Here is a 72,089-nt window from a genome sequence, read left to right as displayed (position 1 = left end):
AGAGTGGGTCTGCCTCTGTTTTCGATTAGTCATGAGGCGGAACGGGAGATGATCTGTTGATTGTACGAGCGACTGCATAAGGACAATCCTAATTCCCTGCTTTATTCTTTTTACAGACTGCCAGCAGCGTGTAACCCACTGGGGTCTGATTGAACTACAATCCCCACCAAGCATCTCTGCTCATTGGAGCGAGTACCTACGAGATGTTGAAATAAAAGAGGGCAGGATTTGTTCCACACAGCTGTTGCCAGTTTTGATGTGTCCATGAGGAAGAGTTACACTCGAAACGCGTCGGACCTGAGACGCAGTGGGGGGAATGTGCCTCTGCTTTTCGCTGATTTCTGCAGCTGGAATTCTCCTGGGTGTGTCAGCCATGGGTACAACTCTTTTTTCAACATAGTAGTGGCTCACCCGGCCACGGCGTGGCACCACCGCGATAAGAGTGGGTCTGCCTCTGTTTTTGATTAGTCATGAGGTGGAACGGGAGATGCTCTGTTGATTGTGTGAGCGACTGCATAAGGACAATCCTAATTCCCTGCTTTATTCTTTTTACAGACTGCTAGCAGCGTGTGACCCACTGGGGTCTAATTGAACTACAAATCCCACCAAGCATCTCCACTCATTGGAGCGAGTACCTACAAGATGTCGAAATAAAAGAGGGCAGGATTTGTTCCACACAGCTGTTGCCAGTTTTGATGGGTCCATGAGGAAGAGTTACACTCGAAATACGTCGGACCTGAAGCGCAGTGGGGGGAATGTGGGGGGAATGTGCCTCTGCTTTTCGCTGATTTCTGAAGCTGGAATTCTCCTGGGTGTGTCAGCCATGGGTACAACTCTTTTTTCACTATATATATATATATATATACCTGTAAATGAGAGTGTAGATGAAAGTGTGAGGGGGTGTGCGAAAAGATGATGTAGTGTAAAATGTGGCAGTACAGTAGAGTGCTTTGAAAACATTTCATATATATGAATAAATATATATATATCTATATATATATATATTCACTGAAAAAAACATAGGTTTCAGGCACGTTATAGTTAGGAATTAGCATTTAAAAAACCTTAGAGATTCACTGAAAAAACCATAGGTTCAGGGGCGTTATAGTTAGGTGAACTTTTCACTTGTACAAAACCATTGCAATTCCCCCGTTATAGTTAGTTCAGCTAACTATAACTCGCGTGCCCGCAATGCACTGCTGATGACGTCACATATTACATCACTCATGACATGGTCAGTGACATCACTCTTGATATCACTGATGACATCTCAAATGACATCACTGATGACATCACCCTTGTGAAAGAGTGGCTGACCTCCTCTCACCCTAATATGACCTTTGATACACACATTCAAAAATAGAAACTAAAATGTTCAAAACAATGGACATACCAATACCAGTTACAACAACCTATTCAGTAATTCTAAGATCCACATACACATCCACTCATTCTCCAACAGTCCTATACAGTCACTCATACATGTACTCACTCATCATATGTACTCATACACCTATACATCCTGTTACACAACACCACTCATCCATAGAGTAATTCACACACATAGTCACTCATGCTAAGAGGAAAATAGGTCCTAACTATAAGTACCTACTGACGACCGCCAGTAGGTAATATATATATATATATATATGTATATATACATATATATATATATATATATATATATATATATCCGAAGCACTTTCCCGACTCTTCCCACTTCCCATCCGGCAAAGAGAGAAGAGAGAGTCACGGACACCAGTTTCCTTCGTGGCAAAATCAGGTCTTTATTTCAAAATTGCAGCTCTTCTGACGCGTTTCGGATAACACAGTATCCTTGTTCACATACGGACGTGCAGTCCGCCAACAGTTTTTATACCTGTGTAACTTTTTTTTGTGTGTTTTTTTCTTTTGTGTCATGTGATACTAAACATAGAAAATATCCTTATTTCGCGCTAGTCTGCTTTCTTTGGTCTACAAAAATTGCGTATTTGACACAGAATAACAAACCATAAATTGGTGGCTTTGTAGTTGTTGATATTGACATGACAACTAACAATTATTATTGTCCACAAACTTTTTTAGCACATGTATGAATATATATATATATTTTTATATATATATATATATATATATATATATATATATATATATATTTATATATACACACATCTGCAAACTCCTTTTATTTGTTTAGAGAGAGAGAGAGAGAGCAGCAGCCCTTTGACCGCAACTTCTTTCTTTAGAGAATTGTGCCAGGAAGGCTTCTTAGCAACTGGAAATCGTGCTAGGGGAAGCCAAATCTCACTTAAGCTCACCAGCTCGCTTGCTGGAGCCTTGCGTTGTTCTTGTTGTCATTATGCTACTCAAAAGGGAAAAATAAATGCCATGCAGTGATTGGCGGAATTTGACCCGAAACTTCACGTTATATGAGTAATGTGGAGTCGCCAAATTCCTCCAATTCTGTGAGCAAAATTTAAAATCCTGCCCGGGCCTAGTTTAATCCACCTTTCCACCAGCTCCACAGTCTTGCTGAGTGCTGTGTCATAATTGACTTTCAAAACAACCTCTGCACTACAATTTTCTTTGACATCTAGATATTGGACAGATTCCTCCACCCAAAAGAGGCAGAATTTCATCCTTCAACATTAGGTGCTCTGTGTCAGCAGCAAAATTATCAATTACCACAGTTAATCCAAAGGACTGAGATGTACTAAAGTCAAGGATTTCTTGCAGGACAGATGACAGAATTGCTCCATGGTCACAAACTGTTAGAAATGGGGTTTCTGGTTGTAAGAGTATCCACCCTGTACAAGCAGGAACCACCACTCTAGTCAGGCTAAGCTACATACATAGTAAAAGATAACCTGTGCTCACCCTCTGGTAGCTTGGCACAGAGCAGTCAGGCTTATCTAAAGATGTGCAATGTATTTGAGCAACACACACATACAGTAACACAATGAAAACACCACAAAAATACTCCACTCAGTGTTAGTAAAATAGATTATATTTTTATGAGTAAAACAAGACCAAAACAACAAAAATTCAATACGTAGAACCGGCATTATGAATTTTAAAGATTCCATCAAAAAGTTGTGCTTAAAAACATATAGCACTTAGGGGTTACTTGAGGTTGTGCTTGACCAGGGTAAATCCAAAACTCAGGTGGACGGCGGTCGAGGGTAAGCCGGCTACAGGACTCACACAGGTCCTGCGGAAAAAGTCTCAATGCATCGGTTCCTATCTGTGAAGGTGATGAAGGCTTCATTGACAAACACCTTTACGTTGCATCGATACATCTTCATAAAGCCAGGCTTGCTGCCGTCGTGGAGCCACGTATTCCATCAAAGAGATGTCATTGATTGGCTTCTAAAAATGGTATTTCTAAAATTGTAATGTTAAATCAGTGTATTAATAAATTCCCAATGCTAACCTATGAGAGGAATAGGCCTCACAGTAGTGAAAAACAAATTCGGGGGCATATCATCAAGGGCTTTATTTCCGCTTTTCTGGCTTTAAAAGCCAGAAAAGTGGAGATAAAACCAACGCCCTATCAGCAAGAGGGTGCTAACATGCGTATTCGCATGTTAGCACCCTTTACACTACGCCTACCTTTGTATCTCTAATGAGATGTAAAGTGGGCGTTCCTGACATACACTACATGTCAGGAGAGCAATAACGTGTCTTTGCGCTATCAGCAAGGATGCCCTTGCATTTTAGCAGACGTTAGTTTTTGGAGAAAACTGCTGTTTTCTCCAAAAACTAACGTCTGCTAAAATCCTGACTAAGCCACCCCTAACATGGGGGGTGGATTATGCTGATGCGACCACAGGGTCGTATCAGCAAGGTTATCGCCCTTTTGCAGGGAACATCGACAGCGATGTTCCCTGCAAAACGGCGATAACATCGCTATCTCTGGAATTTTTATCGCCCTGGAGCAGCGCGTTGATGATAACACGCTACCAGTGCGATAAAAAGCAGAGAAAGCCAGCGAGCCTTTCAAACCTGCCTCAGGCCTCTGCCGTGCAGGGCTTGCGCACTCAGTTTACTGCAGCAGTGACATGGCATTTAAAGTTGTCGACACGTCTGAAACTCCCTTATTACTACAAAGAAGTCACCCCTAAGGTAGTCCCTTGCTAGCCCTATGGGCGGGGTGCTGTGTAGGTGAAAGATAGGACATGGGCCTTCACTTTGTGGCATGTCCTGGTAGTGACAAACAGCCTATTTGGTTTTTCACTGCTATGAGGCTGCCCTCAAATAGGTTTGCATTGGGAATTCCCTGATATGTGCTTCAGTGGTAATTTCTAATTTGAAAGGGGTAGCGGAGCCATATTTGGTATGTTTGGAATAGTAGTAATAAATACTGCTTATTGGGGAAAGGGGATTTGGTATTACTATTTTAGAAATTGCCACTTTTAGAAGTAGCCATTTCTGTGTTCCTATGACTCTTTGTGCCCTGCCTGGTGATGTATTCAATGTCTGGTTTAGACTGACAGCAGAAGGGAATGTGCATTCACTCTAGACAATCACAAGGGGGTGTTGATGTGTGTCCTGGCTTTCTTGGGTGACTCAGCGCTGGGCTAAATAAACCTTGGCTGCATTTAGAGTGATGTGAGGAGTTTCCCTTGCACCTGAATAGGCCTAGTCCGCATTTAGAGTGGTGGGAGGAGTTGCACCTGCACCTTAATAGGGCAGTGCCTGACTTTCACAATGCTGTCTCCACCGCCCCTATAGTGCATCTGGAGCCAGGGCTTGGGATGTGAATAGGGGTGTTGTGCACTTCCAAAAAGTGCTTGAAGTGCCCCCAGAACAAATACTTGTGGAGTATAAGTACAGGGGCTGTGACCCCAGATGTTTAGACACTGCATGGACTTGTAGCCAGACTCTGCTGGCTCTACAAGCTGCACCTTGCCAGGGGAAGCTGTTATGCTTCCAGGAAGAAACACCATGGGACTTGACTTATTCTGCTGACCTGCCCAAAAGATAATGTGTGCTAGATTAATGCCTGCCCTTCTGCTTTGCTCGTCCCCAGTGCTCTCACTTGAGCCCAGCGCGAGGTGAGCACTGTGGACTGCTCCTGTTCATTCTCTAAAACTTGTGCCTCCACCCTTTGCCTGGGAAGAGAGGGTGGTGAGCCCTTCTTCCCTTCCTAGTGTGTGTTGAGCATATTGGGCTGCTGAAACCGGCAACCACAGAAGCGCATGTGAAGAACCTTGGGCACAAACCGAATGTGGGGCCAGAACCTCCGCTGATGATATGGAGTGGGTGGAGCTGGCCCACTCAATGTAGACGTCGGGGTCAGTGGGCAGCTACCAGGTGTCCTGTGAGGCAGCCTGTGTCCCCAGAGCTGTTGCACATTCGCGGGCAGCCCCCTTACAAAGTTTGAGTAAACAGTGGTACTGGAGGGTCCCGGACACGACACAATGCCAAGTGCCAGAGCAAGCTGCATTGATTTCGGCAGTGGCCTGTGCAGTATCTCACACACTGGGGACCCAGAGAGGTGTTCCCACAGGACTCTGCATTGTGCGCCCCCCCCTTTGGACTGGTGCAAACCTGGTGGTGGTGCCTGGCTGTCGTGGTGGTGGCGGGCAGGATCAAAAACCCTTGAGGAAGGTTCCCGACCTTGTTGGGTCTATGCACTACCATGTACTGTGTAGTAGGAGTGCAGGAGTGCCTGTACCATACATTGAGAACGCCAGTTACCGCATAATACCCAATAGAGGCCCAGGAGCACTGTATTTTATAAGATTAGGATGAGATTGGCAGTACTAATGTGAATATGGTGATTCATGTGTTTTATTGGGGTAACCAAACTTCTTCATATGCATGTCTGAAAGGTTATAGTCTGTCGTTTTTATGTTACAGAGACAGGATAACAAATATTATTTCAGAGTATACATTATATGTGCCGGGATGGTGTGAGATGATGTTTTGCCTACTGTTTTTGTAATATGTGCAATATATGAGTGTTTACCCTATTGCTCTACATTGTTATGTTATGACAATTTCCTGGTTGGCAAAGTGATTTTATGATCTATTTGATGTCATGACAAGTGCCTAGTGGCACAGTGATTTATGTGATTATGGTCTAAGGTGTTTTTGTACAATACAAAGATTTTTTTATTTAACCTTGTGTGGAGACTATTTTTGAGGTGTGCCTTGTGTGTCACTGGTGTGTGTGTGTGTTGAGCAAAAACATTACACATTGCCTCTGGGATAAGCCTGACTGCTCTGCCAAGCTACCAAGGGGGTGAGCAGGGGTTATGTTAGGTGTGTAACACCCTTACCCTGACTAGAGTTTTGGGGTCTGCCTGGCATAGATGCATACCCTAGCCAACCAGAAACCCCATTTCTAACAAATTCCCAGTGACAGGGCCTATAGGACGTGCTCAGCTTTCAGTTTTCAATAGTATAATTTTGATTGCCTCCTGTGGTCATCAAACTTATGGGTCCCCTCATACAACTCCAGAAAGTGAGGGGTTAGGTAATTTTTGTAGAATTCTAATGTCAGTCCATCAACTCCCAGTGTCTTCCTGATCCTCTCTGGCACCAATTCAATTGCCACCTTGATCTCTCCTAAAATTATAAGAGACATCAGATCCTCTCTATCTCAATTCTCATGCCAGACTAGAGTGATTTTGTCAAGGCATGTTGCTATTGCTGATAGCTTCTGTATCACATGGAAGGAGTACAAGGCAGCGTAGTAATCCCTAATGCAGGATGAGGTGTTCTGAATGTCATGCACCTGCTTCCTTCCAGAATCATCAGTGGTACTCACTAGTTGTGCCAGGGGTTAGGGCACAGCTTGGGGTGGGGATAAATGTGGAATAATAGGCGGGGCTTGGATGCAGGCATGTAAATACAGAGTAATGTATATTCTTTTTACCAAAGCGTGTTGAAAAGAATGCCTTCCACATTTTGTTTCAACTTTTACAAGTGCTGATTACCTCAGCACATATGACAAATAAGAGACTTATGAATTTTCACATTATACCCAATCATGTTTACTGTGGGCAATTTCAGCAAGAAGCAGGATGATAAGATACCATGACTCTATGCTAGTCAATTCTAGCAATTTATTCAAGCTTTTTCTGTGTAACATCTATGAGATTTTCCATTTTATTCAGTGGTGGTCAGTAGCAGATGTTTTACAATACAATTTTACAACTCCATAAGTCAATTCACTCAGATTTCTTACAATAGCAATATTTAATCAAATGATGGGGGGGGGGGGCGCAAGTTAGCTTAAATGTATTGCAATAAGTGCAATGAGAATATGGTACAAATGTTTTTGGGAGCAGTTGGGGAATAATAGCGGCTGTGTGAACGCAGCCGTTCCGCGCTCCTCCCAATCTGGGCTCCTCTGGGTAGACCGCTCCTGGCTGGAATTAGAGCATGCTGGGAGGTTGGCTGTTGTGCTCTCTTCGATTTTCAGATCAGCAAGCGGCGAGGTGTGTAATGCCACTTGAATGTGCTGCCTGGCTCCTAGTCCTCAGTGAATCACATTTGGCATTCCTGAAGGCTGGTCACCCTCTACAGCACGGGACGTCGGAGTTGCTACCAAAGACCACAAGATCTCCAGGGGGCCAAGGTGCTGGACGAGTGTCTGGAACGGACACAGGTCTAAGGGGGCAAAATACAGTGAAGAAACCTGGCGATGATGATAAAGAGTCAACTGGAAACTCGGGGTCAGCAATAAAGGTGCAGCCACAAAGCCAGCAGGATCAGTGGTAAAATATCTGAAGAAATCCTTACCCAGTTTGGATGACACAGCTAATCCTTCGCTAGAACCTCTGAAGAAGTGCACACAAATGGAGCTTTGGAGTTCAAAGCTAATGATACAGAGGATGTAAGTACTAAATGTGTCATAATGGCTGAGCAGCCACATTGGGGTGCGCAGAGGGTATCCTTGATAAGTCTGCAGATACTGGCCTATCAATGCAGGGCCCCCCAGACTTCCAAGATCAAAGAGGGTATTGGAAAGAAGGAGAGTGAGGATGGTCTAAAGCAGGGGCTTTAAGGGCCCAGAACCACTATGGATACTCAGTGGAATAAAAAATGGTGGGTCTGTTAAGAAGATACAAAATGCATAAGAATGGCAGGCAATAACTCAGCAGGCAGAAAGGGACTCAGGCGATACATTATTTTCACTGTCTTCCCACTCAAGGGAAGAAGAGTAAGACTCATCTGGACGCAATACGGGGGAAAATTCGCTGGATAGCATAATAAGTGATGTGAGCAGTTTGGATGAGTATCAGACTCCTCAAACCAAAGCAATAGGCCTGGATACTGCAAGCACAGGTAAGAAAATAAAAAAGACTAAGGTGCACCAATATGAATCTAAATCAAAGAAATTGCTTTGCAACCACTCTGGCACGCCTAGTTTTGAGGAACCTACACTGAAAGGGAGGGTTTTCATAGATGAGCCTTTGGAAACAATCTCACTAAATGTAATTTATCAAAACATCATGATACATCGAGACTAGATGTGAGCAGAGATTAAGAAAACACCATCTGCATGTCAGAAAATGCAGAATTCTATTCGCAGAGTCATAGAGTCATGCAGAGAAATTGTGGAGAGAATCGAGGAAGCCGAAACAGAATTTCAACAATAGAAAGTGATTTGCTGGCTGAGAAGGAGGCAACTATGATGTTGGAAACTCAATCTACTGACATGCAATGGAAACCCAAGTACTTCGTGAAAATACTTCGCCGGAATAACTTAAGAGTTCAGAGCATCCCGGAAGGGGTGGAAGGGGGAGATGTCCGCAAATGTATTATTGAACTTTTGAAAGAAGCCTTTCCCAAACTCTCCAGCTGGGATTGGGATGCTGAAGTTCAGAGGGCACACCAGTTCCTGTTTAAGCAAACTTGCGGGGAGCAAGGAGATTCAAAACCAAGAGCAATACTGATTTATTTAGGCAACTTCTTGCTCCATTAAGCCCTCTACGATTTGGCTCGTCCGGATCGGAAGGGAGCTGCCAAGGGACATGAGCTTTTTGTCAGGCCAAATTATTGTCATGTCACGGTTGAAAGAAGATGGCGGTTATGTCAGACTAAAGAGGCACAAGCTTGTTTATTGAATCTGGCTAAATTGAAAGTGATTGTGAAGGAGAAGGTTCAATCTTTACGTCGGAATTTAAGGCAAGGAAATTCATTGATGCACTGAGTATAGGATAAAGTATCTCAATAGTGAAATATTAAGGGGAAAAAGAGGGAAAAAAGAAAAACAGAAGAAGACATGAGGGCCCAGTGGTGAGGAGGGCACACCATCATAAATGAAACCTATTGGTCCTGTAGCCTCTGGGAGTAGGAAGGCTTTGGGGGTGGGTTAGTACAGGAGCGAAGGGAAGGGGGGTTTTGGAGGAGGGTAGGGGCAAGTGAAAGAGGGGCTTGGAATCTGGGTAGTGAATCAGGGCAGAGATATAACGGCGGTTGTAAGGAAGACAACAAACACACCTATAAAAATGTGCATAGGAAATACTCAGGGAAGAAGATCTGTAATGCATTGTACAATGAAATTACGTCTTGCTGGGGTAGACTAACCCAAAAATACTCAGAAGATGATTCAAATGGGATTAAGAACCGTTGCATCCATTTGTCAGCCGAGATAGGAAATGAAGTAGAAAAATGTAATATGATGTGGGCAGTAAGAAAAGGCTGGGGTATATAAACAAACGGAGCAGAAGGTACGAATCTGTATAATCAATATATGTGGTCCCAACAATAGAAAGAAAAGAAATAGAGTGGGCCTAGGTCTAAGTGCAATGCGTACAGAAGTAGTCTGTGCACAAGAAATTCATACTCCCTGGGGACAGTGGGAGCTTTTAAAAGATCAAGGTATAAATCTTTTGGCCTGCACAAAGCAGGGGATCATATCACAGGGGTAGCGGTATCGGCAAAAAGTTCTTGCTCTGTCGGACGTTGATTAGTTGATAAGTTAGGCAATTGGATTATTGTGGAATGCAATATGGGCTCAGCCCGATTTACTTTGTGTACAATCTACGGAGCTAATATTGATGCAGCGAATATTTTTAACCTATTAAACATGGAACTTGCCCTATGGCCTCATCCCTTAGTTTTCTGTGGGGATCTAAATATCCACTTAGAGGGGAATAATAACCAAATTTGGGAGCAGGATTAAGTGGGCAGAAAACCAAAAGTCTTTAAATCCCACCAGCAGTTGGTGATAGATCATGGTCTAATAGATCTCTGGAATAGAAAAAAGGCCCCTGATCCTGGCTTCACGTGTTACTCTATCCCACATAACAAATTGATATGCTTGGATTACTTTTTTCTCTCGAAGGACATGGCCACAGAGGCTAAGATAGATAAATTTCCTAGGATATTATCAGATCATAATCCATCGATTCTTGAGATCTCTGTAGCAGGGTTTGCTTAACCTAGTGGGGATCCTCACTTATGATAGGACATTGTTCCTGGATCTATTATGTCTGGAGCAAATGAAAGTTTGGATAAAACAATTTATGGAAACCAATAAGGGGGCCATGGAAACAGGGATAGTATGGGATGCCCTGAAGGTAGAAGTTAGAAGGGAGACACTTAGCTTTGGATTACATTTACAGACAGGTAAGCAGAGGTAGATTCAGGAGTTGCTTAGGCAATTGTCGTTGGTAGAAGAGAAAATGACTTTGGGGTTAGTAAAAGGTAATGATATTGAAAAAGAGCAATAGGAAATATCTATGTGGAAAGCTAAAAGTAACCAGTATTTTAGTAATGAAAGGGCGGCAAAGTATACCACATAACGGGCGGAATGTAATGAATATGTGAAGACAACAGATAGTTTGTAAAAAGATCAGGCAGAAGGAGGTGGGAGAGGAATGATAGTCATAATGGGTCCAGGAGGGAGAATTGTTGAAACCCCAATAGAAATCATTGAATTATAGAATGTTATGAATATCTGTACCTGGGGGACTTACAGACTCCAGAAGAAGGATATGGCACCTTCTTTCAGGGCGTATAAAGGGCTGTTCTTAGTAAAGATGATCAAGCAGCTTTGGACTCTCCAATCTCTTTGGAGGAGATCTCTCAAGCCAGAAAAACTCTAGCTATAGGGAATGTTGCCGGCCCAGATGCTCACCCACTGGAATTATTTGATACATTCTTTCAAGAATTGCAACAGGATATGCTGGTAACATGTTTAGGAGCTCAGCGAGGGTGGACTCCCCCTTCATGGGAGGTGGCAAACTTAGTGATTTTTCAGAAAAGAAGCTAAGCCTCCTCTGTTCCCCAAGTCAATTAGACCAATATCACTGTTAAATTGTGACTGGAAGATTTACACTAAGGTGCTGACAAATAGACTGGGTAGAGTTATTTCAAATTTAGTCTCCATTAGGCAACATGGATTTATTCAAGGTAGGGGCACAAAAGATCACATCAGGACATGGATTATGCTATTTGACTTCGCTAAAGCCCATAAACCCCCTCTGGGACTGATTTTATTAGATGCTCTCCTCATTTAACTGTGCTAAGACCACCCCTAAGCGATGTTCTGAATCAGCTCTCTTCACTATGAACTCCTTAGAGATGTTAGGGGCTTTGAGTATGGGTGCTGTACCAATAGCTTCCTTGAGGGTATCAAAGGATTTCTGTCTGACCCCTGTCTAGATCACCTGCCTGGACTGCTTCTTTGAAGTCAACTCTGTTAAGGGGCAACAATGGTGCCATATCCCTTAACAAACCTCCGATAGTGCCTGGTAATGTCCAGAAAGGCCCTCACTTCAGCCTGTATCCTAGGGGGTTGACAGGCCAGGATTGCTTCAATCGTGGCCTGGGGGGCTGCGCCTTGCCCCCACCCACCAAGTGGCCCAGATAAACCATGGAACCCTGCCCTATCTGCCACTTACTGGCCTTATTAGTCAGGCCTGCCTGCTGCAGGACGTGAAGCACATCTTGGAAGTGGTAAAGGTGTTCCTCCCAGCTGGAGATGTAGAAAGCTATGTAGTCTAGGTACGTGGCACAGATTGCCTTCTTATCAGCCAGGACCCTGTTGACCAACCTCTGGAAGGTGGCAGGGGCATTTTTAAAATCAAAGGGCATCACCCAAACTGTAAGTGGCCCTCTGGGGTTTAGAATGCAGACCTCTCTTTTGGGCCCTCAGTCAGAGTGATCTGCCAGTACCCTGACCTTAAATCAAAAAGTACTGAGCAACTTGGCAGCACCCAGCCTGTATATGAGCTCATCAGCTCAGAGAATGGGATGTGAGTCAGTCTACGTGACAGAATTGAGACCCTTATAGTCCATTCACAACCTAAGTTCTGGAGTGGTGCCCGGTGGAGAAGCCTTGGGTACCAGCACTACAAGGCTGGACCAGTGACTGTTGTAGGACTCAATCACCTCTAATGCTAGCATCTTGGATACCTCCTCCTTGATACTGGCCCTCACATTTTCTGACAACCTGTAAATCTTATTTTGGAACAGGTGGACTCTCTCCAATGTCTAATTTATGGCCCCACAGGTGCGTGAGTGCAGGAGGGAGGGAGAACAGAGAGGCAAACTGCCCTAGTAGCTGGCGACAGTCACTCTGCTCTTTTTCTGCTCCTTCACCTCATATGGAGCTGTCCAGCAATCCTAGACAGCTCTGGGCTCCACAGGCTCCATAACACACCCCTTCTGGCCAGGTTGAAACTCTACCAGAGTGACCTTCTGGTCATACCACGGCTTCATAACCTTCTGACTGGACTCAAGATTACTTTTTGCCTTTTTGTAGAAGCAATTCATCTGGCTGCAGAGGGCCAACATGTAGCTGACAACATTTTGATGAGGTTTTCTGGGAGCTTGCTCCAACCCCTTTCTTACAAGAGAGTCTTCTAACAGAGTGGCCATAGAAGAGTTCAAAGGGGCTAAACCCTACTCCCTTTTGTGGTACCTCCCTGTAGGCAAAGACAATGCATAGTAGGAGGATGTACCACTTACACTTCATGGTCTCAGGTAGGCCCATTATTATGCACTTCAAGATCTTGTTGCATTGCTCTGCAAGACCGTTGGTTTGGGTGTGATACAGTGTGGAAAACTTGTAAGTTACCCACACTCATCTCACATGGACTTCATATATACTAACATGAAGTAAGTGCAATTCATCACCAATCAATTAGAGGATAAAAGAAGGTGGTGATAAGTGAAATGTGCACATGTTTAAAAATATGATGGGTTAAAAACGTAGAATTATGATTAAGTTATGAAGTCTTGTACTGTTTTATGAAAAAACATTTACTGAAACTCAAATCCTATTTATTTCTGCTTTTGATGTGAAAGTACTGTATAGACAAACTAGATATATGCACAATGCTGTGACAAAACATTCCAATGTCTTTCCATATTCCACTATTATCTTTTTTGGCAGCAGGGAAAGCATTCCTGCCTTTTGACTAAAGTTTTTCTTCCGCCAGTTCAATAAATGTTTCCGTTTTGTGTACGTTTGTTTGAATTTGTACATTATGTGAGAAATAGGATCCCAAATGCTTTCTAAAATGTGAACACTATACAGGACATTAGTAATGGTAGGTAGTAAAAAAGACAATAAGACCTCCTTCTTCACTTTTCCCATTCTTTCAGTGCATAGATCTCCACCACAATGGCAGAGATCTCGATACTCAGAACCCTACATTTTAATAGTAAATTTGGAAGAGGCAAGGTAAAGTGACTGGAAAATGGGAAACACTATAAAATGGGCGAGGTGGGACGTGTTTATACAAATATCCACCCACAAAACAATGAGCCAATTGCTATTCATAAATGACACTTCTAAAATTACTACCACCCTAAAGGTGACAAAACAGTAGTATATGTACTTGAGTACAGTCTTCAGACTGAGTCAAGAACCACACATGGCTGCTCATGGGTAGTTCAACACACTCCCTTAGAGACAATAATGGAGGCAGGAACTTAAAATAACTCATAGGAAATATGGATAAATAAATAAAATTTAGTAAACAATTTTAACAAGAACATTTAAGGAAATTTAGTACATATTAAATAAATGTAACATTTTACAGTGTTTTTTAAAAAAAATGTATTCTTTCAAAAATATTATTTATAGTTTAAACATTTATATTTTAATCAGTAAAGCTTTTAATCACATTTAATTTTATGACTTAATGTGTTGTAAAATTTTATTTTATGATTTATAGGTTTATAATAAATATAATATATATATATTTTAACTTGTTTTGCATTTATATTTTATATTAAAATGTTTAAGATTTTTCTAAAAGAATAATAGACTTTAATATATTCCCTATACTTTCTCAGCGCGAGTTCTCTGTCATGATGGCGGAGATCTTCATCTGCATGCAAAGAGTTACTAGTAGTAACTTTAAACTTGAAAATCTTGTCGGAGCAAAATCCACCATGGGTCATGTTATCCTAAACCTTAGTGTAAATCTACATTCAGAAATAGTGAATACCAAAAAAGTGAAGATTTACACTTAGGGACAGTTGAACATTTACATCTGAGTAAATCTACTGGTGTAAATGTACCTTTGTGAACCATGTCCATGTACATTTCCTGCTACACCCAGTAGCGGTGCGTCCATTAGGGCGTTGGGGCATAGCCCCCCCCCGCCCGCAGCGTCACCTGCAGCATCGGCGTCTTTGAAATTAAGTAAACTATATCAGTTTACTTAAGTTCAAAGACGCCGAGGGAGAACTGACAATCATGTCAGTCAGCATGATGTCGGACTGGCCACCCCCTTCAGAGTCTGAAGGGGGTGGGCCGTCCGGCATCATGTTGACTGACATGATTGTCAGACGGACCAGGCAGGGGCAACAGGCACCAGCACAAGTGCGCATGATTGGGGAAGGTGAGCGAATTTTCGCTCCATGCCCAGTCATGTGTACTAGTGTCTGCTCTGGCTGGTGCATGCCCATTAGGAGACCGAGGGTTGAGCAAAGGCTCAAACCTCGGTCTCCTAATGGGCAGGTGGGTGAGCAGTAACCGTGCCCTAAGCCAATCCTGGCGCTGCTGGCAGCGCCTGGATTGGCTGAGAGCTTGAGAGGGGCTGTAGGGTTGGCACCAACGGACGGACCCGAGGCGGCGCGGACCTGCTCTGGACCTGAACCCAACACCTCGCCACCTTATTAACATTAAAGAAATAGGCCCCCACTGAAATTTCACCCAAAGGGGGGGTCTGATGTCATAACCTTGAGAGGTCAGTGAAAGACTCCTTATGTGAAACCGGGCTGAAATAAAGACAACAGGTCAGTGGTTTTACGGTCATTATATAGAAATAGACTTATTTTAACCGCTATGAAATTCTGTTGCAAGAAACTAAAATGAACGCGTATCAGACGAGACATCTAAATTTCTGGGGTGAGGGGGGATGGGAGGTAAAGGCAGGAGGTGCTGTCACATGGTAATCGCCACGTCACCACCAGACCACAGGACCGTGGTGTGCCCTCCTCACCTTTCACCTCATTATTGGGGTAAAGAATGCTTCACTATTTATTGTTCGCTGACGGTACTGTACTCGTGTATGTAACGTCCACTGGGCCACGATAAAGCCCGGGTTCAGTACTCCTGACTGTGCACTGCCTCTTCGAATATACTTCCCCCGACACTACTGTCCGCAGTGCCCCCCTCCTTGGTCTGTACTAAGAGCCCCCCAGCACACAGTCACCTCTCTCTGCTTGTAAATTACATTGAGTCCACATGTCGCCCCCACTCCCTTACACCTTGCTCTGCTCCCATCAGCCAACATCAACAGCCCCCTCAGGTGTCAGTCGAGACAAAGGGTGGCCCAGCTCTCCATGGCGCCAGTGCCAGTCTGATGGGCAGCTGGCTCCTGCCCTCCCCTCCCATCACGTAAATGAGGTGTGAAAGGCAGGCTGGAAAAGCACCAAGCAAAGGTCACACTTCCAGGCTAACTTCAAATACTGGTGAATAACGCAACAGTCAGACCAGCCCCTCCGAACTGCGGTAGGACATCCCCCCCCACTGGTAGCGGGTGGGGAGAGTTTAAAGACCCCTGCTATTCAGACACACCATGCCTCCTGTGATACTCTCGCACTGTTGTCCAATGAGTGCACTCGGATGAACCAAGACTGCAACTCCCAGAACGCATTTGGCCACTGTATTCTTAACATGCAACTCTGACGCAGATAGGTGTAGCGCACGTATCATTCCCACTCATAAAACAACCCACTACACTTATCCTTTATACTTTCAATCGGCTAGATATGGTTCAAAGAGAATAGACAGCGAGAAGGGACTAACCCCCGGAGAGAGGCAGCATGTTTCGTTCCGGTGCGGGAGCGGCCTCACACGCCTTTCAGGCGCCGTCAGAACCTCCAGTCTGTCAGGAAGACTAGACAAGGACTGAAGCGGTGGGATCTAGTCTGTTACCAGGCAATGTCAGGCCTAGACAGGCTTTAATAAATGAAACCTATTGAGTGCAGTGCAGCTAAGGGTGAGTGATGCCTGTGTGAGTGCAGGTTGAGCAGTGTGCCTGTGTGAGTCCAGGGTGAGTGATGTGGATGGGTGAATGCTGGCTTAGTGATCTGTCAGGGAAGGGTGAGTAATGGGTCTATGAGTGCAGGGTGAGTAGTGTGCCTATGTGAATGCAGGGAGAGAGATGTATCTGTGCAAGTACAAAGAGACCTGTCTGGGTGCTCCCAGAGATGTATTTGCCAAGCCACCTCTTTCTCAAATTTGCTTGAGAATGCGCCATTTGCCCACTCTTTTTTTCAAAATTTTCTCGAACACCCCGTAGGTGGTTCGGCCTCGCTCGCTCGCCACAGTGCAGTATTTACGCCCACCACTTTCAAATGTCACCAGCTGCCCCTGGCTACACCTACGTGTAACTCTACACTTATTTGCTATTTACCATTCTAGGGTGTAGAGTTACTTCTGGGTGTAGCTTTCAACAGATGCTGCAACCTCCTGCAAAATAATTAATGAGTGTAATGTTGCTACTACTTATATTGCACAAGTAGGCGGAGATTTCCAAGACTGTGGCAGGGATCTCCCTAGGGAAAGTATTGAGAAAATTATTAAAGTTTATTAGTCTTTACAGGTTTTAATGTATATCATAAATGTAAATTCATCTTAAATATGTATTATTTAACATCAAACTAATAAAATAAAATGTTGTACGCTCCATATGTCCCACCATTTGCAATATTCAAAATATCAGTTTGGCAATGGTGTAGAAATAAACAATTGAATAATCAAGATAACAACATGACAGGCGGTGTAGTGATGGTGTGTGTTGCATGTGTTGCTCACCATAACTGACAAACTTCAATGGTTATCAAATTTGAGACAGAACCATTAATGACGTTTTGATTATATTTTTTCAGTGAACTTCAATTTTTTATGATATACTTTATGTTTAAGCCCCGCTGTGCCAAGCCTATGGCCACGCGAAGCTGGGTTGGCCAAAGGACCTGCACCCAGCTCATGTTGTCTGCCCAACCCCCACTATGCACAGCAGGGGATGGGAGCAGGACCTGTCCGCCATTGCCTAATGTCACAGTTCTCAGGCATGATCAACAACATTCAATGATTTATTAACAAATCACTGTTTTTACTTATAAAAATGAAAAATATATATGGGTTGCCAGGAGAAAGCACCAAAGGTGATACCCTGTAGTAGTTGATACCCAAGTAAGTTCTGAACCGTAAACAAACAATAGCCCTTCTCACATATTGATCACAGTATAATGGGTGCAAGTGATAAAATCAGGCCTACTGATTTTGCCAGACATCATCACAATCAAAAATGAAAAAATATTTTATTACCAATCTAAACAAATAGCATTCAAAACTCTTATTATAGAATCAATTTCCTCTCCCTAATAAAAGGAATGAGTCACTGCCATCTTTGTCAACATCAATAAAACATTCTATAATCAAAATACTGAGTACACATACTCCTAAACTGCCTTGAGAAACTACAATAATCATCCTTACAATCTATAGCTATAAGGATAAAACCTCAGCCCAGGGTCATACTTACATACCCTGGGAGACATATGGTGCCAGCTAAGAGTTTCAAAATAACATCAAGGGGATTTGGAGGGGCTCACTGCTGCTTCTGGATGCCCCCAATGGCCATAAATACCTTGCACTATTTTTGCCTGCCCTCACAAGCACTGCACACAAAATATGAAAATTAGATAGCCCCAGTGCCTGCTGTGGTGTGCGTTTGGGCTTTTCTTGTTTGAAATGCTTTATTAAAGAAATTGTCAATACAAAGAGATATCAGAAGTAATCAAAGATAAAGACAAAAAAACGAATACGTTAACCAGGCTAATATCAGATACAGAAGAGTAAAAGCAATTTGTAAAATTTTATAGGAAAGGGGATAAGGGAGAAAGAAGGGAGGGAAGGTAGATAAAGGATGAGAGGGGGGAAAGGGAAAAATGTAATACTACAATATAAAAATGTAAAATATGGCATATAAGTACAAATAATTGCTGTAGGTAAGCAATAAATACTGATCAACATAGTAGGAAAATTAGAGAAATATAAAAACCCTAAAAAAGAAAAAAAGAAAAGAAAAAGAAAAGATGCAATCTCCTTCAAGGAGGTTTAAAATTCTCCGAGTTAATGTGTGGTACAGCCTTCAGGGCCAACCGGTCCAAGTATGAGGTAAGGGGTAACCAGAAGAGATCCCTCATATGAATGGGATTGCAGGAGGAGGCAAAGGCAACATCAAGTCTATGAAAATGGCATAAAGTGTTCCACCAACTACGTATAGAAACCTTTGTAAGGGATTTCTAATTAGAAGAAATGTGTTGAAAAGCAAGAGCAAGCATGAGATCAAGGAGACCATGAGAGTGTAAAGGAAGGTCTAAGGAATCAGAAAGGCTGCCAAGAAAAAGAAGAGGAATAGAATACGGAGCTGAGAGAGTAAAGATACGAGAAATATACAGCCAAATATTTTCCCAGAATTGAGAAACTATAGGACAGAGAAAAAAGAGATGAAGAAGATCAGCATTAGGAGAACCACACGTCCAACAGTTAGAATCAGAAGAGGTAGAAAAACGTGGCAAAGAAAGTAGAGAAAGATAAAGTCTGTGATAGAAATAGAACAAAGATTGAGTAAGAGAGGCAGAACGAGAAACCTTCAAGGATCTGGACCAAAGTTTATCCCATAAAGCAACAGACCAGACACATCCCAAATCCGCCTCCCAAGAGAGTTCCAACTTAGATTTAACGCGATCTGGATTAGGAGAGGAAAATAATTTATAAATGAGAGAAGCTTTAGGAAGGGTAGAGAGGAGTTTGAGAAGAGGATTTTGGGAAATAGAAGAAGATGAGGAAGGAAGAGAATTAAAAAGGTCAAGAATAACTGTCATAAGAGTAACAAACTTCTGCAAAAAGGAACGAGGGCAATGAAAGAACAATTGAAATTGAGGAAAGGAGCAAGGTGACACTCCGTCAAAGAGCTGATTAACCCATATAATACCCTTTTGTCTCCAAGAATTCCAAAAGATGGGTCTATTATTTAGAAGGATAAGTGAGTTGTACCAGATAGGGGAACGTAGAAAAGATTCACGGTTAACAGAGGTAGGGCCGACCAGGGGTTTTAAAAGAGAAGAGGTATATTTAAATAAGGGAAATAAAGTATGAGGAGCCTTAGCAGAGAAGTGTATGATTTCACTAAGGGAGAAAGGTAACAGTAGTGTTTGCTTACTGAGAAGCCAGAGAGGAGTGAAAGGAGAAGGAACTGATGTAAGCCATCGAGAAGCTTGACGTAAAGAAAAGGATTTGTGGTAGAGACGAAAGTCTGGGAAAATGACTCCACCACTAGGCTTGGGTTTTCGAAGAAGTGCTAAAGAAATTCTAGGCTTCTTGTTATTTCAAAGAAATTTTGACAGACATGAATCAATGCGCTTAAAATAGATTGCAGGGATGTGAACGGGTAACATGGAGAAAATATATATTAGGATAGGGGCTATCATCATCTTGATCGAGTCCAATTGTCCCCACCATGAAAGAAAAAGAGGGTTCCAAGTGGAGAATAATTGTTCGATTCGAGACAAGACTGCGGACATATTCAGTTTAATTGAAGAGGGAATGGAATTAGAGAACCAGATACCTAAATATTTAATCTTCAAGCTGTTCCAAGCAAACCCTGTAGATGAGAAAAAATGGGGGAACCAAAATTTAGTAAGAGGAAGAATTTTGGTCTTATCTGAATTAATTTTGTAACCTGAGACCTGCGAGAATGAGTCGAACTCATATAGTAAAGGGGGAATAGATGTTTCTGGATCGGAAATGAATAAAATAATGTCCTCTGCATATGCAGAGAGTTTCAATTGATTATTACCATAAGGAAAACCAGAAATGGAATTGTTGTTACGGATAGAGGATAAAAAGGGCTCAAGGGCTAGAACAAAGAGAAGTGGAGATAAGGGGCAACCTTGGCGAACGCCCCGTTGGAGAGGAAAATATGAGGAGACCTGGCCATTCACTAGAACCGGGGCTTTAGGAGCAGAATATAGCAGAGAAATAAGAGAGAGATAAAATGAGGACCACAACCATGCCAACGTAGTGAAGCAAACAAGAAAGACGAATCAACTCTGTCAAAAGCCTTCTCTGCATCCACAGAGATAGCAGCTAAAGGAGTAGAGAGGGAGGAAGCTTTATTTAAAAACATTAAGGAAAAGACGCAAGTTGTCAGAAGTAAGGCGACCCTTAACAAATCCACATTGCTCTTTACCAATGAGATGGGGCAGAAAAGAATCTAAGAGCAAAGCAAGCACTTTGGAAAATAATTTATAGCCTACATTGACTAAAGAAATCGGGCGGTAATACTTACAAAATTGGGGATCACGACCATCTTTAGGGATGAGGCAAATGGTAGCTTCTTGAAAGGTGCCCTCCGCCTTACCAGACAAGTCGAACGATTGGAAAGGAGTTAAAAGTTTGGGAAGTAAAAGATCAGAAAAATGTAAATAAAATTCAACTGAAAAACCATCTGGACCTGGTGATTTACCTTTGGAGTGAGTAATCAAAGCCTTGGATAGTTCATGTAATGAAATGAAAGGTCGACTTCAAGATCTGCAAAGTTAAGATGAGAAGGAGAAGGAATGGGAAGTTTCTCAAGATAGGATTGAATAAGAGACGGAGTAGGAGGAGATTCTGGTGTATAAAGAGTACGATAAAGTAGCTGAAACTGGTCAAGTATATCTTGATCTTTATGTAGTAAAGTGTTATCAGAAGAAAAAATATAGTCAATAAAGGAACGTTCTTTGCGAGATTTAAGATAGTTAGCTAAGAGCTTTCCTGCCTTATTGCGACCACCATAATTACGAGCACTACTACGAAGAAGTATCGAGGAAGCGTTATCAGTGGTGGATCTATTAAATTCCAATTTAGCGCGGATGAGGTCAGGAGAGATGGAATTGTTCGAGGAAGTATAGAATTCGTGTTCCAGGGATTTAATACGAGCCAATAGGGTTTTCCATTTCTGAAGAAAATGTTTCTTTATCCTAGAAACAAATTCAATAATAAAAACCCGTGCTGGGGCTTTAAAGGAATCCCAGAGGAGATGGGGTGGAGTACTGGGAGTATCATTGAACAAAAAGAAATCATTAACAAAGGAGCAAAAAGAAGAGGAGAAATGAGGGTCAGTAAGAAGAGAATTATTAAAGCACCAAGGAGAAGACTTGGGATGCGGGAAAAGTAAGTCAAGGTCTGCTACAATAGGGGCAGTGTCCGAAATAACTATGGGTTCAATAGAAGAAGATAATACGTTTTGAGATAAGGATTGACAAAGAAAAATGTAGTCAAGACGGGAGAAAGATGCATGAGGAGGAGAGAAAAAGGAGTAGTCTAGGGTGTCAGGGTGAAAAAGTCTCCAAGAATCAATAAGATGCGAGTGAGAAATAGTGTCCAGAAATTGTTTGTGAGGTTTGTGAGGTGTGAAACGGACAGTTGACTTACGATCAAGAAGCGCGTCTACAATCTGGTTACAATCGCCACCTAAAATGAAGAGGTCATCTCTATATTGAATACATTTGTTCGTAATTGAGGGCCAGAAAGAAGAATCAAGTTGTGTAGGACCATACACATTAAAAACAGTTAAAGGAATAGAATTAATTACCAACTTAGTTAGTATCCATCTACCATCAGAATCAGTTTCTTGTAACAAAACTTTACATTTAAATTTCTTGTGGCATAAAATGGCAACACCATTCTTTTTATTGGTAGAAGGTGAAAATAAGACTGTACCCACCCAGCCTCTTTTTGACTTAAGAGACTCAGCCTCAGTGAGGTGAGTCTCTTGTAAGAGAACTATATCAGGGTTGTATGAGGCTAGATGGGAAAGGACTCTCTGCCATTTAATGTGGTGAATAAAACCTTTTACATTCCAGGAGATTACTCTGAATTTAAAAATTGCAAAAAGGCAATAGAAACATAAACTACAGCAACAAATAGAGAAAAGAAAATGTGAAAAAGTGAAAGAAAAAAGGAATGCAAAAAGAGGAAGGAATCGGAGGAGGAGCCAAAATGAAGCGAAGAAGAAAAATTGGAACTATACAAATAAGAAAATAGGATAATAGTAGAAACAGAGGCAAAACGGTTGTAGGTAGAAAGGGAGAAGGAAGGAAAGGGAAAAGAGAAGAAGGATAAAGGAAGAAAGTACGAGAATAGACAGTACATATCCAAAAAGGATGACTGAAAGAAACATACCTGAGGGGGACATAAAAGAAGACAACGGGCCATGGCGACACTCAATAAGACAAACCTCCCGAAATCAGGAGTCCAGACCGCACCAGGACGGGAGACGTAGAAGAAGAACCATATGAGATGAAGGGAAACACACCAATCAAACTAAATAAATAAATATAAAGGCGATTAGGACGAGGGAAGGAACATAGGAAAATACATAAAAATATATACTACAATCCAACAAGCAACTCTAAGAAATAGAAAACTAGAGCAAAAATAGACATTTTAAGGAAAACAACTAGAAAAAGAAGTAAACATTGAAAGGAACCATACTTAAAATTCTTTGAAAATATCAAAAGGCAAACCTACAATATAACAAGCAAAGATAAGCACAAAAAACATTAACTGAGAAAACCTGCAAGAAAAAGAAAAGTTAAACAATCAACCACAAGCAGAAGTGGAGGTGTCCATGCCACTGCTAGTATGAATATGAATAACGTTTTTAAGTTCAGCAGGGTCTTGAAAAGTCCAAGTTCAATTTTGGTGAGTAACTTTGAAGATACATGGATGAAATAAACCATATCTGGTTCCAAGAGAACGGAGAGGAGTGTGCAGTGGCATTAGAGACATCTTGAGAGAGAAACACCCTCTGACCCAACCAGGAGACTTGACGCTTGGATCTGGCAGCAAAGAGGACTAAAAGAAGATCCGTGAATTTCAAGAAGAGAATGATGACTCCTCGTGGTTTAGTTGAGGTAGATGAGCGAGGACCAAGCCTGTGAGCCCTTTGAATACTAAGAGAGGTGATAGGAGACATATCTAGAAGTTTCGGAAGGAAGGAGGAGAAGAACGAGACAGGATCATCACCTTCCAGAGTCTCTGGCAGACCATAAATGCGTAGGTTATTCCTCCTATTCCTGTTTTCCAAATCCTCGGTATGCTGTTGAAGAGCAAGGACAGACTTTTCCAAAGAGGAGATGCGTTGAGAATTAACTTGGATCTCTGAAACCTGTTGCTCCATGGAAGTCACCCTGCTCTCCATAGTTGACCATTTCTGCTCAAGAAACTGCATTTTATTGTTGGTTTCTTCTACAAATGGATGCAAAGCGCGTATCTCCTCTAAAAGTAGCTCCATGGAGATAGGAGATGGCGATTTGTCTGGAGGAGGAGAGTCATGTTTCAAACGCTTAGTGGATGTAGTAGGATGAGAAGATTGGTTCGAACCTGGCTGCGACGAGGAAGGGCGAGTGGGAGCAACTCCCGCCATTTGGACTGTGGTAGAAGGAGAGTCCGGTGGTGGGGAAAAGGAAGCTGTTGCCGTGGGAGCACTCTTTGAAGGCACAAAAACGAACTTCGGATTACGTAGTTTGCCCATAGAAACCGGAGTGATCTGATAGTGAAGTTAGTGAGAGACGCTGTGATGAGGGAAATTAATGGAGGAAAAGATCCACTCAAACAGTGACAAATAATCAATATTGAGCAAGCAAGTCCATGACAGAGGCGTTAAAGCGTCTTGCTGGAGATAGCTGAGGCTCCCACCACAATAAAAAAGCAAGCATATAGGAGCAGTAATACAAAGAGTCTTGACACTGTGTGACTCATAGAGAACTGACAAAACAGGCTTTATATCAGGAAGAAGGAAAAAATTATATAATACAAGGATATCCAAGAAATCCCTCTAGACCGGTGTATTCTGCAATGAAAAAGAACCAGTTAGGTAAGCATGTCAATAATGCCAGAGCTGGGTCAGAGAGGTATAACAAGGGAGCATGTTTCCTGTTGTAGTTGGTTATCCAAGGTGAAAGAAACAAATAAAAAAGTAGTGCTGGAGCGGGTAGTACAAAATTTTGTATACCCCCCCATTCTGCATGTTTATATTAATGTGAATAATCAACTAATAGTAATATTATTAATTTGTTTGAAGTAAAAACTCATCAATCATATTAACAAAAGAATTAGATGTGGGATTTGCATTTTGCATGGCTAAACCAATTGTATACTAATATATGTATGCATACTAATGGTAGAAAATTAGAATATTGCATGATATATGTTGCTTTTGTGTTGTAATTGTATGTTGCGCATCACTGGGTGAGTATAAACGCTTTGAATGTTGCTATTATGCTAGATAATTACTTACATATATTGGAATTAGTGAGGATTTAACATTTTATTAGCCATTTCAATGTTTTAATTAAGTTTTTGTGTTTGTTTTGCTTAAGTTGACCATTTGGGCCTTCTTAAAGATGGCTGACTGAAACGTACAACGTGACTGCTGCTGTCTCACGAGGTTTTGGGTGAAGTGCGCATGTGCCGCCGCCAGCAACAATGGCCTCGTCCTGACCCCAGGAGAAGATGTTCCCACCAAGGACACCCTGGGAGCTTCGCCAGGACCAAAACAATAGACTGTCTTTAAAACCGGAACCAGCAAGTGCGATGACTTAATCTTGCGGACTATGTGAGAACTTTACCGAGTGACTCCAAATCCACCAATGAGGACTGTCTAAAACTCAATCTTTATACATTTTGACATTAGTTTCATTATAAAGTAGGTAGACAAAGCGAATTAGTGAGTCCTTCTTTGAACGAACTTTCATTTCCTGACGTTATGCTGACGGAGAGGACGGTGACACTGCTCGACAGCTGTTATCCTGAATCTTTGAGAGACTGAATTGCGGCCTGACTTTGATGAATTTAAAGATTTTTCCACGACTTGACTGACTTAGAGGACGACTATTAACCAGATTAGGTAAATATGATGTTCTGTGGTTTGGACGATGATTTTCTAACAATTTGCAATTTAATTAGATCAATGATGTTTGATTAATTGAAATCGTGTTGTGTCGATTATTTGAAGAAATTAAAATAAGAAAAGAGTATAGATAAATGAATTGCTTCACTAAATCATATATACAACTAACTGATTCATCACCTAATGAGGGGAATATCACGAGAGTTGAAGTTAATAAAAGTATTCAATGTGCATTAGGGTTTTAAGTAAAAGATATTCCTTTTATGTCAGCGTTTGGAAACTTATCCCTCTTGAAAAAACAGATCAATGAAGTGTGAGTATTGGTGTTATGGGCCCCAAGAGTGAATGTATTTGAGCGAGTGTGTTAATGCGATATTTGGTCTGTGACAAAGGGGGAATTTGACTTTCCACGCTGCAACAGTAGCAGATGAGATGAGCAGAAGAATATTGTTAATGATAAGAAAGGCCACTAGAACCTGAAAATATCCATTGTAGAAGTCGGAGATGAAAAGTCCTTAGCGCGCGCTAGCAGAGCGTCAGCGTCGCGCTATCCACAGAATAACGGTCGTTCTGAGGCGGTTAAAAACCACGATGAAAAGGACGTTAATTGGGCATCAAAACGGACATAATGACACTCACCAGGTGCGTGCTGTATTCTGACGCCAATATCTGACAGGATTTTTGACGAGAGAAGCGCGGAAGCGGGATCGGCGATCAAAAATCCGTCCCGGTGCAGCGGAGTCCCAGGCTCAGGCGGCCATCTTTGTCGGCGCCGAAGCCACGTCCCGTGCTTTTGGGATTTTAATTTGCTACAACTGTGTCCTCGAACAGCAACACATTTTATTTCATTTTATTTACTAATCACGTGTCAATCACGTGCCCCTGATCAGGCACCTGATACTGTCCACCATTGAGAATACAAGGAGAGGGGGGAGTCTCATGACCCATGTCGTCCCTAGCCATCACAAGAGCTAGCACAGAGCAGGCTACTATGAGCCTGAGTCACATAGATAAACAGACACTTTTGTGTAAGTTTATAATTGTTTGCCATTCACAAAGGAATTTAAGTGCAGTATGTTTACGAGTGTGGATTCTGTTATGTGTGTAAAAGTGGCTGGATATTGAAATACAATTTGTGAGAGAAGGGAAGGAAAAAAAGATTGGTGTGCTACAACAAAAACATTTTAATAAACTTACAATGAGAAATCATTGCATAGTGTGCTCGCTGTTGGATAGAGTCAGATCTATGGCTAAACAAGAGCAAGGAGACGCAGTATATCATAAACAGTAATCCAGGCTGGATTAACGCTTGGACCAAATTGTGGTCACACTCGCCATGAAGGAAGAGTGGATGGTTATCACCTTTGAGACGAGTGGCTATTTTTAATTAAATGCCCTTTTTTTACCTATTCTTGAAATATTTTTTAAAGTTTGTCACATATTTATTAAGATTGTTTGACACTTTTTAGAAGTAATATTTCCCTTCCTTTCTAAACAGATTTTTTGTTTCAGAAAAGAACACATACTTCTATTATTATCCTATTCAAATGGCCTGTATCTTCTTCCCCATCTTCTAAGCAGCATTTTCTGACAAGTTGCTAAATTGTCAGTTGCACTGCATATCCTTGAGTGTGAAATGCAAAGTTGCAAAGCAGGGCTGTCTTAGTTATTTGTTGTATTAGTGGTTTGGGAAATCATAATATTTTACAGATATGCCAACACCATTAGCTTTTTATCTTCTCTCATATTTTCTACGCTTCCAAGTTTCGAAAATAGCAATTTGTATGTGCATGTAAATGTCACCAGCCTCTTAAATGAGAGTATTGGATGATGCTAATTATGCACTTTAGTCGTGTATTCTTTATACTCTTCAAAATAATAAATATATAGCCTTGCAAGTGGTATTATAATTCAGGGGAATTAGGTACTTCCTGGTAATAATATCAACATTTGTGCAGCAATACCTTATTTATTACTGTAAGTAAATACCTCTTTATGCATGATCACCCCATGTTTTTGGACTGATGCTTCTGTTTTTGTTACTCTATGGGCACTGAGTCCTGCCAAACAGGAATCAGTGCCAGTGTTCTGACCTTCTAAAAGTATATGACTAACTGGCTCACTCGCAATTGGCATATGTTAACCTACTGATAAGTCCCTAGTATATGGTGCCAAGGATACCCATAACCTGTAAGTTAAAGAGTCCCTCATGGACTGCAGCACTCTTTGTGACCCACTAGTGTGACAAAGCAAAGTAAGAGTCCCAGCTGCCATTGCTGGCTGGCAAAACAGTTTTAAGCTGATAGCCCAACTTTGCCTTTTAAAGTAATGGCAATGCCCAAACTTTACTTTTTAGTATATATGTCACCCCTAAGGCAGGCCTAATAAGCCCTAAGGCAGGGTGCTGTAAATTAAAAAGTAGGACATGTGTTTTTACATGTCCTGAGATTGTCATTTTTACTGTAGAAAGGCTAGTAACTCCATTGGCAAGTACAGAGTCACACGCTGACAACTCAGCAGTGCTAACTTCTGAATGAGGCTACTAAATATGATGTTTCAAGGTGCCAACACAAATGTTGCATTAAACCGGACTTGATTGTCAAGTCGAATTTAATGTAACTTTTGCACTAATGGTAACTTTATGAATTTCCTCAACAAAGCTGGTGCCCAGATGGCACATCAGTCCCAGGATGCACAGCCCAAGTGTTGGCCAATGGGCCATTATATTTCAGAACCAGTCTTATTTTACACATCTTCATCCATTTTAATCCATGATCTGGTTGCCCAAAAAAATGAAATGGTAATATTCAAGTCTTCCATGAATTTATTGATAATATGATGATACCAAAATGCAAATAACAGTACTGGTAACGTCCATAATCCTAAAAACCCAATGCATTTTGGTATGTATCTCTTTTCAGGGGTAAGGTGAGTGTGCCGTCATAACTAAGTCATCTAATCTGGGAAGAACCAGTGTACCATTCCTACGTTTTATAATCCAAACCAGCAAGTTGAAATAACTCCCGGTCCAGCCATATTATCATATAGGGTCACTCATAAAAGCACTTAGGTAGGAAAGGTTTAACCACCATTGAGTAACCCCACCATGAATCCTGTTGAGATATATTAGCCCATGGGCCGACACTTACGCTGTGCATCCTTGGGCTGGGGTACCATCTGGGCACCAGCTCCGTTGAGGAAATATTCATGTGCATTGGTAGAGCATTACCAGGAGATGCACTCCGCCACTTTGCCTTGAGAGCGTTTACTAAAAGAATGTAAATATATAGGGCCCGATTCACAGAACTAACTTAAGACAAAATCCTAAACTTACTACTTTTGGTATTCACAGAAGTTAGGATTTTGTCTTAAGTTTGTCTTCAGACAAACTTAAGACAGACTTAAGACAGTCTTAAGACAGACTTAAGACAGTCTTAAGACAGACTTAAGACAAACTTAAGACAGACTTAAGACAGACTTAAGACAGACTTAAGACAGACTTAAGTTAGGATGTTGTCTTAAGTTTGTCTTAAGTCTGTCTTAAGTCTGTCTTAAGTCTGTCTTAAGTCTGTCTTAAGTTTGTCTTAAGTCTGTCTTAAGACTGTCTTAAGTCTGTCTTAAGACTGTCTTAAGTCTGTCTTAAGTTTGTCGTAAGACAAATTTAAGACAAAATCCTATCTTCTGTGAATACCAAAAGTAGTAAGTTTAGGATTTTGTCTTAAGTTAGTTCTGTGAATCGGCCCCCTAAAAAGTAGTGAAGAACTAGAGGTGGGCATTCTGATATTTATATGTCAACTTTATCAATTTGCCACTTTTTTGCCCAAAGTTTTCCAGTGACCGTTTATGGTTGCTGACCTCAAGACAGCCTTCTGCCCTCCAGTGGGGAGATATGAATGACTTTTAGGAAATAACACAGATGGACGAAGTGTGACCTCCTCCTGCAGGAAGGCCAAATAGGGTGTGAGCCCAAAAGGTAAGCTTCAAAGGGGAAGCTTTTGAAGGGCAAATGGTACACACACAGCAAAGGGGCTGCTCTTTTGTTTTTGCAGACAGAATGGCATTGGAGACAGAGAGAGGCAAGCCGTTGTCAAACCATTCTTTCTGTGGGCATGTAGCCCCCAGGTAGCCACACCTCTGGTTACCTGGAGGTTCTGCCATGTTTTGAGTAGGCAGAATTCTAGGCTAGCTAGATGCCACACATCACAGGAAAGGACCTGGTAGCCCACTGGCTAGAAGTCTGTGCCCTTTTGGGCATACCACGCCCAGCACCAGGAGCCCTGTTCCTCTCCTCTCCTCTCCCACCACTACCACACTTAGACCCCCTGCACTCTCAACCCTGGTCGTCACTCCACATGCTGCTGCCTCGTCGCACCATACAACACCAAGGGAAAATTCTCATAAACTACCTGCAAGTTTACATGACCTTACCCACACCCAACACTCACTGCACTGACATCACCCACCCACCCACTCTCTCACACTCAAACAATTCTGTTACCACCCACACAATACTCTACATTCACACGCATGATCCTCAACACCTGCTCAGTTCTCAAACATGCCTCAGAGATCTGGGACCTGCTGCACAACATTGCTTGTGACCTAGTTTTCTTTACATAAACCTGACTGAGCCCTGCATTGGCACCTGACACCACCACAGACATCCCCCCAGCTACAAGATTGCCAGACAATACAGACTTCACAAGTCCAGAGGTGGAATCCCCATTATCCATAAGAACCTCATCAGCTGCACCACATCCATGGACACATCATCATCCAACATGGAATACCTGTCATTCAATTTCCATGTCACAGCCAACTTCACTCTAAGCTACACTCTCATCTACAGACCACCGGGACCGTGCACCAACTTCACAGACACCATCATGGACTTCGTTGCACCCCCCACTTTACTGCTAGCAATTACATCTCACTTGGAGACCTGAACTTCCAACTGGAAGATCACACAGACCCCATCTCAACAGCACTCTTCAAAGACATTGGAAGTCTGGGCCTCACCCAAGTAATGGGACCTACACACATCACCGGACACATACTGGACCCTATTTTCACCAACTTTGACATTATCCGAGTCAACAAGTCCCAACCAGTACCCTTTGTCAAGATCAGCATCCCCATCACAGTATAACATATACACACCACCACCCTATTAGTTCTCCAAGACAGGAACTGCAATACTGACAAGGACTGGAGCATTGCTCTCAACATTCACTGTTGCAACAGCCTCCCAAAGCCATCAAGAATTTCAACAATTAGGTAATCTCCTGCACTGACTTCCTGCCACACCCCTTCCAAAGAGAGCAATACAACAAGATCCAGATCCTAGGCCAGATGGTACATGGAGGACCTTAGATTGAAGAAAGGCCACTGCAAACAACTGGAGGGCTAATGGAGAATGAGCCAGGACAATGCAGACAGGAACACATTCAAATCTGATCTAAGATGTTACCAGCAAATTATCTGTACAACCAAATGCACCATTCTGGCAAATGGCATCGATGCCAGCACCAATAGAACCAAAGAAATGTTAACCACTGGGAGAGATTTGACTTCCACATTGGCTGCCTCCAACTCGATTACCCTCTCACAGGACCTCTGAAAAAATCTCTCAATTCTTCAGCAACAAAATCACAGCCATTAGCAACAACTTCAACCCACATCCAGACCCAACAGACCTCACTAAATGCTTCCCAATCTTATCCAAAAAACATTGCTAATCATATGGTCCATCATCACTCCAGAAGAAACCGTCGTCACCATGAAGTCCTGTCCACACCAATTCTGAATGCCTCCACCTCTTTCTCTGGGGACTCTTTAACGTTCATCAACTGAAAGCCCTTCTACCATTCACGGCCAAGGACTTAGAGAATACCACTAACAGACACCTCAGCAAATACCTTAATGACCACCAACTCCTCAACACCATTCCGTCTGGTTTCAGACTCAACCACAGCATGGAAACTGTCCTCAATGTACCATGGATGACATTTGCATAATTCTGGATAGAGAAGATAAGGCAGCCCTCAACCTCCTGAACCTCTCAACAGTGTTTGACAGAGTCTCTCATCCCATACTCATCCAATGCCTACAGGACATCAGATTCCAAAAACACACACTCTGATGGATTTGCTCCTTCTTGACTGAAAGGACCCAGTCAGTCAGCCTAACACTGTACACCTCGGACATCCACAACTTCAACTGCGATGTTCCACAAGGATCCTCCCTGAACCCGACCCCCTTTAACGGATACATGATCTTTCAAGCCAGCAGTATTCGATCTCACAACATAAATGTCATCTCTTACGTCAATGACACACAACTCATTCTCTCCCCCAAGGACAAGAAGCCCAGTACCTTGTTCAAGTGCCTACTGAATGAAGATCAACTGTCTAAAGCTGAACACCGAGAAGACTAAAATTGTGATCTTTGGAAACAGCACATCACCGTGGGACTCCACTGGGTGGCCAACAGAGCTCAGACTGACCCCCATCACCCAGACCAAACAACTTTGGGTCATCATCAACAACAAACTTAACATGACCAAGCAAGTCAATGCCACCTCATGCTTCCATACCCTAAAGATACTGAGGGATATTTTGAAATGGCTCCCAAAAAGCGTGCAGTAAACCATCACACACACCCTGGTCACAAGCAAGCTGGACTACGGGAACACCCTCTATGCCGGCACCAACAAAAGTCTCACTGGAAGGCTGCAGGCCATTCAGAACTCAGTGGCCAGACTCACTCTCAACCTCCCATGCCACACTCATCACACCACACCTGAATGAGCTCCACTGGCTCGCCATTCACAAACAATCTTAATTTAAGCTCCTCACCCACACTTTCAAGGCACTGCACAACACTGGCCCAGCATACCGCAACAATCACATCTGCTTTCAAAAACCTTCCAGGCACCTCCACTCGTCCAGACTCCTACTTGCACAAATCCCACATATATGGATCTGGTGGTCAAGCCTTCTCCTACATCACTCCTAAAGCGTGGAATGACCTGCAGCTACATATAAGAGTCTCCTCTTCACTTCTTGAATTCTGCAAGAAGCTGAAGACTTGTCTTTTCAAGTAGTCCCAGTAGGCCCTACATTTGATTAGACACACACCTGCTCAGCACCAGGATACCTTTCCAAGTGATAGTATGCTCTATAAACCTGCATAAAATAACACTCCACTGTGAGAAGCTGGCCTGTTATATGATGTTCACTAATGTAAGTGGGCACCTTGCACCAGTCCAGACAACCCTTATGGTGATTTAAGAAGTCTTAGACAACCGTAGAAAGCTCTCTAAGTGGTAGCTGTGGAAAGCAGCCTTCAGGCTTAATCAAGAAGGAGTAAGTGTCCAGGGGAATCCGAAGGTGGATTCTAGTTGAGAGGTAACTGCAAGCAGAGGGGACAGAGTCTATGTCACTCAGGAGTGACCAGGAGACATGGAAGACGAATGCCCTCCGATGTTGGGTGTTACAGGGTGGATGACAAGGACCTTGACTCTGCAGCTGTGAGCACCAGGCGACACTGAGAAAGACCAGGAGCTGTGTACTGGCTGTCTCACAAAGGATTTAGAATGCTGAAGGGTCGGTGTCTGGCGGGAGCACCAACAAACCTTGGCAAATGCAACCAATGCAGGAATTGAAGAAGGAGCAACGTCGGGACCAGCAAGTTCCAGGGGACTCTCCCCAAGCGCCAGGAGCTAGAGATGTGCGCTGGGAATCGGGCTCGAGAGGGCGTAAAGACGTGCAGGTAACTTTCACCTTCAATTAAACACGCATCAAATGCAATAACGATTCTAAAAATATACACAGTATTTAAAAGTTAAGCAGAGCAAAACCCCCGGCTTCCGCCTCAGGGGAGAGAGAACTGTAGAGTCATGGGAACAGTCCAGCCCGAACTGCCAAGCCAGGTCCTCCCTGGCCCGGAAACAAGCATCCTAGGACTGGTTTTGGGGTTTCACCCCTCTTCAGCCAGGATAGCTTGATTCCAGTGGCACAGTGAGCCCAGGACCCACGTCTGGGCATACCTGGCGCACTTAGGGTGAGAAAGCAAAAAACACACAATTGATGGACGGAATGCAGAACAAATCAAAACATTCACCCCCAGTCAAGAGATCTGGGTTAAATCCATCATTCTTTTGCTCACCATGCCACCCCAGTTTAGACCTGGCCATATGCAAATCAGTCTTGACCCTGTGCCTCATGGGAACAGTCCATGCCACTGGAATCAAGCTATCCTGGCTGAAGAGAAGTGAAACCCCAAAACCGGGCCTAGGATGCTTGTTTCCAGTCCAGGGAGGACCTGGCTTGGCAATTCGGGCTGGACTGATCTCATGATGCACAGGGTCAAGATTTATTTACATATGGCTGGGTTCAAACTGGAATGGCATGATGAGCAAAAAAACGATGGATTTAGGCCCAGATCTCTGTACTGGGGTGAATGTATGACATTGTTCTGCAATCTGTCCATCAACTGTTGTTTTTGCATTTGTACCTAAGTACTAAACACAACAGTTTAGGGAGAAAGCAGATAGACTGGGATCCTTATTAGAAGGAACACAGTCAGATTAGTCAAACACAATTTAGCATCAGGAAAAAAAGTGGGGGTAACCATAGAAGCAGATCCTACTTTCCTACATCCACCTACAGTGAGATCTGTAAACATTAAAGTGAGACCCACAGCACAATTAACCTTCTGAATTATGGGGCCAAAGGTCAATCTGTGAATGAGAAATTTGGCAAAGAGACAGAAAATCTGTAGGATAACGGTTTGTTGTGTGTTACTGTCAAAAACTATTTAGTTAAATGCATTTTGTATCATCAGTTATTGCAATAACTTTTGTTAACGTGGTGTTGGTGTGGTCTCTTAAAGCTTAGTAGGAAATCCTGTGTTTCGTTGTAGTATAGGAAAAGTAAGATGTCTGGGTACTTTATTCCAGAAATCTCTCTTCTATTTTGAATGTTTGGCTTATTCTCTCAACATTCCCCTTCAATTACTGATGGTTTGATTGGTTAGAGGAGCGTAAAAAAACGTGGAAATAAGCAATGTGTTGTTCTTTAATCTGTGATCATCATCATAATATACTCAAATCCCTTTTGTTTTAGGGAGGTGCACTGAGACTTAAATCAATTCAAATCGCTATGAGTTTTTATTAGGGCATCAGAAAGATTTGGCAAAGATGAGGTACCCCACTTTGCCAATAAGAATGCGTGAGCAATCCAAGCAGTCACCTCTGCCACCTTCCGCGTCCTGGATAGGTCACTGTTGACAAGTACAACAGCAGGCAGGAGGGTTGTTTAAAAAGATTAAAGGTGAGCACTAGGGGCCCGATTCACAGAATTAACTTAAGACAAAATCCTAAACGTACTACTTTTGGTATTCACAGAATGCACTTACTACTTTTGGTATTCACAGAATGGAGTTACGACTACTAACTTTACGTCTGCACTTGGGCTGGAAATTCCGGCCCGGAGGCGGAGCTTCCGGCCCAGAGACAGAGCTTCCGGCCCGGAGGTGGAGATTTTGGCCATGGCTAAATCACCGCCACTGGCCGGAATCCCCACCTCTGGGCCAGAAGCTCCGCCTCTGGGCTGGAAGCTCCGCCTCCAGGCCAGAAGCCCCGCCTGCGGGCCGGAATCTCCGGCCCGAGTGCAGACGTAAAGTTAGTAGTCCTAAATCCATTCTGTGAATACCAAAAGTAGTAAGTGCATTCTGTGAATACCAAAAGTAGTAAGTTTAGGATTTTGTCTTAAGTTAATTATGTGAATCGGGCCCTGGATATGTGGAATGACAGCAGCATAGGTTTCAGGAATGTAGAGTGATAAAAGTATTTCACTTTTATTTTTGAAATGTTTCTTCACATCTTTAGGTCGGCTGCACAGTAGCCTTTTATGGACAACAATGGATTATGGATTTTCCAATTGCTTACATTACTTCATTTTTATTACGCTGTGGTAAACATAGCAAACTAATTGATTTGCTGATGTCTATCTCTTTTTCTCTGCAGCCTATATTTTATTTTTCTCCAATCATGTGCTTTGAAAATATTCTACTTTACAAATTCTTCAATATATGGCTTGTCAAAGCATGCCATAGGTTTTACAAGTTCCAATCAGCACTAGTTGTAGTACTGGTATTAATAGTTATTGGATTTAGTCGTCAAAAATGTGAAAGAGTGACGTATTCTTGCCTAAAACACCACCATTTTATTGTTCGAGTTTCCGAAAACAAAATTATTATTGTCACGAGGCAGCTGCATTTGTAAATGTAAACAGCAAGAAGGGAGGCGTTTTTTCTGATTAAAGATGGAGGCTGAGCAGAAATGAAAGTTCGTGTTCGTAAAATGTGAAAGGTTACAAAAGCTCAAATGTCACTTGAGGGAACTCTAGTTATTGGCCGAGGCAGAACTGTTTGGGAAATCAAAGGGTTTTTTTCTATCAATCAATCAATCGCATTTATAAAGCGCGCTACTCACCCATCAAGGGTCTCAAGGCGCTGGGAGGGGGGGGGGTCAGTGCTCGAAGAGCCAGGTCTTGAGCTGCCTTCTGAAGGAGAGGTGGTCAGGTATGGCGCGAAGGTGGCTGGGCAGAGAGTTCCAGGTCTTCGCTGCTAGAAAAGAGAAGGATCTTCCTCCGGCGGTGGCTTTGCGGATGCGGGGTACGGCTGCCAGGGCCTGTCCGGTGGAGCGCAGAGTGCGCGGGGGAGTGTAGAAGGAGACGCGGTTGTTGATGAGTTTGGGTCCGAGGTTGTGAAGGGCTTTGTGTGCGTGGGTGAGTAGTCGGAAGGTGATCCGCTTGTTGATGGGTAGCCAATGGAGTTTTTTCAGGTGTCCGGAGATGTGGTGGTGGCGAGGGATGTCCAGGATGAGTCTTGCGGCAGCGTTCTGGATCCGTTGGAGTTTCCTCTGCAGCTTGGTGGTGATGCCGGCGTACAGGGTGTTCCCGTAGTCCAAGCGGCTGGTGACGAGGGCGTGGGTGACGGTCTTCCTGGTGTCGGTGGGGATCCAGCGGAAGATCTTGCGGAGCATGCGGAGGGTGTTGAAACATGCCGAGGTCACCAAGTTCACCTGTCTGGTCATGGTGAGGGAAGAGTCCAGGATGAAGCCGAGGTTGCGCGCGTGGTCGGTGGGTTGGGGAGTGCTGCCTAGGGCGGGGGGCCACCAGGAGTCATCCCATGCGGTGGGAGTGGGGCCGAGGATGAGGACCTCCGTTTTGTCTGTGTTCAGTTTCAGACGGCTGTTTGTCATCCAGTTTGCCACTTCCTTCATTCCTTCATGTAGTCTGGTCCTAGCTGATGTGGGGTTGTTAGTGAGGGATAAGATGAGCTGGGTGTCGTCGGCGTATGATATAAGGTCGAGTCCGTGTTTGCGAGCGATGTTCGCCAGGGGGTCATGTAGACGTTGAAGAGAGTGGGGCTGAGGGAGGATCCTTGAGGTACGCCGCAGATGATCTCCGTGGCTGTGGATCTGAAGGGGGGAAGGCGGACTCTCTGAGTCCTTCCGGAGAGGAAGGAGACGATCCATTCCAGGGCCTTGCTTCTGATGCCGGCGTTGCTGAGGCGGCGTATCAGGGTGCGGTGGCAGACCGTGTCGAAGGCTGCAGAGAGGTCCAGGAGTATGAGGGCCACGGTCTCTCCCTTGTCGGTCAGGGCTCTGATGTCGTCCGTTGCTGCGATCAGGGCGGTTTCGGTGCTGTGGTTGGCCCTGAAACCGAACTGTGTGGGGTTGAGGGAGTCGTTGGTTTCCAGGGCATTGGTGAGTTGAGCGTTGACGATTTTCTCAATCACTTTGGCGGGGAACGGCAGGAGAGAGATGGGCCGGAAGTTTTTGAGTTCGGTGGGGTCTGCTGTAGGTTTCTTTAAGAGGGCGTTGAGCTCTGCGTGTTTCCAGCTCTCCGGGAAGGTGGCGGCGGTGAGGGAGGCGTTGATGACGTCTCGGAGGTGCGGTGCGATGATGTCGTCGGCCTTGTTGTAGATGTGGTGCGGGCAGGGGTCCGATGGGGATCCGGAGTGGATCGAGTTCATTATGCGGGTGGTCTCCTCGGTGGTGGTAGGGTTCCAGGTGAGGATGGTGGTGGTGTCGGTGGCGTGTTCCGGAGGGGGGCTTGTGTCGGCGGTCGGAAAGCTGTTGTATATGTCGGTGATCTTGTGGTGGAAGAAGGTTGCGAGGGAGTCGCAGAGGTCCTGTGAGGGAGGGATGGAGTTGTTTTCTGCTTCCGGGTTGGAGAGCTCTTTGACGATGCCAAATAGTTCCTTGCTGTTGTGGGCGTTGTTGTCAAGTCTGTTCCGGTAGGCTGTTTTTCGTGCGGCGCGGAGGTGTTGGTGGTGTTGGCGGGTGGCGTCCTTGAGAGCTGACATGTTCTCTTCGGTCTGGTTAAGGCGCCACGTCTTCTCGCGGGCGCGGCATTCTTTCTTGGAGTTCTTGAGGTCGGGGGTGAACCAGGAGTTTTTCTATGGCAAGTGCCTAAGGATAATGTGAAAAAGCATGATGTCAATTTCCTCAACATCTTGGTCTAAGGAAGCAAGACGTTGGGTGATGACTTTTACTACAATTTCCTCAGTGCCATTTGACCATATCTGTGGAATAGCATACTTCTTGGAGATCTTTATAAGCATGATTAGCCAAGTTGAAACTGACAGGGCCGCCCTTCTATCATTGACAATAGCCCTAGCACGTCTAATTGGCCTAGAGCCACCTGCACATGTTTGCCCTGTGACTCCTCTTCCTCTTCCATTTCCTGTTCTCGCCTACTTGCCCTTCACATCTCTCCTTCTTTATTCATAACTCGCAAGACTTCAGACTTAGATAAGTATTTGTAATTTGGTCAAATGTGTGTGGTTTTAATTAAGCAGAAGTCGCAAGCGGTGCCATTTCTGTCTGACAAAATAATGATCAGTGTTCTACCCCTCAGTCCTCTCTGGTGAGGGGTGGTCTTGTGGTGCTGGTGCACCTGGTGGTGCTCTGTACAAAACTAGAAATGGCAACATAACCATCCGATTGCTCAGTAGTCGTAGTAAACTCAATTTCAGGCTTTGCAATTCTTTTTAGGATTGATCTCTTATATTGTGCACCTTTTTTATTTGCAGATGTATAACACAGTTAAGCTGTATTATTAGTTGGAGTTTTTGTAGAATGTTCAAACCACATATTGCTGTCTCAGAGCCCTGTAAGTGGGGAGAGACATAGTAACAGAATAACACTCAGGTGGGGTAGAAATAACATAGCACATATTAAATCATGTACAAGGAGTAATACTGTCTCAAGAGGTGGGAAACACTGAACAGTCAAGTCTTAGACCCCATTGTAAGTGACATAGAACATTTCAAACCTTGCACAATGCCCTGTGGAGAATTTTTAATAATATAGTAAGTAGACTTTATTACACACAGTAATTGCCAGATAAGATCAAGTCTAGCCCTCAGAGGCTAAATTTCAACAGGTCAAACCTGCCAGAATTTAACAACAGAAAAATAAAATGTTCAGTAATTTCCAGAACAACTAGATTTTGCAGTGGTAAACTGTCAATATATTTTTTTATTTATTAACTCATAACACCAGGATTATACATGATTCATACCAGCTGTTCATGACCACATTGCCAGAAATGGCCTAAGAGATGGAGAGTAACTAGGTAGGTATGCACTATGGGCCAGATGTACTGCGGTTTTTAGCTTGCGCAAACAGGTCTTAGACCCGTTTGCGCACTCTAAAAACCATGGGCCCATGTACAAACAGTATTTTGCTACTTGCAAATAAATTGCAGCTTTCAAAATACTGTTTTGTGACTCGGAATTTGGAAGGGACGTTCCCTTCCAAATAGCGACTCCATAGCCATTTACAAATGTTTTGTGAACGCAATTGCCGTCGCAAAACACTCGCAAATTACAATCTACTTCAAGTAGGTGGTAATGCATTCGCAAAAGGAAAAGGATCCCTAGGGAACCCCTTCTCCTTTGCAAATGCATGCAAAATTATTTTTTAAGGGCAGGCAGTGGTCCCAGGGACCACTGCCTGCCCTTAAAAAATGAAACCAGGAAATAAGGAAAACGGGCTCAGCAGACCACCATGTCCCAGACATGGTGGCCTGCTCAGCTCAGCAGGCCACCATCCCTGAGAGGGCAGGCATTCCAAAAGGGGCCGCAAAATGCGAGTAGCTCATTGATATTCACGAGCTTCTCATTGTGCGACCCCATTGGGAATCACAAACAGTGTCTAAGTCACTGTTGTACATGCCGAATAGCGAGTCGCAAATTGTGAGTCGCAAAAGCGACGCAATTTGCGAGTCGTTATTTGGCAGGTCATACATCTGACCCTATATCTACGTGCAAAATCCAAGGCTCAATCATTTGGCCATCACTAACCATGATATATTTCTCATTTAGGTGGCAGTACCTTTAAAATACGTCCATGGATCATAACTCAAGTGTTGATCCCCATCATCCTAGGCACTGCATCAGTGGTGCTCAGCACATTGGGAATCCTAAAGTCAAGGTTCTTTAGCCTCCATAGGATGGATAGGTCTCCAATGTGTGACATGAAACATGCTACGTGATCATTGTGCCCTATGTAAATGTAAACTGGTACAAGATAGTTAATAGAAGGGTTAGTGACTGAAGAGGATTGCTCTGATGATGATGACCCATGCAGCAGTCATAAGACGCAGTAAAATTGTGAGAAGTAACAGAAAGAATCACAATAGTAGTTAGTGAGTATTTTAGCAGTGAGTCGTGGTGCACCCCACAATAAGGCACTGCATAACAATATTGAAGTTCAAAATATTTGACAATTGCTGTGGGAAAATTCAAAAGCTAACATTTGTCTTTCCGAACAAGAACACCTCAAAAGGATGTTTTAGCAACCTGCAACTTCTCCAGTGCTGATGGCACCAGTAGAAGACCTCTAGGAATATGTACACATGAGCACCATTCCCCGTAGAAGTGGAAGATGCAATGACACACAGTGGACATTAACGTTTTGGGAAAATCCAGCTACTGCCAATATGTTCTTCTGTTGAATCTTGTATGGATTCTTTGAATCAGCCCTGCTAAACGTGCCAGAGAATGCAGTGGTCCGACAGTTGATGGTTGTGTCTATGTTTTCCTCCACAGACTGAATCTCTGATACTACATTTTTGTCCATGCCCCCTACCGTCCATTGAAGCATGTCCATGGACTGCACTGTTTCTTTGCATTAATCTTTTAAAGTGAAGTGTTCTCACAGAACTTCTATAATACTACTGTACCTCTTTGCTGATCTCCATGTGTCTGTATTTCCTGTCTTCATTGCTTGACAATCCTATTTGTAAGTGGTTGTGAGATGCTACTTGCAAATCGCTATTTTACCAATATGAATATTTGTGAATATCATACTTGCCTGGGACTGGCTTCGTTCATTTAGTCTTGCAAGTTGCAATTATCAATCACACAAATGAACTTTATTTGCAAATCATAAATTATTTTTCAAACAGATGTACAATGCAACATTTGGTCCTATTTATTATTCATGGAACCCATGTAAGTATGTTCAATCTTCTCATGAGGGCTTGAGGTAACTAGCTTTCAGTCCATTGCCCCCCCCCAAAAATGATAAGATTAGCAAGTTGGTCTTTTCCTGAACTTATTTTTACCTATGTAAGCAATATTTAGAATGCCAATGCCCAATGGATAGGAAACATCTACTGTTTTCATGTTTCTGCCACAGCAATGTATTTTTTTCATCACTGGCCAACATTGTAAGTATTGGGTTGATCCTAAAATTTCACCACATTTTCTGCCTGTGTTGCACCCAGCCAGTTTTGGTGTTAGTTTACTGTTCACATAAGCAGAGGAAATCTGTTGTAACTCATGACATGGAACGCATCCCAACACAGCTTCTAGTGTCATACCTTTCATTTTGTTTTCTTTGGTTCACACTCACTCTTTGACATAAGATACTCCGATCATCAATATTAATAACATTGTGCTTGACAGACCTAAGCAACCAAGAGGGAGACAGCATTGAGGCAGGGAGAAGTCCTCTTAATAGGCTGAATCAAGACTGTTGAGTAACAGTCTGGGGTGTTGTACGATATAACCACAACTTAGACTTGACAGCTTCTTCCACACTGTAGTTGTTGTTTTCGACCCACTTAATGCAATCACCCATAAATCTGTTCATCCTCTCTACTAGTCTGTCGGTCTGGGGATGATAGAGGGAACTTTTCAAATGCTTGATTCCTGAAGCTTTAAAAAACTCTTACATTTCAGAATTAACAAATTGAACTCCATTGTCAGAAATGAGATGTTCTGGAAACCCTTACCTAGAAAAGATCTCCTTGAGAAATGATACAGAATTAATTCCCAAAGACGTGAAAAAACAAAAATTCTGACCATTTGCTGATACTGAAAGGTCGCACTGTAAAAGCTTTGTAGTAAGACGAGCTATACGAGCAGGGAAATACTTGGCTCACTCACCACACAGAATGATGACCAGAGGCTTATGGTCTGTCTGGAGGCAAAATCTCCTGCCTCGCACATATGACCTAAAATTCTCTAAGGCCCAATAGCAGGCTAACAACTCTTTCTTAATTACAGAGTAATTAGCTCTGGTTCAAGAAGAACCCTTGAAGCGTAACTTGTGGTGACCGACTCACGCCCCAAATTTGAGTGAAAACTACCCCCAGACCATACTTGCTCACATCAATAGTAATAGTGCATGTGAGCTTCAGATCACAGGAATGTAACGGACTTGCCCCTGTCATGTTGAAAGTCTCTAGACAATCCTCATCCCACTCAAACTGTACATTTCTTTTTAACATATTTGTTTTAATTTTAGATGCATGCCCTGGATTGAATCTGGCATGGAACTCACATTGCCCAGTAAATGAGCATAACCCATCTGCAAAGGATAGGAATTAACCAGTATCTCCCTATTGAGACTTCTTAAATCAACACATATAACCGAATATCTCCATTGTTTTTTCTAGCCACCACTAATGGCAACAACGATAAACTTGAATCTATAGGTTCTATGACCCCAGAACTTTGTAACCGACTTAACTCTTTGTCCAAATCATCTCTTAAACTGAATGGAATAGATCTAATCTTATGTTTCATTGGTATTTCTGTTTAACTTTAATCTTGTGTTTGAAGCCTAAAATAGTCCCAACTTTTTAGCAAAGACCTCAGTGAATTTTTGTTCAATAGAATCTGACAAAGACACATCCTTTACCACTTAAACAGGCTTTGTTGTGCCTCCCTTGAGAATCAAATGGAACAGCCCCTGATGACACCATCCTGAAATATTTAAGCCCATCTTAGCTACATAAACTTTACCAAATATTTTCCAGCCTCTGAGCTCCAATGTGTCTTTAAGAAATCCTTCCAACTCTATTTTTCTGCCCTCAAAGGATACAGGTGACCTATCCGGATTTAACTTCATGTCACCCCATAGTTCATGGTACAACTCAGAAGTGATCATCGAGATCTTTGCCCCAGAATTATCCAATAGATGAAACATTTTGTCTCCCTCTAGCACATCTATATATGAGCCAATGCATTCCCCGGATCACCACTTTTCATTTCATCTTCCTTGACCATCAGAATCATATCTTGAACTGCCTTTACAATCAGCTCATCACCCCCACACTGGAATTCTTTTTCTACCATACTACTGACCTTTGTACTCGCTGTCGAATTTCTCTGACATACCTTATCAAAATGAACCACTTTCAAGCATTTGTATCATGTTACCATTCTAGCAGGACGACCGCTTCCTGCTCCATAATATGGATTATTTTCACATCTAAAACAAATGTTGTACCTCCTAAAAAATATCTCAAGTGTCTTAACATCTCTCTTATTTTGCTGAACTCCATAGATGGCACTTACAGTTTATTTTGCTAGAGATTGGGCACTTAACTCCTTAATAGAGATTTGAGCTAATATTAAACTCTTTGCCTCTTTAATCACTACCTCTGATGTGGGATTACCCATATTCAGTGTCTTTAAGCTGGATGAGCTTAGCCAAGCAATTGCCTATAAACTGATTCCTGATCTGCTAATCAGTAAATTCAGCAAACTGACACTTTGCACACAATTTTCCTAACACACTGATATAAGCGTCTACATTTTCTGATGGGGATTGTGTTCTCATAAAAAACGTATGTCATAACACGACTAAGCTAGGTTGAATATCGAATTCTCCTTCATGTTCTTTATCACTTCCATCAGAAAGATGTTTGAACACTTCTCTCCTTTGAAACCTCACAAATGTAGCAGGAGATATTTCTTTCGCTCAGCCCTGAAACAAGATGCCCCTATGTCCCCCAGATACAGCCTGAAAGCATCAAATCACTGATTCCATGGTATTGGTAGACTACTGGGCGATTCAAAAAATTGTGGAGGAGGATTAACTGTCTGCATGCTAATAACAGAAAAAAATTGTGTTACAAAGCAATATTTTGAAAAACAGAAATCCCAAGTAACGTTGTATCTAAGGAGAAATTATTATTAACGTGCTTTTTGACTGATACTAAACTGACACACCACTATCTTTAAATGTCACCCAATGCTGTGCATGCTAGTTCTACATATGTATAAAACACATGGCTGGCCAAATGTGTTGTCCAACCGATACTAGGATGCACCTGTAGATACCTATGTGCAGAGAAAGCACAATGTGAGGCACGTTGCGGGAGGCGTAGGGGTGGGTATGTGTGAGGAAAAGAGGTATGTGATAGGTACACTTACTCTGCACATAGGTATCTACAGGTGCATCCTAGTATCACCTTGGACAGAGCCCGCCCTTGAATCTCGAGTAAGTCCACCTCTGGTACAGGAACTGGCGCCCTTATTTACACCTTTCTTCTATGAGCCTAGTCACGCGCTAATTGTCTGCTGCGCCCGTTACATGTCTCCCTTCCCCTGTTTTGGGCTCAAAAATCTTTTTTAAACTCTTTTTACTCTGACCTACCTGTCCTTCTTGGTCCACCAATTGAATGCATATATATGGAAATGTATGTATCCTTCTATCCCCAGCACTGCAATTTAAATAAACCGTAACCTGGTCCTGATGATGGCCTAACACTTCTGCAGGCCAAAACGCTGTTGACTTCCACAGCGGAACTCCTGGCGCCCCCATTTACAGATACCCCACTCATTTGAATTTTTGTATTCATGTACCATTAACTGCCTGGGTATCCCAAATATGTCAAGAATTTTAAATCCCGCTTGTCTCTTGTTGCACCCATCACTATCACTGTATATACCACGTCATGTGTCACTTGCGCCGTCACATGGCTTCACAAGCACTTGTGCACAATATTTTGGAGGTTAAATGTCATTCAATGTAACGCAGTGCTACCGTCCCATGTGCTTGTACATATGAAGTTTAATATGTCCAACATGCTTATCGATTGAAATACAATTTACGTTTACATCATGGAATGGCTGAAATATGGACATATGCCGGGGTGTACGGTTTGCAACGCTGTGTGGGGAGTGCACCACTTACCCCTAATGTCTGGCCATAGTAGATCCATCTGGTGCTTACTGCAGGCAAAATCACCACCAATAGCTTTGAGGTTCGATGCGGTGGCTCCAGATCGTCTCCAATAATGTAAGGATCACACCTCCACGTAAGTAGAATAAGATAAGCTTTATTCAGAAGTGCGTAGTAAATATAGGAGCCACAGCTGTGTTCAGCTCTCCAAGGTTATGCCAACTATCGTCTATTGAACACAGCCTTAGGAGCATGAGCAGTGTAATGATGTCATGGAACGTGTTCCATGCCATGAGTCACAACAAAGTGCTCTTTGAAAATGTTGTGAATGGCCCAAAATGTATATTTTGTAAGTGAAAACAGGCTTCAGTGGATGTGGTTTGGCATTTTTGACAATACGATAGGTTTGCTTGCGTTCCAAACCCTGCATGTACACATATCCGTACATTACAATTTGTTATGGTTCATGTGCGCTTTTTAACCAGAAAATAGGTCAGTAGGTCTGGTGCTTGCTTCAACTCTTTGAGCTTTGTTAAACATATTCATTGGGAGTGGTGCCATTGGCTAAAAGCAAAAAAAAGAAATTTTTGTCTCAAAACGCACGCTGCCTTGGAAATGTATGGCACGAAAGGAAACTTCTTGTTTTTTGGATGGGCTCCTTGTGAGAGTGAAGAATACCATTACTCAGGAGTGAAATTAGCCAATGGCTTAAGTGGTCTGACCCACTGCCCCATGCAGCTTGCTGTAGAGCGCACAAAAAATATGAATGGCACTACAACAAACCAATGGATGAAAAGGGCCTGCTGAAAGCCCCTCAAGTATATTATATATATAGCATTAGTAAAATCAAAAGGCCTTAGCTAACACAGACCTATAAAAATGGTTAGCCAATATTGACTGGACTTCACGAATGCTGTGTTTTTTAAAGCAATAATTCCATCAATGTTACAAAAAGTGTACCTTTTTATGCCAGCCTATATTTAAACTGCTAATTTTAACATCAGATCACAGGAACCGTACTCTGTAGTTTTATTTCATGCATGCTATGCATTTCCTGGTTCATGCAAAAACTGTTTTGTTTTTAATGTTCAGAAAGATTGGAAATGTGACATTGCTAACACCTAAAGATTGCCTTAAGTTTAGGGCAGCAATTGACCGTGACTAGGTAAGTGCTGGCATGCTGCCTTAGCTAGTTAACCCTTCGTATAGCAACTGTTCCAATCTTTAGGTAATGAGTTTGAATACTGGGTGAGCTTTCTCAACCTTTTCATCCTCCAAGGCTGATGCACTGGGCGACATAAAATTGCTAGGAGTAATAGCAGCGCCTGTTATGTAAGGCATTTAGAGAAGGTAAAAACTAGTGTGAAGCGCTATAGGAAAACAATTTACCATCATTACTATGAGAGGAAAATTATCACTGCTAAAACACTAAAATGTCATTCCATAAATGTGTGAGTTAAGTGCCTTCCTCGACTAAATGAGGAATCGCTGCTTGCATGCACTCACGAACCCCCCAGAACAGGGAAGAAATGTGCTTCTTTCGCACTTTGCAGTTTTCTAATTCATATCATCAACAGATGAAAACAGCATTAGGATTTAATGAACACATTTCAGATACGATTGTTGGAATAAATTAGACTGCAGTAATGATAAGGAGAAAGCTTTGAAATGAAGTGTCCGTGCTCCCATAAGACAAATGCACAATTTTATTCTCAAATTACAATTTTATTGATTTTTAGCTTTGCTGCTGTGAATAGCCCTTCTGTCGTCACTTTCGCTGTGAAAATGGGGCCAGCACATTACTTTTGCAATTAGCTCATTGAACCCCTCGAGATGCAATGAATATTACATGGGTGTTAGAGGTCGGCTGTTTTTTATTTCCACGGTCTTAACATTTGCAGTGCGATGTAACTGTGAGAACATTTTCTGCTACTGAGAACCGCATCGATTTTTAGCTAAACATGTCAATATCTAAATGTGTTTTTTCGTTAAGAGGAAAATGGCGTGTTCTCGTAATGGTTGACTCATCACACTTGGGTGGTACAAAGGGCAATATTCCTCTGAAGAATATTTCCTTCAAAACACTTCACTTACAACAGTTTGTTACACTAAATGCGGAATTGTTAATAAAATGCAAGGTATGAAACTAAGGAAGTTCCCGCTCCAGGTTGCAAAGTTAATTCCATCAGCACTCCGTTGAGAGTCCAGTTCGTTTCCACGAGGGCCGAGCCCATGCCACGTTTTAACAGTAACCATTGAATATGGGAATCATTTCCTGGAAATCTGGCCTGGATCAAACCTACTTGGACCAATGTTAAACAGCTCTACACGCCAAAGACACAAAGAGTGCATTAAAAAGTCAGATAATCCACACCCCAGCACCTCATGCGGAATGTGGTACTAATCAGTGGTTTCACCCTACCGGGCCTGTGAAGGTACGGGCGGTGGGCCCAGCGGGCATTTCGACATATGATGACATCATATCAAAGAAATTATTTGTTTTCCATCGCTGTCGTCTGTTGAAATGCCCCCCCCCTCACCGCCCCACTGCTCTTACCTGCATGGGCTGCGGCTGGTTGCACCTCAATCTTGTTTTGTATCACTGATTTCGACATATGATGACATCAAATCAAAGAAATTATTTGTTTTCCATCGCCGTCGTCTGTTGAAATGCCCCCCCTCACCGCCCCACTGCTCTTACCTGCATGGGCTGCGGCTGGTTGCACCTCAATCTTGTTTTGTATCACTGATTTCGACATATGATGACATCAAATCAAAGAAATGATTTGTTTTCCATCGCCGTCGTCTGTTGAAATGCCCCCCCTCACCGCTCCACTGCTCTTACCTGCATGGGCTGCGGCTGGTTGCACCTCAATCTTGTTTTGTATCACTGATTGTTAACTGATGAGTAAGAGGATGGTATGCACCTAGCTAGGAAACTCATTAGGAACATGCCTTAACCATGATTGTCGTGTTGTAGGAGCTAGTGGAACAAATTTACCTACCAATAATCATAGTTTAAATCATAGGGAATCTCTCTGAATCCACAACCAGTAGAATGCTTCCCCAAAACATATTTTACAATATATTTTTCAACTTAAAAAATGCACAGAAATATGTATTTTTGTTTATGTGCATTATTGCCTTGTAAAGCACTAGGTTGTGACCGCATGTAATACTACTGGCATTGTAGAAGGGCCGTTGCCTAGTTGATCAAAGCAATGTGGAGCCTTGTCTGTGGGTGATCTGTCTCACTGTGGATAGTCAGATACAAGAGTCGGCTGTGCTTGAACTCTCCTCATCGAGGTGCTGTTCCTTTCAAAAACATTAGGAAAGCATCATCTTGTCTGCATTTCACTTATGATTTAATATTATCTGAAAGTTCAGGTTTGATTTGCTGGACTTCTTCATGCAGCTGCTTTCTTGGTTTAGAAATAGATCCTGGAAGAACTTTAGGCCAGAGCTCCCTCAAAAGCTTTCAAAATGGTGCTGAGAATTTTAAACTTTATTCTTTGTGCTACAGAGAGACAGTGAAGGGATCGAAGCTGATTTATTTAAATTAAGACAGAGTCTATTCCCATGATTTGGTCTCAAATTTCCCATTGCCTTTCCTTGAGGCTCCACATAGACTGTGTCGGAATGCTTCTATCTATCATAGTCACGGGCAATTGGATGCATTGTGATATTTGGAGCAACAGGAGAACCTTTCTCAGCAGAATGAGATAGAACTGTTCTCTTTTTAAGTCTTTATGTATCAGGTTTGTTGAGATTGATGGCCAAACGATTATTTTTAGTTCATCTACACTCCGAGGATTTGAACTGTTTGTCAGACAAATGGTGACTCCTAATTCCTCCTGCAATTTGAATGGTAGGCTATCAAATGAAGTTTCTCCAAGTCTGAACATTTTCATTTTTTTACCACCCAGACACAAAAAGGTAACTCTCTACCATTCACATATGTATTTGGCATCAGGCAGTAGGTGATGTTTTTGCAATGGTCTTTGTGGCTGTCCCATCCAGTATGGTGTTGGAAACCATCAGGGTGCAATTACGATTGCGAGGGCTTTTTATAAACTCACTAGTGCACTCGCAAAAATATCCTGGGTAATGGACCAATGGGCATCCCTGAAATTGGCCCTAGCAGCCAAGGACATGAAAACATTCTGGAATATTGTACCTACAGGTAGCAGCAATGGAAAGGTGGCCGTGGAGCCTAATATAGCAGCTGATAGTTGGAAAGCGCATTTCCAGGTTCTTTATGCTCTTTTGGAGACTGAGGCCAGTAGCCAGATTCCTGCTATTCTGCCGCCACTGAACGTCAGTCTAGATGTCCTGGAGCTTACCCTAGCAGAAGTCATCAGAACCATAAATAGAATAGCTCCTGGCAAAGCCCCAGGTCTGGATAAGATACCTGGGAATCTTTTCCGTGCTGAACCTAACATCTGGGGTCCCTATTTGTGGGTGCTTTTTAATGCCATTTTAATGCCATTTTACAAGGGATGGCACTCCCTGCAACCTAGGCTGGAGCCAAGATTCTTCCTGTATATAAAAAGGGGTCTCCCTTATTACCCACCAACTACAGGCTGATCAGTTTGATCAATGTATCACAAAAAGTTTTGGCTAGGCTCTTACTTGATCGCCTGCAGACATGGTTGGAGCCCCCTACAAGCTGGCTTTAGGGAAAATACATCCACTATTGCCAAGATTTTTAGGCTCAAACTCCTCTATTGGAAATCAGTGTATGTGGAAGGTGGTAGTCTTTACCTGTGCCTTTAATTTGGTTCCTAGAGATGCATTATGGGTGGTATGGAGTGATTTTGGAATCCCCTACTATCTTTTGAACATGCTGAGAAGATTGCATGATGACAACTAAGCCCAAATTAGGTATGGGAGGAAGGGGGAACTCACGTCAACCATTTTAATTAATAGGGGAGTCAAGCAGGGCTGTGTGCTTGCCCCTACCCTGTTTTGCATTTACATCAACAGACTGGTAGGTGCGCTGAGTGGACTGAAGGACATAGATGCCCCCAAGCTAGCACACAAGTCAATTACAGCAATGATGTTTGCAGATGACACCCTCCTGCTATCCAAATCTCCTTTGGGCATACAGAGAATTCTTGACCAGTTTTGCGAGTTTTGTAGACACAGGGGGCTGGAGATCAATATACAAAAAACAAAATACATGGTCTTCAACTCCATTAGCTCAACCCGCCCCAACCCGCATATGAATGGTATCCAATTGGAGCGGGTATCTGTTATTTAATACTTACGTCTTACGCTAACTGAAAAAAATGGACTGGGGGCCCTATACGGATAAGTCAAGTCTCAGGTTGGCTCAGACCGCTGGAGGCCTGGCCAAGTTTTATAGGAACTCTATTCATTAGCCTGTAGGCCCAGTTATAAAGATTTCCCAAACCCAACTAAGGAGTGCTGCTTTGTACGGGGCCGAACTTTAGGGACATTGTCTCCCCAAGAACATCATCAAAACCGAGAACAGTTTTTTTAGACAGCTGTTCGGTTTACCGGTGAGCTCCCCATTAGTTCCACTGCAATTGGATCTAAGGGCGAGACCCATTGCTGAGGAAATTGGTTGTAAACCCCTACTATTTTGGCAGCGCTTATGGGTGACCCCTGAACTGTCCGAATATAGATATGAGCTACAAGAAATACTGAGTCACCCGGGTATGGGCAAACTGGCTTGGTTCGCACACATAAGGGAAGGTCTCAGTACAATAGGCAGAGAAAATGTATGGAACGACCCAGAGTCAGCTTGTGTGACCACCACCCATAATCAATTACTTGGTAGCTATAGGGGGAGGGGGGGGAGAACTTGCCCAACTCTATGAAAATTCTGCCACTGGTCCCCTTACAGTTCATTTTCTGGAAATAAAGGATATATATAATCTAGGGCCATGCGTAGATGAAATACAACCAGCTCTAGCCAGGAAATTGTATGTACAATTTAGGAACGTCTCTCTCCCTCTGCGTGCATTTACTAATAAATGGTCAGGCAGGTCTGCCCGGGGGTGTCCAGCCTGCAGGAGGGGAGAGGAGACCGAACTTCATGTATTTTTTTTCTGTCCTGGATATCAAAAAATGAGACACAGATGGCTGGTCCAATTGTGAAGGAATCTAGGCACACAACATTACATAGAAGCATTTGGGCTCTTAAAATATAATAGTCAAATGCCAATTTTCTATGCTGTATCCCAGTTTATAAGTTCTATGTGGTGGGCGAGAAAGGCCATTTCAGGAACCAGTAATGGACTTAATACTGATTGATCTTTTTTAAATTGCTATGTACTATCCAATCTTGTTTTCTCTGGGCTTTAGTTTTTTTAATCCGTTTTTACATATTGTATATATCTGTGAAATTCTTTTATGGTCCACGGACCAAAATAAAGAAACATTTGTATGGTATGGCAATTGGATTTGCATTTTGTTTTGAGAATATAGCTTAGCTAATGGCCTTGTGTAAATGTTAATGTGGAAATGGATACAATGAAGATGTGGGACCCTACTTTACAAAGGCCTCACCTTCAAGGAGGCATAGCCAGTTCTGACTTTTTTCCTGTGATTTATTAAGAATGAGTAGCACCACCTGGAGGATCCACTTGGACACCATCTTTTCTGCTCTTGTTTTTGCTGGCCTTCTGACTCTATCCACTTTATCACTGCTAATCAGTGCTAAAGTGATTGTGCTTTCTCCTCTAAACATGGTAATTTATACCCAATTGGTATATTTAACTTCCTTATAAGTACCTGGTAAAGTGGCACTACATGTGCCCAGGGTCTGTAAATTAAATGCTCCTAGTGGACCTGCAGCACTGATTGTGCCTCCCACTAAAGTAGCCCTTTAAAATATGTCTCCAGCCTGCCATTGCAGAGTCTGTGTGTGTAGTTTTAAATTGCCAATTTTGACTTGGCAAAATAAGCCTTATCCAGGACAAAATCTTTCTTCTCAATAAGTAGAAGTCACCCCTAGGGTAAGTCCCGGACAGTCCAGAGGGCAGGGTGCAAAATATTCAAAACACAGGACATGTACTTTCATGTTTTACATGGCCTGGTAGTGGAAAGCACTTAAATTAGTTTTTTCACTACTGCAAGGCCTATCTCTTCCATAGGATAACATTGGAGTTGCCTTATTACATTTTATAAGCATATTTTTCAAATGGGAAGCGATGAGCAGTTCATGTTTTGTGTCTCTGGAATCACAATTTAAAATCCTGACTTAGGGTGAAGTCGGCATTTAAATTGCCATTTTTGTAAAAGTCATTTTTAGAAAGTTGGCATTTTCTTGCCTTAGCCATTTAGTGCCTGTAGCCTGTCTCTGGTCATTTGACTGTGTGTAGCTGACAGTTGGTATTTGTATATTCCTCCTAGACAGCCACACATAATAGAAAGCTTAGGTGTGCCTGGATGGGCCATCACTGACAATGGAAGGGATGAGCTGGGCACAGTCCCACTTACACTTGAATAGGTTGTGTCCTATCTCCAGACAAATGGCTGCATACCCCCTGTAGTTAGTCTGGAGCCATGGCATGCACGGGAGGATGCCTAGGGACAAATGGAAACCTCTGGAAGTTTCTCCCACTTCAAATGAGGCACCTGGAATAATATTGAACTTCAGACACCAACTCTACAGTACAATTCTGGATCTGTGGGGGCTTTGCCTGGCTGAAGGACTGCTGTGCTTCTGAAAGAACTGTAACTCTGCTGGACTGCTGCCCTGGTGGACAGATGCCCCGGTGGACTACTGTCTTGCTGGACTGTTGTCTTGCTGTAATGCTATGCTACAGCCCTGCTACCCTCCTGCCCAAGTCAGAGGAATTGGATATGCACCTGAACCCAGTACTTCCAGAGTGACTCCAAGGGCAAGTCTGCTGGCCCCTTGTTTAGAGCCGCAGAGACATAACAGGCTCCCAACCAACTGAGCCAGTACCCAGATCCAGTGTGAACCTAAAGTGGTGCCTTTCACCCCCCTCAACCGGTAACCCAATTTCTCCCACTTTTCATATAGGTTAGTTCTCAGCTGGGACATTTACTAACAGCATATGAACTGAGTTTTATTTTTAATTTGCAATGGAGCCAGAGCAGCAAATGCTCTGGGTAGTTTGTGGAGGAGGTAATTGATGAGACCTCGTGAGCTCAACTGTGATTGATCAAGTGTCAGCAGTGGCATATACTTTGTAGAAACTGGTCAGTGAGTGTGTCCTTTGAAAACTGTGAAGATTGATGTATTTGCAAAGATGATATTTGGCAATGTTTGGTTGCATTCAGATTTTGTGAGTAGAGTGATAAGTGAAATGTCAGCCTATTATTTGGGACAGTCAGTGGTCTGTGAGGTGTTGATGTTCTATGTGAAAACCAGGTCTACAGTGAGTCCGAGTGAGTAGGTAAAACCTAGGAAATCGAGATTTTTCCCCACTTCTGTGGTTTGTTTTTTGCCCAGGAAGTCTACCCTGAAGTTACAGTCTCCCTTGAGAACAATTGTGTTTGACGGACATTGGTGCAAGATTTCATAGATGAAGGAGAGATTGCATCCTTGTATGCAGTATATTAATGTGCTTTCAACCAAAACACTGGTACAAATAGCAGAAGCCAGATAAAATATCATGTCTAAAAGGAAAACACCAAGAAACAAGATAATAGAGGAAATACCTTCAACTGGAGTGGGAAAGCAAATACCATCCTTCAAGATATTTTCCAAAACAAATAATGATGTAAAAAAGAGACAGATAATGAGGGGGAGATAATTCCACAGCCTTAGTCCTAGCAAATAACCTAAGCTTTCAGGAAGTATAGGGCAGGCAAGATGATCTTACCGGTTGAACTCAAATTCAGAATAGAGAAAAGATTTGTCAACCACATAAGAATAAGCAAGGCATTTAGTACATTTAAAACCAATGCATAAATAAAGACATTAAAAGCGATACTAAAAAGGCAGTCAATGTAAATATGATAAATGAGGAGTGATGTGAGCAGATTTAGAAAAGCAGAAAGTATATAAACAGAAGGATAAAGAATGGATTAAAATGGAAGCAAATACATTTGTGGTAGGTGTACAAATGAGAAGCAACAGTAATCCAACTGTGATATAACTAGTGATTTAGCGAGGAGTTTAGCCTCGGAAAACCTAAGCAAAATTGGGGTATTTTTAATATTGGACAGCTGGAAATGTCGAACCAACCAAACAATGCCACTGGAATCAAGCTATCCTGGTTGAAGAGGGGTGAAACCCCGAAACCGGTCCTAGGATGCTTGTTTCCAGTCCAGGGAGGACCTGGCTTGGCAGTTCGGGCTAGACTGTTCCCAAGAGGCACAGGGTCAAGACTGATTTGCATATGGCTGGGTTCAAACTGGAATGGCATGGTGAGCAAAAAACGATGGATTTAGGCCCAGATCTCTGTACTGGGGTGAATGTATGACATTGTTCTGCATTCTGTCAATCAACTGTTGTTTTTGCAAACCAACCAAACAAAGCATTTTTTCAAGATAAAGGTAGAACCAAAGTGTTGCCTAGATTGTGGCCAGGAGAAGATGGAGTACAAGAACAGTAAAAGAAAATAAGGGAGGAAACAAGAAAAAGTCAGGTGGAAGAAGAATAAGATCTCAGTTGCTGAAGGATTTTGACAGAGAAAGTAACAGGCCAAATATGTTTCAATGACAGGAAAACAAGCAGGGAGTCTTGGCTGTAATGTGCATAGAATTGAACATGAACCCCCAAGGAGGACATAATAAACGATAGAGGGCTGGTATAGAGAGCAATTAAATCAGTGCTGTCACATTCTCAAATTAACTGAAAGTTTGAGGTTGCAGTTTCACACCACAGTACTGACACATGATGGATGATCGCTAGTTCCTTAACTACATGGCTGTTCTTCCTAAAAATGAAAAAGCTTGGTTGGAGCAGGATATTGTGGATCATAGCTATGTGGAAGGCGAACCTCAATAATTTACTGAACCCCAATACTTTATGCATCCCAATTCTTACCTTATGCAATCTGGCTCGGTTGTTCTTGTTCTAGCAGTAAGAGACACCCCCTTCTTCAACATTAAAACTACTGATTAGCAGAGAAAAATTCAAGTAGGAACTGGGACCACTCACTAACTGAGTTATAGATCAAAAATCAGTTCAAAGGTTTCATACAGGATTCTTAATATCAAAGATACAGGGAAATGCATAATTGGCCATGAACACTCATAGACTGATCAACAAATCAGAAAACAGAGCAAGAATCTCTAATCAAAGTGCTTAAACCCCTCCAGATTCTAAGTATCAAATTTGTAAAGAGTACTGACAGAATTCTAAGGGAGAAGAAAGTCTCAAATAAATTGGAAGAGTCTCAGGAGGAATATGAGAAGTAGCCCCCGAATATATAAAACTAGGAGTTTTTATACACATTTTATACATAAACAATTAGCAAAACTGGAGATTCAGCAGGACATGATGATGGTTAGGTCCCATTGGCAAATCAAAAGCAACTTAATAAACATAAATCTTAATTGTTAAAACTCTTATCACTGAGGTAAAAGGAAATCTTCCATTTGCTACTTCAGCAACTGCACACCAGAGATGTACAATACAATATGAATCATTTCTCAAACAAAAGTTCAGGGAATTATGTTCTTCTGCAGGCCTACATCGGACCCTCTAGTGGAAATCCTTCCAAAAGATGCATAGAGTTGACAGTGGAAAGTTTAATTCACAATACACTCTTTCTAAAGACAATCAGCATTTATGACATAGCACTTTGTGCTCCGGGGAAACTGTGAAGAAAGACGTCTAGCAGCTGGTATCTGATTGAGCAGGGGAATGCACGGGAGCAAGATGAGCAGAGTACCAGAAACTTCATCCATTCTAATAAAATAAAGTCTAGCATGAAAATGTGGTATAATAATGTATTGGTTACACTTCTAAGCAATATAATTAGTTCATTACAAGTACATCTTTATAAGTTCACCTGTTACAACCATATGCATTATTAATATCACCAATTAGTACAAATTATTTGACACCCAAACTTTACACATAAAAAATCTTTAACAGCTCACCACTCGGATTATTTTTAAATTTTCACTAAAAACCTCTTTAATAAACTTTCTTAAACATCTTTATCTTCTTAGGTAGTCAAACATTTTCCTGCATCATCTTTAACTGATGATACAACCGATCTTTGTAGTCTTCCATTTCCAAGTCCATTGATCATTTCCTCCTTGTTGATTGATATAACTCCTAGTCCTTCATTTATATCCACTAATTACACAGTCCAACTATTTTAATAAAGGGAATAGACCAATGGCACAAATCATTAAGATTAGTATAGGTGTTAGGACTGATTAAAGAACGTCACCACCGATATTACTTAATGATTCACCTACTTTACCAAAACATGTCCCTAACTCACTAATCCAGGATCTTACAGCTTCCCATAGATTTGGTCCCTCCAAAAATCTAATATCATGGGCTAAATTAATTGCGTTAGTAATGAATGAATAAACAGCACCACTCATTTCAGGAATATATGTACAACACCCCTTAGCCTTAATTACCTTACAAACTCTGCTTTCTTTCATCTGACAAATGTCTAAAGCATGACAATTATGCATAATCACAACCCTAATTGCTACTATTTCTGCATTCTCTAACTTAAAAGACCTACATTCATTAACTTAAAAGACCGTGCTGTAACTGCAGCACGTCTGTATACTATTGTAGATAAGCATCTAATTTTCACATCATTCATTGCCACACCCATATAAGTAATAATAGTCATTAAAATATCTAAAACTACATGTACAAAACTTTGTTTCATTCTCCTCAATCCTTATTCATCACTAAACTCATCTACATGATAAATACTAGAAAAACTAAAGACAAATAACATGAACTGACCCAATTTCACAGAAGGTTAAAATAAACAGTTTTCACACAGACATAATAGATTCCCTTCTAAAAAGGGCTCTTCTCCAGATAAAAGATTTCCACTAACTTCATAAGATTTTTAACACACACTCTCACCCAACAAACTCAACTTTATTCTTTTACTTAGGACTGCACCTTATTATGCACATCTCACCTTTTCTTTCCAGCTCTATTCTGGATCTAGGATGTAAACAGAAAGTCTGCTGTTTCCCATCCTTCAGTGAGACACAAATCCTTATTGGGGTAAAAATGTAAATTTACCTAAATTTATAATATTTTTCCTCATTTCTTCATTTTTCATTAAAACAATAATTTAAAAATACTAAAATGTGAAGCACAAATCAGTATTAGTTTTCCCAGTCCTCTTCAAAAGTTCATGTATTAAATTCAAAACAATATTGTCATAGATTGATTAAACTCAGTATCTCTTTCAGTCTTTATTTCTTTCTATTTCAGTTAATGTCTTTCATCAGTTCTGGGTTCACTTATAGTCAGAGTCACCAAAGATTAAACCTCCTCAATTTCAGCCACTTCTTCTTCTGATACTGTGGCTATATATGCCCATTCATGTGAGGCATATTTTAGATTTGAAACTCCCTATCTGGTTGATCTTTTAACAACTGAAAATTCACTCCAACTAGTTTCTGAATTCAAATGTCTCACTAAATCTATTTATGGTTCATACTACTTTCATTTGCAAGTTCTCTTCCTTGGAATGTCATAAATTTTGTCTCTTTCAAAAACAGTCTTGAGTTCTTGGCCTTCGACAAGACTTTGACTTGAGCACAATCCTGAACTCTTACTTGAACGTGAACTTGCTTTGATAAGTTTTGTCTCTGCCTGCTTAATACAGAATACTTTCAAAAAGTGTCTTTGTCACTTTAATTTTCAACTGCAACTTTTCACTACTTTGATCAGAGACTACTTCTTCCTGCTGCCACTCATGCTTTTCTCTTTTGCACCATAAAAACTTTTCACTCCGCTCCCTCTGTCACTAGAATTCTCTGGACTCATGCGAAGATTGTCTTTGAGCAGACTCTGTACCTTGATCACTTGTCTCATCCATTGCTTCAGCTTTTCTCACTCTTTTTGTGTGAGCAGCGTGGATCCACTAAGGCACACCCGCACATTTGACATAAGTGTTGATTGCCACTAACACCTGGTAGGGCCCCTTCCACTTTTCATCAAGGCAGCCCTTAAGATCATGCTTGTGAATTACAACCCAGTCACCCGCACTAACTCCATGACAGGGTGTATCTTTGTATCTTTGTAGTCTTCTGTTGCCACATTCACCTGATGAGAGACAGACATCTTTCACCATATCAGCCAGGCCGTTGCAATAATGCATGAATTCCTCCATAATTGAAAGTAGTGCAGCTGAATGTGCATATGTAAGCCTCATTCCTTTGTTCATGACAACTACCTTGTGGCGATTAGCCGGTCGTTTGTCAGGAGTACTTCTCAAATTCATCAGAACAAGAGGAAGATCATCAGGTCATTTCAGTCTAGTTGAAGCACAAATATTCAGCAGTTTGTTTTTGAAAGTGTCATCTGTACACTCCACTAGACCTGAGGATTGTGGTCGATAACTGCAATTAAATTGCCGATTGATCCCAAAAGCTATGCACGTTATCTGTAAATTATTTGCAACACTTCCTTCTTGAAGTGTCTGCCACAATTAGTTTCAAAAGAATTTGAGATGCCCAATCGAGGAATCAAGAGCCATATATACGACCCTAAATTGCGGTCACAAACGGACCATCGGCCCGTTTGCGACTGCAATTTAGGGCATTGCCATGGCCATGTACAAACCTCATTTTGCTAATCGGTAAATTTTACCCATTCGCAAAATGAGATATGCATCTCGCTATTAGGAAGGGGCGTACGAGGGGCGTCCCTTCCCAATAGCGACTCACATTTGTATGTATGAATGTTTTGCGACCACAATTGCAGTCGCAATTTACCACCTACTTCAAATAGGTGGTAAACCATTTGCAAACAGGAAGGGGTCCCCAGGTAATCCCTTCCCCTTTGTGAATGGGTAAAAAAATAATTTTTAAGGGCAGGCAGTGGTCCTAGGGATTTTTTTTTTAGTTATTACATTTAATTTAATTAAGTTTTGCATTTTTTTATTTTTAGTAGTGGGTTTATAGGGGAATAGGGTATATTAATAAAATATTTTTATTTAATTATATTTATTTTAATTGATATTTTATAGTGTTAATTGTACTTTAAATTTTTCTTTGTTAAATTTTATGTGTGGGTTGTGGGGTTTATAGGGGTAAAAGGTGGGAGGTCATTGATTTTTAATTAATTATTAATTAGTTGTTAATTAATAATAATTAATTAATTGATCATTAATTATGGTAATTGTGGTAAGTTTTTTAGGTGCATGTTGTGGGGTTTATAGGGGTAAAGGGTGGGAAGTAGTTTATTTTTAATTAATTAATAATTAGTTGCTAATTCATATTATTTAAATAATTGATCATTAATTATGTTAATTGTTTAATTACATGTTTCTTGGGTGTGGGTTTTGGGTTTATAGGGGTAAAGGGTGGGTAGTAAATTAATTTTACTTTATTTATAATTAGTTGTTAAATACGATAAGTTATTCAATTTTACCCTTCCACAATCCAACACTTTCTCTACTGTTGTATAGACTAGAGAGGGAATAGTACATTGTATCCCTCTTCTATCCAACACTTTCCCTACTGTTTCAATAACTGGAGGTGGAATAGTAATTTTTACCCTTCTGCACTCCAACACATTCCCTACTGTTGTATTGACTGGAGTGGGAATAGTAAATTGTATTCCTCGGCTATCCATCACTTTCCCTACTGTTGCATTCACTCGAGTCTGAATAGTAATGTTTATCCCTCCACAATCCAAAACTCTCCCTACTGTTGTACTGACTAGAGTGGAAATAGTAAATGTTATCCCTCCACTGTCCATTACTTTGCCTACTGTTATACACAGTGGAGTGGGAATAGTAAATTGTACACCTTCGCAATCCAGCCCTTTCCCTACTGTTGTACTGCCTGGAGTGGGAATAGTACATTTTATAAAGCAAACACAAGGAGATGATGGATGGAACAATGAAACGTTTCAGACACTCACCCCCAGTCACAGATCTGGGTTGAATCTATCATCGATTTTTAGCTCACACCGCCACCCCAGTTCAGACCCAGCCATATGCAAATCAGTCTTGACCCTGTCCCTTATGGGAACCGTTCAGCCCGAACTGCCAAGCCAGGTCTTCCCAGGACTGGAAACACCCCTCTTCAGCCAAGGTAGCTTGAATCCTGTGGCAAAATGAGCAAGGGACCCACATCTGGGCATACACTGCCAACATGGTGCGAACAAAGCAAACACAAGGAGAGGATGGACGGAGTGCTGAAACTTTTCAGACACTCACCCCCTGTCACAGATATGGGTTGAATCCATCTTCAATTTTTAGCTCACTTTGCCATCAAAGTTCAGACACAGTCATAAGCAAACCAGTCTTGACCCTGTCCCTCATGGGAACAGTTCAGCCCAAACTGCCAACCTAGGCCTTTCCAGGATTGGAAACAAGCATCCTGGGACCAGTTTCAGGGGAACACCCTCATCAGCCAGGCTAGCTTGAATCCCATGGCAAAGTGAGCAAGGGAACCACGTCTGGGCATACCCTGGGCATATCCTGCCAATATAGGGAGAAAAAAGCAAACACAGGAGCACTGAAACTTTTCAGACACTCACCCCCACTGTTATATTATTATATTATTTAATCAAGTTTACATTATAATATGATTTGCAAATATTAGTCTAATTATATTTTTTAAATAGAGAGTTAATATATATGATATATGTATGTCGGTTTAAGTTTTTGAAAGTACGTTTATTTGTTATATTTGGTAAAATATATATGAAAAATATATAAATTAATGTTAGCATTTAATATAGTTTATTGTTATTATTTGAAGCTGTATATATGTATGCCTCAATAATTTTGTAGGTCGATATTTTCCTAGTCAATATTTTAGTAGTGAACCCTGGTGCTCATTCTTGTTGTCATGGGCGAGCACATATCATGCATTTAAGCAATGACATAGACCTGTCTCATGGACTTCAGTCTTGTTGAACTGGGAGGGGGGCCAAACTGCTACCCCTCATAGTAGTGAAAGGCTACTGGCTTTGTCAGGAGTTCAGTAGCATGAGTATGGTGGTGGCAGCATACCGTGTAGTGATCAATAGAAGTGAGCAGGCATTTTTCCCTGTGTCACTAGAGTGAGGCCTACAGGCAAACTCATGTAAAGTTCCACTAATGTGTGATTAACTCATGCTTGGCCTACATCAGGTTAGTATGTAGTGCTGTGCACTTCATGTGTGTTATATACATGTACTGGGTGTCTGTGTGCCTGTGAATAGTGCAATACATGGAAGATTCTGGGTTCAATTTTGGGAGACCCAGAGCTGACTGGAGGAGCATGGAGAGTTAGAAGAATCCCCCAGACAGATTTGAAGGTTGCTGCCTTCCTGTAAGCTGGGTGGGATACAGAGGAGGAAGGGAGAGCAAAGCTCTTCAGTATACTTCAAAGGGTTCTCTTTGATCTAGAAAGGTCAAGGCACATCTTAGAAAGGCAATGAGGCTGATAAGAGAATCATAAAGAGTCGGGCTAAGACTGTAGGGTAGCTTTTTGATGCACATATCCCTGTGGCTGACATCCAGGTGTGAACCTCTAGCCACTCCAATGGCTTGTGTTGTGGGGCTATAAGATTTGGAGTCACTCCTGCTGTGCGAGACTGCTTTCTGGAGGCAGGGCAAGGTAGAGGAGAGGGCAATTCAAAAGGAAGCAGACCCCCAACATAAACCTCAGAGACTCAGACCCAAAATCACATTTGGTGTCTGGAAATGGACCAACTTCAAGGCCCACAAAGTTGTCAACTGTCAAGCAGACAGTTGCGCTGTCTGAGAAGGAGAAGCTCTGCAATACTTCTGCCTGTGACCTGTACTCAAGGCTAATCATTGCAAGTCACCCAGCTGGGTAGGGGACCGCTAATCAGAGAATTCTGAGTTTCTGACCAAGCGATAAGGATGTCGGATTTGGACAGCCTTTCCGAATGATCAGCTGTCAAAATCAGCCTTTGGGGGCTCGTAGCAGGCCCCCCTTCACTCAGGGGCCTCTGGATCGGGTCAGTGGGGGTACCCATGGGTCCCCCCTTTCCAACCATGCCAGTGTGGCAGGCACCTTCGGGTGCCCGCCACAGGGTGCACGATTTTCCGCAACCACTCCTTTCTTCAATGGTATACTGTGTATTCGGTCAGAACACAGGTTCCCATTGAATTCAAAGGGAGTTCGACCGAACGGTATTAGAAACCGTCGTAATAGTTCGGACAGACTCCCAGCATCCGATTCGGTCGAAAACCATTCGGAAACCAATTCTGTCGGAATGGTTTCTGAACAACATCGTAATAGACCCCACAGTCTTCTTCAAATAAAATGACTAAAAATCAATTGTTTTCTAGAAGAACTCTAAATATATTTAATAGACCTAGGCGGACTTCGCGTTGTCACGCTACACAGTACTCTGTGAAGTGACAGAAAACTATGCTGAGTTTTGGGAGCGGTTAGAGCTGCTCGCAGCACCTGTTCTTTTGATCTTTTACATCATACGCAATGCGGCACGCCTCTTGAGCTAGAAATCGCATGTGAACAGCACCACGGAGTGCGCGTGGGTGCCGCCATCTTGTTTTTGCTCTGTTTATGGTGTTGTGGCCTAATTTTTAATTCTTTCTAAATCGCTTTATTCCTACCCCTATCAAACTTATCTACCAAATATTTTTATTTATTATATTACTGTGTCTTTTACATTTTTTGTAATTTGTTTTGTGGTTTTTCATGATTCTTGCACTTTTGTACTTTTTTCATTTTTTGCTTTACTTTCTAATTTATTTTCCTTCTCACCTTCCTTTTTCTGTTTCTTTTCCTGTCTTATCTTCCCCCACCCATCAGCATGGCAGAGCAGGGAAGCGGCATCACCAAGCCACACTGAACCACCCATAGCACCAGTCGCCTACCTTGCAGTCAGCGACACCAGAAAAGGGTGCAGCCCAGTGTGATTTTTTCAGAGGTGGAGGTGGCTGCGCTAGTATTTTATGTGTAGCGCCACCTCCCCTCCACCCTGGCAGCAGTTGGCAGGCCTGGTAGCAGGTATGACCTCCGGGAGTGTCAGCAGTGCTGGGGTCCTGTACACCCAACAACAGCTTGTGCACTGGTGGGCCGACATCCTAAACAGGAAACAGGACCTGCTGAGCATTGAGGTTGTGGGGCATGGTGAGTAATAATTATTTATTTGTTGTGTTTCAATATTTTTTCCCAAAAAGCCAGCATGCTGCACCCACTCGGAGGTAAGTTAAGTTCATGTTACAAATCGTATGTGCTCATCATCTAGCCAGGTGCTTGGTACTACCTAATCCTACTCGTTGGCGCTCTCTTTGGCTGCTAATTTAAGCAGTCATGCAGATACTCCTCTGTCCTGTTATTAAGATGGTGGTAGTTATTAGTATTAGTGAGTTAGCATTCTCTCACTTCTTTGTGCCTTACTGCCTTTTGTTTTTGTAGCTCGAACTGTTCCAACCCCAAGCAATTTCCCAGTGATGTGTAGTATGCATGCATCTATGCATTGAAAAAAAGACAGCGTGAGTTGGCCCGTCAAAGGGGGTTGAGAGATTGAGAATGAGATGAGAAGCAAAAATATTTTGTTGCAATTTATTAGTAGTTCCGAAATGTAGTTCAGGAAATTTGGAATAGGGTTATGATTAGGAAATTAGGAATAGATCCACAAATCTTGTACTATAGGTGATTTGATTTAGAAAAAGCCAACGTTATGGTATTTGCCTTTACCTGTCAAAATAGTTTTGGGAAGATTATTAACTGTAGCTCTAATCTTTTTTTATTTTCTTTTCTTTATTTCTTACCTCAGTATCCAGGGGCTAGAAGAGAATGGGCCTTGAAACACTGACGTGGGAAAGGGAGCTGGATGTGACTCCACAAGTGCCACAGTAGATGAATCTGCTGGCCCCAGTAAGTCCTCCTGTTGTTAATAGTATTATTATTATTTCCCTAACTTTTTCATTTTTAGTGTGCCTGTGTCCTAAATTTTTTCAACTCCTCTTCGTTCTATATGTATCCTAAATTCTTCTTATCCCTGTATTTTCCTATTGACCTATTTTCTTTATTTCCAGTTTCTGTGCTTGACTTCAAAATGTATGTACTAGTTTGTCTGTAGCTTCCTTTCTTATGCTTTGTCAGTAAGCGTTCCCTCTCCCCCTATATATCTCGTGGACTGGTTGTACTGTAAGACTCAGATAACTCAATTTAGGTCAGGTACTCTACTGTGAAGATTGCATGCCCAAGTAAGGCATTCTATGCATGTTTGTTGAGAAGGCTTTCTATTTCTTGCTCAATTTCAAACAGTAAACAAAGAGAGAGCCATGGTTATGGTGGACTCCCCACTGTTTTATATGTATTAAAATCATAGTATACCAGCAGTTGATGACAGTGCAGCATGGCTTGAAGTATAAGTAGGATGACCCAATTGCATTTGCCAACCAAGACCATATGTCCTCATTGACCAATTATTGTACCCCTTTATTGCACTTCAAAAACTCAGGTTCATCATAGCTCTGCCCCTCCATTAAAAAAATGTTTTTGGTTGGTTTTTCAATCAACAAAATGCCCAACATGATATTTTGATAGAAGATACTGTAACGGAACTGTAGTGATGTATTGTGGTTGTATTTCGTTAAAAAAAAAACATAATGGGGGAGGTGTATCTGGCATCTAAAATGTGTAATGTTTTTTCTAGCCACACAGGCCACCAGTGCTGGGCCGACAGTAAAAGCACCAGCAAAGCAGACATGGGCAGCATCGGTCGAAGGGGGGTCCCAGCAGCGGCAAGGATGGGCCATGGTAAGTCACATTGCTTGCTTATTGACAATTAAAAATACACTCACTGCAAGGGTGTTGACTCGAGAACGCTCCTCTTTAGCAGATACAGTGGGAGTTGAGTAGTTAATGGCCTCTTCTATCTGCCAGTCAGCAGACAAAGGTTCATGAGGAACTTTAACAACTATGGGTTGATGGAAAAGAGAACAAAGATTGGAAGGAGTAAGGATAGGTGAAATGTGATATAAGTGAAAGGATGCATGGATGAAAGGATGTATTAAGATGGGTGATAGGATGCATGGGTGGGTGAAGAATGGATGAATTGGTATATGGGTGAAAGGATGCCTGCCTGGGTAGATGAAAGGGTATAGGTGAAAGAATATCTGCCTGGGTGGGTAAAAGGAGTGTTCGGTGCGTTAAAGAAGGATGGGTGAATAGTAGAAAGGATGCATGGGTGGGTAAATGGATGTTGGTGAATGTTTCATTGAGAGCCATGTTTGGATGGATGGATATATATGGATGAATGGTTTTCAATGGTGAAAGGCAGGATGAGAAAATGTAAAGCTTAAATGGTGTATATCAAAGCTGAGGATGAAGATTAAGAATACTAGAAGAACAATAAAATGATGAATAGATAATTGCTTTGATGAAGAAACAAGGTCGTTTTTCTGGATAGGGGCATGCTCACCTATTTCACTTGCCTGGAATGGTTTTATCAAACCTTTGATGGTTGTATTTCTGACTATTCCCTTGACTCACAATATTTTTTAAGAAAGGCAGATATAATTTATCCCTCCCATCATCAATCACCACCTTACCCATGACATTTTTACCAGTGCCACCAATGATGACCTAACTGCTGCACGGTTTAATTCAAAACTGCAGTGTTGGTTGTGCAATGTGCATCTGCTTGAGTTGAAGCAAAGAGTTCAATGTATGGCGATGCAAAAACAAGGTGTGTTTCCCCTTCCTCCCAGTGCCCACTCAGTCACTTAGTAGTACTTCACTCCTTTATTCTTTCCTAAGTTCTGTCCCAGCCTTCTCAAAAATTTGAAAACTCCATTCTTTGCATGTGCCACATTTTTCTGGCCAAGAGATATAATTCATCCAAAACGGATTTATGCCTGTTCACGTTTATCCCTTTCAACATTTGTCAACTACAGTGACTCATTAGCCAAAGCTTAGGCACATGATGATGATCAGTAAAACGTCTACTTACCTGGCCTAATCCCTCTCACTTACCCTGCAGGAGAGTAAGTTAAGTTTCCTTTCCTTACTGCCAAGCAAATATATTTGTTGAATAAATAATTATAAAGTGTGGTGGAGGGTGAGGCCAGGGAGTAAAGTGGGACTAAGTACATGCCTTGACTATTGCAGATGGGCTAGTCTGTGATGAAGGTGCCAAAACAATCTGTATCCCGTTCCTTAATCCATTCTCTGTACTGCAATGCATCGCTTTTCCCCCCGTCTACTTATGGCAGACAGGATATTAGCATGATCGATTTTATACTGGACGTATCTCATTCATATTATTCATCTGCCTTGTAGTCAGGGTAAAACTGAAAGACATTTTGGCGAAGAGCAGGGCCATTGGCATAAGATAATTGTCTATTACAGTTGCCCCAGCTGCAGAATGCAGAGTTTAGCAAAGTACGACTGAGTACGACTAGGGCGCCAGCTCAGCTAGCATGTCTCCATTAATTTAGCACAATGAGAGAGAATACTTGTACTCCATAGTGCATAAGGCCTTACTCATTAATGAGAGGTCATTTATTTTTAGTTCACCACACAAGTTAGGAAATCCTTCAAAAATATAAAAAACTGTTCTTTTAAACTAATGTGCTGTATATTCTGCCGTAATTCCTTTCAGACAGTTAGTGCATTTGCCATTTGCCTTTAGTTTTATATGAGGCATGTGTGAGTAATGGCTGTGACTCTAAGGACATCAAATCGAAAGGACCTAGGAAACCAACAATCTACTGCTCTTGTGCCAACCACTACATAATTTTAAACAAGGGTTTTGCACTTAGCATTGTTTGCAATATATCTTTTTTCTTTCTAGCTACTCCTGCTGGTCATCCATCTCAGCAAGATGTAGCAGTCCGGCTGCGGCAGCAGAAGCTGGAAACCATATGGGCAGAATACCTGCAGCTGGTGGCCCAAGAGGAGGTGGAGGCAGCTGCCAGGGCTCGTCCACCTGCCAGCACCTCCAGCCTCTCAACAACACCGGTGCTGCAGACCGCTGCAGTCGCCCGCCATTGTCCCTATATCACTGCTGTCACCCCCTCAATTTCTGACTGCAACTTCCACCGTGTCCTGCTGGGGCTAGCGTGCATTGAAGCCAGTCAGATACTGGAGGGGCACTTCAGAAAGCTCCTGGCCCACAGTGTTTGGGCGTCTTCTGCCCCTTTTATAACATTTGCTTTTGTGGGTGGCACTTGTGAGTGGAGAGGGTGGGGATGTAGAGGTTGGGACCAGGACAGTTTAGACTTTAGTTGTTGGACGATGGGCATTTTTGACATTGATTGGGAACAGGGAGATTTGTTTGGGGGATAGGGCTAGGGCAGTTGTGGGAGGAAGGGGTAGGTTTTATTATATTGTTAGGGTAATAAATATTTATTTAACATTATTTTTACCTCTATATCTTTTTTTGGTGTGTTGTAATTTCACTGCTTCCTTTTAGTGCAGTCTGTTTTTAAACTCTGCTGATAGTGTATAACAACTAGTTATGCACAACTACTCTTCTAGTCTCTGCCGTCTGCAACTATATTTACCACTACGGTGGAGGGTTGCCATTGCCTATATTGCCTGCAAGTACAACAATGCTCCACAGTTCTCTTACCTGAATAGATGAAGTGACAGCTTCATGGTTTCCCATGGTGCCATGGTTGTGGTAGTAGTAGCAGAATAGTGCACTAACAGTGACGGAATCAGAAGCACGGTCTCACTCCCACCTAGGTGAACTCAAACTGGAGGATTAATCAGAAGCATTATTCAACTCAGGCAACTAAATTGAAATAAAAAGTGAGTTATTGGGTTATATATTAATATGTCATAGCTTTATAAACAATTGAGAACAGACTACTACACAACAAAGAATACCTGATAGTGAAAATATAACAAGCAATACACAATTATTCTGAGAAATGGTCAGCTAGTATTTTAATTAAATCTAAAGTTTCGAAATACTCGAATCATGAAAAGGACTCAAAGTCTGGAGTGGACAATGTTAAGCGTTTATGCAACACAATGCCTAAATGATGATGCTGATGAATGATCTTGTATTTCTAAAATATTTTGGTCACTTTTTATGCATGGGTGAGTAAATGGCACTAGTGTGTGCTATTGTATATGTAAGAGAACTGAAGATCCTGAATTGAGTTGGTGTTGCTTTCACCACGCCCGCTCCACCAAGTGTGTGATCAATTAAAGTTGTGTAAATTATTAAGTCACACCTCAACAATTCACACAGCCCAGGAAAAGAGGGTTAGGGGTTTGATGAATGGATGGATGGAAAAGGGGATTTGGGGAAAGGTGTGACAAAGACAAACACTACACAAAGACAATATTCATCTGGGCGAAGAGCAGCCAACCATCATCAATCTGTTGTGGGAGGAAACAAAGGACTAACTATGAGACAATTAACTTAAATCCAATCTGAAAACAGTCTGTCAGCTCCAGAGAGACCCAAGTTATTATATTAATATATATCTAAATGTTCTGTTACCTAGGTTTGACAAAATAGTAAATACAAATTATGTAGGAGAGGAGTGAACACACACAGTTCTAAAAATTATTATAAAAAGAAAAATGATACTGTGTTGCCAAATTTGGAGGTGCGTCTGCATTCTTCTTGGATTGTCTGTCAATCTTGAGTGATTGTGCTTTTGCCTTTTGTGCAGGAGGAGAGAAGTCCTGTGGATTTAAACAGAAACAATATTGTAGACTGAAGGAGAAGGACAGAAAGTAAGCTTCATGAGGAGCGTACCAAGAAGACTCAGAGGCAGAGGCAGAGAAAGAGCATAGTACTTTACAATTATTCATTTTAAGACTCATGTGCGATCAATTAAGTGGGAGTAATTACAGCAACCAACAATCACAGACCAGTGTCTCCATGTATCGGGCTGATCAAACTCGCAACTGTCATGATCATCATCATAACAATTAACTTTACATAATGTGATGATGTGATATCATCATCAAATGTCTGTCTCCGGTTGCCTACAACAACAGGCCCACCACCTAACCACATAGTTCCAAATATGAGCCAGCTAGCAGACACATTCGGCAGCACTGCTTTTCCCAAATCAAGTAATCAACGCACCTCTCACCACTCCACAGAGTTGAGTAGGCCTCTTAGAGTCACCCCTATGTTGGTTTCCGTGAAGTGAACACCTTTCTTCTTCTGGCAGTTATTGAAGTAGTCATGCCCTGAGTCCTTCCAGGATCCCCCTGACTCCGAGTAACAAATATGTTCAACTCCGTACCGACTCCAGTCCCGACTCAAATGAGAGAGCTTAATTAGTAGTGTAATGCTGTTGGTCAACAACAAGAGATACATTGGGCCCGATTCACAGAATTAACTTAAGACAAAATCCTAAACTTACTACTTTTGGTATTCACAGAATGCACTTACTACTTTTGGTATTCACAGAATGCACTTACTACTTTTGGTATTCACAGAATGGATTTACGACTACTAACTTTACGTCCGCACTCGGGCCGGAAATTCCGGCCAGGAGGCGGAGCTTCCGGCCTGGAGGCGGGGCTTCCAGCCTGGAGGCGGGGCTTCCAGCCCGGAGGTGGAGATTTTGGCCATGGCTAAATCTCCGCCACTGGCCGGAATCCCCGCCTCCGGGCCAGAAGCTCCGCCTCTGGGCCAGAATTTCCGGCCCGAGTGCGGACGTAAAGTTAGTAGTCGTAAATCCATTCTGTGAATACCAAAAGTAGTAAGTGTATTCTGTGAATACCAAAAGTAGTAAGTGCATTCTGTGAATACCAAAAGTAGTAAGTTTAGGATTTTGTCTTAAGTTAATTCTGTGAATCGGGCCCATTGAGTCATTTTTTAGTGTAGACCAGATATGTGTTTGTTAGCCAAACTGACTGGATGGGGGTCTTTGAGTAGTGTAAACCAGAAAACAAAGCAGTGTGGATCAGACAAGCAAATCTCACTAATTGACAAAGGGGAAGGAAAAAATTACCTTGAGGAAAAAAATGATCACCCTTTAGGTCACCAACATTTTAAATCATCACAAACACAATAAAGCTAAATAATTATAGCTGAACACCCACTCTCACTGTCTGCCACCAGATGAATCATCTCAACACTCACAAACAACAATCATTCATATATCACTCATTGGTGCATTGCTTACTTGTTCCAATTCAAGCACGATGGTACATTGCCGATCCTCTTTTATTCACGAAACACACATTGGCCAGGCTTGCAAATCAAATATTCTGGGGCAATCCTGCTAGGGGATTAAGGAAAGGATAGGCATGGGAGGGAGGTAGGAATTGTCTCTCCATTGGTCTTGAAGGGAATGGGGAAGGCTTCTTCACTGCACACTGGTTCAACTTCAAACCAGCCATACATGCCTAAAACGGTGGGGCGGCATTAGTCAGTCAGCCACAAACAAACAAAAAAAATAATGTAATTTTCCCCTAGCTATATCTTTTTTTGTCAAACAGTTAAGCGATAGAAAGGAAGCCCAGGCCTACTCAGTACTCAGGGAAGTCCACTCAGAAGTTGGTCAGCTAACACAGTACCATGACCTGAGTCTGACCAATCACCCTCATCATCCTCGTGTAGTACTTCAGGTATGGTGTAATTCATGGTATAAAGTGCTGATTCATTTTGATCATGGTTAACCTGCCCACGTTTTGGGGTGAAAGACTGGTCCTTCTCACTATGAAAACTGCTCCAGCTGTTCTGACACACGCTCAGCAAACACTGGCTACCAGGCAAGCCAGATACTTTATTGCCAGCCTGCTGAGCACTGGCCATCGGCGCCTCTTACTATACCAATAAACCAATGGGGTTTTATCCAGCTAGACCTCTGTTGGGTCATCCAGATGGCCTGGATCATCCTCTCAATAGTCATTGGTGCTCTACCTTGCTTGACCTCATTTGCCATCCCCTCTGCACCGGACTTAAGCCATGTCTTTAGAAAACAATCAAATGAAGATTTTGGAGCAGAGGCTCCTGTTGTTGTTGCTGTTGTTCTTGTTGTTGGTTTTAGCTGTTGTGAGCCAACAGCACAGAGCTCAGGCTCTATATAAGTTGAAGGCTGCACCTCATAACGTCTGCCCAAGAGTGGGCCTCTAATTTCCAGCCGTTCTTTTTCTAGGTTGCTGAATTGCTCAGCAGTCCATTTCTTGTAGTTTGAATCATCCCCATCTGAAAAAGGAATGAAATTGGCCAGTATTTGTTTGTACCCTGGATCGAGAATTGTGGCACAGATGTAATGTTTGGATGACACAATGTCTCTTTGCAGCCTTGCATTAACAGATAAACAAAGGATTAAGCTCTCCACCAACTCATTTGCATCTGTCTTTTCATCCACACCTGCATACATTTCATTATGCAATAATGGGATAGCTTGTCCCATGGTATTGTTCTCCTTGCTGAGCTCCCATGTGATATCCTCAAAAGGAACCATCATCTCAGTCAGGCATTTGACTAGGCCCCATTTGTCCATCTCAATTATCATGTCTTTCACAGTTGCATCCCCTCTTTGCATGACATAATTATTAATCTATCTGTACCACTCAAGCAGATGTTGCAACATGTAATAAGTTGAGTTCCAGTGTGTTGGCACCTCTTGTGTGAGTGCTTTAACTGACAATCTATTATCACACTGAATGATCCTTAACTGCGTCCAGGCTTTGAAGGAATGGCTGAAATGAGTGCAGATTCTTCTGCAGGTTGGCAGTAAGTTGCTGACTCAGTCTTCTTTTTTGAGAAAATCTTGTACAATGATGTTGATGCAGTGTGCCAAACACAGGACCCTGAAATAGCCACCATCTGACACGGCCTCAACTATATTACTGCCATTGTCCGTGGCAACAAATCCAATGCTAAGCCCTCTGGGTCACAGCCATTTAAAGACCTTTTTGTTAGAGTCTTCCAAGATATTTGTAGCTGTATGGGACTTCTCCATGGCGAAGACAGCTACTGTTCTATGCTTCCAAGCATCATTAAAAATGGCAGAATTGTCGACACCTGCAGATATCATTTCTCTAACCCCCACACAAGAGATCCAGTGTGCAGTGATGCACATGCAATCAGTGGCTTGGCAACTGGCCCACATGTCTGTTTTCAGGTGGATAGTGTG

Source organism: Triturus cristatus, chromosome 2_2 (assembly GCF_964204655.1).
Source record: "Triturus cristatus chromosome 2_2, aTriCri1.1, whole genome shotgun sequence".
Taxonomy (NCBI): Eukaryota; Metazoa; Chordata; class Amphibia; order Caudata; family Salamandridae; genus Triturus; species Triturus cristatus.
The sequence above is the reverse complement of the archived record's forward strand: the minus strand, read 5'-3'. Positions refer to the sequence as shown.